The sequence below is a fragment of the Podarcis gaigeae genome, assembly GCF_964106915.1.
Source record: "Podarcis gaigeae genome assembly, chromosome: 3".
In the NCBI taxonomy this organism is placed as follows: Eukaryota; Metazoa; Chordata; class Lepidosauria; order Squamata; family Lacertidae; genus Podarcis; species Podarcis gaigeae.
The window spans coordinates 102616659-102688117 of record NC_139680.1 but is presented as its reverse complement, the minus strand read 5'-3'; the positions used below and the strand labels follow the sequence as shown (position 1 = coordinate 102688117).

Genomic DNA, 71459 nt, shown 5'->3' with positions numbered 1-71459 from the left:
GGGTGAGCTCCCGTTGCTCGGTCCCTGCTCCTGACAACCTAGCAGTTCGAAAGCACCTCAAAGTGCAAGTAGATAAATAGGAACCACTCCGGCGGGAAAGTAAACGGCGTTTCCGTGTGCTGCTCTGGTTCATCAGAAGCGGCTTAGTCATGCTGGCCACATGACCCGGAAGCTGAACGCCGGCTCCCTTGGCCAGTAAAGTGAGATGAACACCGCAACCCCAGAGTCGGCCACGACTGGACCTAATGGTCAGGGGTCCCTTTACCTTTACCTTACTAGTCATGGTGGCAGCAGAGGCAGATTTAGGGGGGTGCAACTGGTTTTCCCATACTGGGAGCCGAGCCGAGAGGATGCTGCAACAATCACTTCAAACGGAAGACGCCAAATTGTGGCATCACGCAAGGCGCTGCTGAAACTTGAAGGCCCAAAGTCGGCCACTGGGGGCAAAATCAGAGGCAGCATGCTTCTGAGTGCCAGCTACTGGAGAAGACAGCATGCGAGCTATTGATCTCATGTCCTGCTTATGGGATTCCACAAGGCGTCTGCTTTGGCGCTGTGGGAAATGGGGTCTTTTTCACCTAGCGCATAGTTACAACTGTGGAACTCACTCCTCAGTGGCGTAGCGTGGGTTGTCAGCACCCGGGGCAAGGCAAGTAATTTTCACCCCCTAACCTGTGGATTTGACCCCCTAACCCGTGGATTTGCGCCCCCTAACCCGTGGATTTGCGCCCCCTAACCCTAACCCCCAGATGTTGCGCCCGGTGCGGCCGGCCCCCCCTGCACCCCCTACGCTACGCCACTGTCACTCCTGCAGGAGGCAGCAATAGCCACCAACCTGGAAGGCTTTAAAAGAGAATTGGATAAGTTTATGGAGGTGGCTACCAGCCATGGTGGAAGCTATGCTCTACCCCCACATACAGAAGCTGCTTCTACAGAATGCTTCTGCTTCTGTATGCCAGTTACTGGAAACCGCAAGAACCGAGAATGATCTTATGCTCGGTTTCTGCTTGTGGGTTTCCACCAGACATCTGGTTGGCCACTGGGAGAAATGATGCTGGACCACATGAGCCACTGGCCTGATCCAGCAGCCCCTTCGTATGTTCTCCTCAGCGACCTGATCCAGCAGTGTTTCATTTTACGTTCTTATGAATTGTATATGGTGCCACACAGTGATGTGGATATACAGAAATGATGTACAGAAATAAAAAAGAGGGTCATCACAGACTGCATAACTGATTTCTAAACATATTTTGGGCAGACTCTTTTGGGGCCTAAAGACATTTTCGATCAGAACACCTGCATTCAAAGCATGAAGGCACAATATCAAGTTACTTTACTGGTTCAATACCACAGAAGATGAGTACCTATGGGCTGGATTAAGGAGGCTGTTATCTTAACCACGTCTACTATGAAGGAATTCCCAGGTAAATGGGTTAGGATTGTGGCTTTAGTCATGCTGAGAATGGAGTTGGGTTGGGTGATATCTGGTTTTCAACATCGTGATATATCACCAGCTTAAACATCGTGATATACAGTGGTACCTCGGGTTAAGTACTTAATTTGTTCCGGAGGTCCATTCTTAACCTGAAACTGTTCTTAACCTGAAGCACCACTTTAGCTAATGGGCCCTCCTGCTGCCGCCGCGCCGTAAGAGAACAATTTCTGTTCTCATCCTGAAGCAAAGTTCTTAACCTGAGGTACTATTTCTGGGTTAGTGGAGTCTGTAACCTGAAGCGTATGTAACCTGAAGCATATGTAACCCAAGGTACCACTGTACTGATATATCATGATATATGAAATAAGGATGGACCTATGTACTGTAGAGGCATTGAGTGGCTTCTTAGTTTCTCCTGCATCGTGATTTTTTGCATAGCACACACACATATGATTCACAATATATTGCCAGGTCAAAAATTATGAAACCAGTATCACAACATGGCCTTCAAACCAGTTTAGGATGATATATTGATATATCACCCAGCCCCAGAATGGAGAACTGAAATGAATAGGACTTGACCTTAAGTCCCATGAGGATGTCTACTTTTAAGTAGAGGAAAGTCTGCATCCAGCCCATTATGGCTAAAAGAATGCAAACCAACAAGCACTAGCAAACTGGAAACAGTACAATTCCTCATGTCTGATCTGGATGCAAAAGCTGTAGTTTGGGATGTCTTCTTGTTGTTTTCCTTCTCCTGCGCAGACAAATTTGAAACAGAGGGAGAAACCTCCCCTCTCTGCTGTGCTCCAAAACTATTCAGTCATTCCTTGCAAATGTTTTGACTCAAAGGAATAATTTCAGGATGGGAAGCAATGTGTCCCTGGAGCCATAATAAACACAATCAGACAAAATGCCTTCCCATAACATTAGATGATGCCATTATTCTCCAATCAGAGCCAGAGGCTCATGTTGCCCGTCCACCAATGAGAAGCAAGGCAGAACTCAAAAGAGGACCCAGCCATTTGGAACTAAAAATAAAGTATCTCACAAGGCTGGTTGTTTTTCCCTGGGTGATAGGAGTTGGGATCACGAAATCGGCTGCTTGCAATTACTGATTTTTTAAAATAATAGTATTTTAAAATACTGGGGGAAGGGCGATCCATTCTCCAAAGATCTGTGACAAGGCAGTAAATGAGGCAATTATTACAAGCTGCAGTATTGAGACACCTCAACATAAACGACAGTCCTTGAATAATTCAGCGTGTGCAAGTAAGCATGAACAGAGCTCAAGCTTTGGAAAACACCATATGCTGATCACTTTTTATTTCCCCCTTTTTGAAAAGCAACCCACCCTGTTGCTTTGAAGCTGCTGCATGGGGGGGGGGGGGGAGGGCCCTTACCTGTCCTGCAGTGTCATATAGCCCAAGCAGATATTGCTTGCCACCGACTGTCACACTGACTGCAAAGAGAGAAAGAGAATATCAGGCAGGGGCCCCAGAGCAACACACACACTCTCTCAAGCTCCCTCTTTCCTCTCTAGACCAAGGAGCAAACAAGTGGATTCTATTACTCTCCCAAACTCTTTTTTTTTTTTTTTTTTAAAAGCACAGACATCTCAAATGGGTAGGCAACCTTTTAAAAAATAGCAATGATCCCTGTCTCTGCCCAGATATACACTTTCGAAGCACTTTTGTGATGGAGCAAAACAGAACTACACTCCCCCATTAACATGCTGAAGCCTACAAAAAGGTGCCCTCGATGTGTGTGTGTGTGTGTGTGTGTGTGTGTGTGTGTGTGTGTGTGTGTCAATACACACACATCATGTGCTCATAACAGGACTTCAGAGGCTAGTGAGAGGGTGTTGGGTCGTCCCCCCCCCCCCCCATTTAACCTCTGTCCCATTTATTCCCCAACTTTCAGTTGCTGTCTGTCAAGGTCCTATCGGGCATGGATTAAATCCTTGCTCCCGTCATAACGGCAATTCGCCACCCTATTCTGCCCCCACCAATTAAATACTCTCTCTCTCTATATATATATATATTCCAGTCCCTTTACACACACACACACACACACACACACACACACACACACACACACACATATGTATATGTATATCTATAAAATGCGACAATTTTGGAGTGGTCAGGCATCTGCAGTCTCCAATCGTCCTTCCCCCTTTCCACTCTTTCGATAACCAGACCCCTCCAATTGAGGGGAAGAGAAGAAGAGTACGCTTTAGAGGAGTCATGTTGAGCTGCTTTCCTTTTGCAAAAAAAGGGGTCGTCGGGGATCCCCGGGATTGCAAACACGAGTCGTCCCCCCGCCGCCAAAGAAATAAAAATAAACGCAGCCTCTGCTTTACAAGAAGGCAGGAGAAAAGAGGGGGAAAGGAAGGGAGGGACGGAGGGGGGGATAGATCAGAATTCGGGAAAAGGGAAAAGTTTTTGCTGAAGTTGCTCGGCTCTGTTGCTGCTGCTTCTGGGGTGCTGGAAACTGGGGGGGGGGGAGAGGGTGGCGGAGCCGGAGCGCCCTTACTCAGCACTTCCCGGCGAGACGCGCGTTTACCTGCGTAATGGTCAAAGACGGTGGGCACGTATTCCTCCGGGAAGGCGTCGTTGGCGTAGCTCATCAGCAGGCAGGTTTTGCCCACCGCCCCGTCGCCCACCACCACGCATTTCAGCATGACCGTCGCCGCCCCCGTCCCGTTGGCCATGATGATGAGAAGGAGCTTCCCAAACCGATCGTCATTTTAGGAAGGAGGGGGAACAGTCGGCGAGGAAAAAAAGAGACTCCCTCTTTCCAATAATAATAATAATAATAATAATGATAAAAGTGCGCTGAGCGGGGCGAAGAACGACGCCGTCGGGGGTGGTCGAGGCGCGGAGATCACAGGGCGCCGCGCAGCGAAGGGCGCAGGAGACGACCCCCGGGGGGGCGCATCGGTGCCAGGCGAGGGGAGCGAGCGGTGGGCAAAGCGGGCGGCTTGGCTGGCAGCCGGGGAGCAGCTCAGCCACAAATCACGGGCGCTGGCATTTCTTCTCGGCTCGCCCTCCCTCCCCTGCGCCGCCTCGCCGTCGCCCTCCCCGCCGGTGCCAAACTTGGCTGGCAGGGATTTTCCTCCTCCGGCGGGCACGATGACCGAGTGTCTCCGGCGGCGGAAAGAGGAACTAGTTGGGCGCCGTGCGCGCACAATCCGCACCGCGGCGCCGGGTCTCCGCGGCGCTGCGCCCCGATGGCGAGGGCGAGGAGGGGGCTTCCCTGGCGCCGCGTAAAACAAAAAACGCGCGGCGGCGAAAGAACAGCCGAGCCGCCCGCCTCCTCCCTCCTTCGACGGAGGGAAGGCCCGCTCTCCCCTTTTCCCGGAGAGAGGAACTGCGCTGAGCCCACTTTGACTTTCCGGAGCGGCCGGATCTTTACGCACACACTCCTCCCTCCCCACCCCGGGCTGCAAACGCCACTTCTCCGAAAAATAAATAAATAAAGGGGAAATGAAGGAGCCCGCCCGCCGTCCAATTGCTGCTGCTGCCGCTGCTGCCGCCGCCGCCACCTCCGACTAGCTGGAGCGGAGAAAGGAGGAGCGATGCCGAATCGCTGCCGGAGAGCAGCTGAGGGTTCCTCTCCAAAGAGCCGACAGCGCCGAGAAGCGTCCACAGTTTTCCCTTTCCCTTTTTTTTTTTTTTTTTTTTTTTTTTTTTTTTGCTTTTTTGCAACGCGCTTTCCCCGGCGATGATGTAATCGATAAATCCTGGAACTTCCACGCAGCCTCCCCCAACCGGGCGCCCTCTTCCAGCTGCTGGGCACTACAACTCCCAGCAGCCTCGGCCAGCGGTGGGAAGCAGCTGGAGGACACTAAGTTAAGGCTGCTGCAATCTGTTCCGGTTTTTCGCAGTGTTGTGTCTCTTCCACTTTTTTATTATTCTGATTATTAAGGAAACATTAATATATTATTATTCTGATTGTTAAGGAAACATTTTAGAGTTTGGGAGGATAAGGATTTTTTGGTACTGCTGGTCCCCCCCCCCCCCTTTGGGCAGGTGTAGTATAAAAAAGGAATGTATTTGGAAACATTATTATTATTATTAAAAACCCTCTTAAAAGTAAGGGGGAGAAGGCTGTCAAGTGGAGTGTAGGACTAGAAAATCAAAATTTTAAACTGCCTCTCAGTCTTCTTAAGTTAAGATGACATTAGCTAAAGTATCAGATATGTTTTCCAGCTTTTCAGACTTACTTATTTTATTTTGTTTATTTATTTTCTATGCCACCCTTCATCCAAAGATCACAGGGCACTTTACAATATGAAAACACAAAAATACATACCGTAATGATAAATGAAAACAATAACCCTCCCCGCACAGTATAATTATTTACAATACTAGAATTAATAACTACACACAAGCAACACACCTTGGCTGTTCTGACAAGTCAGTACAAATTGGTCAAAGCAATTATTTCTTCAACATCAACTTCGTTGGAATGGTCATGCTGGGCAGATGCCTGATTATCGTCTTCCAAAGCAACTGCTCTATTCCGAACTTAAAAATGGAAAGCGTAATGCTGGTGGTCAACAAAAGAGGTTCAAAGACTCTCTCAAGGCAAATCTCAAAAAATGTAGTATAAACATTGACAACTGGGAAACACTGGCCTGCGAATGCTCCAATTGGAGAACAGCCTTTACCAAAGGTGTCATGAGTTTTGAAGATGCTCAAACTCAGGACGAAAGGGAGAAATGCGCTAAGAGGAAGGCACGTTTGGCAAACCCTCACCGTGATCAACTCCCGCCTGGAAATCTATGTCCCCACTGTGGAAGGATGTGTGGATCAGAATTGGCCTCCACAGTCACTTACAGACTCACTTTTAAAACCATGTTTATGGAAGACTGTTAAGTTGTGGGTGAACATATCAGACGACACAGCAATTCTTCAAATAGCTCTTGTTTATTCAAAGGCCAGAACAGAACTGAACTGAAGAGCTCAGTCAGCCTGCTTATATAGAGCTCCAGAATAATGTAACTGTAGCAACTTTCTAAAACTATCCAATCACTGAACGTCACTTTCAATCCTTCATTTGCATACAAACTATCCAATCACTGAACATCACTTTCAATCCTTCATTTGCATAACTATCTACAGTATCCCCCTGCTGGCTCAGGGTGAGAACTTCAGTACATAACAAAGACAGTCTTACTTGGCTACTAGTGATCGCCAAAGAAGAAGAAGAAGAATCCCATTTTATCCTCACAACGGCCCTAGAAGGTAGATTGGGTTGAAAAATTGTCACTGGGCCAAGGTCGCTCAGTTGGCTTCACAGCTGAGTAGGGGGATATGAACCCAGGTCTCTGCAGTCTATGCCCAGCTCTGTCCACTATGCTACTGTGATTATCTGTGGCTATCCTGCATTAGCAGCATTCACAGATGATGCATTCCAGGCTAAAAGACATTGGTGCGTCCGCCAATAGAGCTCCACCCTCAAAACATTTCTTTAGCATTTAAGTTCCAGTCCAATCCACATGTTTCACCACAGAAGTATTGGGAACAACCTTAGTCTAAGTGCTAAAAGGGCTCCGGCAATGCATCCAATACGATCTCTTCGCAAACGTTTCCCAGATCACTTTTAAACCAAACTGTGCATTTCCCTTCCCAAGGAATGGGAGCTGGCAGATTAGAGACCATCATCAATCTCCCTGCTAATTGTGTGTTTGACTTGCTCCTGGAACTTTTCTTCCTTAGTCTGCAAGTTCTTTCCCCTATGGATTGCACGAAAACAAAACAATCCGTCATGGGAACAAAACACACCAGTTTGCTAATTTTTTATTTAAGGAGGTGTTTCAAATAAAACTTTGCTCCCCTGCACCTCTACGCACACACACACCACCACAATTTCTTGCATTTGGACTGGCAATTTCTATGTAGCTATTGGGCCCTTCCTACCACAAACATTGGTAGTCAATGCTAGTCCTAACATTTAAGCTAAGAGATATGACTAAGTTAGGTGGATTTATTTCATTGGTTCTATTCTGAGTAGGACTTGGCTGAATACAACCTAGACTTCAATTGTTTTCTGTTACCATTTTGATTTCTTCTATTTAGTGACAGTTGTCATTTTGTTGCCTTGTAACCTTGCTGTCTTCTCCACATCCTCCTCTTCTGTCGTTTCTGAGGTGGCCGCTTACTCGTCTCCAAAAATATGGAAAACCCATCACTAAAAAGAATGATAAGAAGACACAAGAGCTGCATTAAATGTACTAATTCTAATGCATAGATTATGGTGCATGGGCTTGAACTGTGATCAAACAACTTCAGTGCTGATCAGCGCCTCTTCCAAAGTGAATCTGGAATTAGGGATGAGGAGCTGAACCCAACCATTGGCATCTTTCTTCTTTACCCAAAAGCAGACGACCCATGTAACGGAGATAACTGGACACAATCCCAGCTCTGGGATCTGATTCCCCGCCCCCTATGGAAAACTCAAGTGCAGCATTCATTTGCACTCAACTCCCTTTCCTTGACCACTATGTTTAGAACTGAGATGACACACAAGCTTATTATTATTATTATTATTAAAGATTTTATTGGTTTACAAAAGTATGAGCAATCTCTTGCTCTCTCTTTTTCCCCCAAGTAACATTTTTACAGATCAGTTTTATTTGTTGAGACATTAGTGTTATATTAAGAAGAAAAGGGGGGAAGAGGTGGAGGGGGGAAAGGTGAGTGGGGGTGGGGTCAGGTGGCAATGTTTCTGTTTTACTTAATATATGTGGGGTTTTGTGTCAGCGTTGCTTGTGCAGGTTCTCTGCTATTCGCTTGTGTTCCTTTGGTGGTGAGAGAGGTTGGGGTTGGCCTAGGCCAGCCTTTCTCAACCTGTGGGTCCCCAGATGTTGTTGAACTACAACTCCCATCACCCCTAGCTAGCAAGGCCAGAGCTCAGTGATAATCTTTATTACTTTTAAGACTTACAAGAAAAGAAAAAAAGAAGGAAAAAGGCGAGAGAAAAAGACGAAATAGAGCAGAAAAAAAGAAAAAACAATACAATATATAAACAATACAAAACACAACCTTAACACACTAAACAAAACAAAACAAAACAACAACAATTTAAAAACATATACCATACCATTTCATTACTCTATCTTTCATTCCCTTATTTCATCGACCTCCTCTCACCTCCCTTTTTGTATTCCACTTCTGTTACTTGTTTCAGCAATTCCTTTCCATCTTTCTCTATTTTTATCATTATGAATATCTTAACATATTTTTAACCTTATTTTCCATTAATACTTAAGTACTTATTTATACTTAACTCCTTATAACATTTCTGCTAAAGCCATAAAGTTTCATTCCAACAATTTTCTAACACTCATTAATTTTACAATATTTCTATATATAAACTTTAAACTTTCCCAATCTTCTTCCACCATCTCTTCTCTCTGGTCTCGGATTCTGCCAGTCATTTCCGTCCATTCCATATAGTTCATCAACCTGGAGATCTTCTGTCCGAGGCTCTTAAATCTTTTCCAAGTCCCTTCTGCAGTTCTTCTTCATATTCTTTGATGTTGAAGATGCTGAAGAACAGGTCTCGGGGGGGCCCCAGCCCAACCATGCCCCCATTCCCTCTTGACAGGCCAGCCAACTCTCCACACAGAGCTCAGGGATGATGGGAGTTGTAGTCCAACAACATCTGGGGACCCACAGGTTGAGAACCGCTGGCCTAGGGTGTGGTTGTTCATTTGTGATTGACGGGTGCGCATTCACACATGAAAACAAGCTAATCTTTGAAAGAAAACTAGTACTATTGCACTTAATATGCTTCTGAGATTGTTTGTTTACCTCTTTTCTTTTTCTGCTTTTTGGCTATAATCCGTTTGGGTTATAATTGTTGTTGTTGCTACTAATACACAATGTCTCCATCCAGGTAATCTTTTTTTTTTTTTTAAGGTTAACCAATGAAGATAGGGACGCGGGTGGCACTGTGGGTTAAACCACAGAGCCTAGGACTTGCCGATCAGAAGGTCGGCGGTTCGAATCCCCGCGACGCGGTGAGTACCCGTTGCTCGGTCCCTGCTCCTGCCAACCTAGCAGTTTGAAAGCACGTCAAAGTGCAAGTAGATAAATAGGTACCGCTCTAGAGGGAAGGTAAATGGTGTTTCCGTGCGCTGCTCTGGTTCGCCAGAAGCAGCTTAGTCATGCTGGCCACATGACCCGGAAGCTGTACGCCGGCTCCCTCAGCCAATAAAGCGAGATGAGCACCGCAACCCCAGAGTCAGCCACGACTGGACCTAATGGTCAGGGGTCCCTTTACCTTTTAATGAATATATTATTTTGAGCTATCATGTATCATTTTGGGGTAGGAAGGCAGCATGGAATTAAGCTATGAAACTCCCAAATCGAGAGACTGTTTGCCGAAAACTCATCAGCACTGTGTATCCGTTCCAAAGCCAAACAGCACTGATTAAAGCCTGTTCACAAATCACTTTAATATCCATGATTACTAACCATAAAATTGTACCAATGAATTAATCAGTGCTTTCAGTTATATTTATTAACTAGCAAAACGCCCCAAAGGCAGCAGCAGAGGATCTTGGCACCAGTATTACGCAGGAAGCAATGACAGTCAAAACAGTGGTTGGTTATGGTGTGTGTGTGTGATAGATTGAAGCACTATAAAGTCATGGTGGTGGGAGCAGCATTAATTTGTGGAAGCGCCACAGCTCAGTGGTAGAGAATCTGCCTTGCGTACAGAGGATCCTAGGTTCAATCCCCAGCATCTCTTGCTATGGCTGGGAGAAGGGATAGGGGAGCAATTAGATTCAGTTCACACTTAATGGCTACCAGATCCACAATTTCTTTAACAATGTATGAACCAAACACCTCCATCCTTACAAATTTGCACTTTTCTGAATTTTGCAATGCGTTTCTCCAGCCAAGCAACATGTACTAAAAATATATATATCAGGGTTTGGAAGTGTGCATGTGAATACACCTATGTGAAAATAGCAAACACAGTTGCATTAAATTAGCGGAAAGTGCTTGCAAATAAAATGTGAATATTTGCCAAAACTGCGTATAAAAATTTGTCTGTTGTGAGAAATTCTTGCTAAAATCCTGATGAATTTTCATAAGGGTGGGATAGAAATAAACAAACAAACAAACAAACATGTATATCGTTGTGACGAATATGTGCATTTCTATGCACACTTTACCCTATTAAATGCACACATTACTTGGCTAGAAAACTGCAGCTCAAAATCCAGAGAAATGTAAATTTCAAAGGATGGCTATGCTTCAGTTCATGTGTCATTTCAGAAAGTGTGAATTGGGTAGACATGCCTTTTAATGCAATCTGAATCAAATTGCTTCCCTAACCCTCCTGTAGTGGAACAGGGATGGGCATCACCACTTCTTTCACAGCAGCGACTATGATATCGTCTCCTGGCGGTGCAATTAAAGGTAAAGGTACCCCTGACCATTAGGTCAAGTCACGGACAACTCTGGGGTTGCGCGCCCATCTCGCTTTACTGGCTGAGGGAGCCGGCGTTTGTCTGCAGACAGCTTCCGGGTCATGTGGCCAGCATGACTAAGCTGCTTCTGGCGAACCAGAGCAGTGCACAGAAACGCAGTTTACCTTCCCGCCAGAGCGGTACCTATTTATCTACTTGCACTTGTTGGGGTGCTTTTGAACTGCTAGGTGGGCAGGAGCAGGGACCGAGCAACGGGAGCTCACCCCATTGCGGGGATTTGAACTGCCGACATTCTGATTGGCAAGCCCTAAACTCAGTGGTTTAGATCACAGCGCCACCCGCGTCCCTTAGGTGCAATTACCCATGTGCAAAACAGTGGCCTTTCACTAGGTTATTGTGGAAATACTTTCTACAGAGTTTACATGATTACTGAACTGTGGTAGAGGACTCTCAACACGTGCCACAAAGGAACCTAGAAATCAGTGCATGATATATGGAGGAAAAATGTATTGCATTTAAAAATCATTTTAAGAAGTGTATCTGTACCGGCCAGAACCTCCTATTAGCCTGGCATGAGCAAAAGATAATAAGAGATTGAGGATTATGAGCCTATTTTAAAGATAAAGTTTCTTGAGGTGACAGAAATTCACTGAGGGTGGAAAATTCTGATTTCAAGACTATAAGTCTCCAAAAATAAACATGTAAGTCAAATAAAACTCAGTGGGATTTGTTTCTGAGTAAACTCACATAGGAGTGGCCTTTCATTTACTTTTCCCCTGTTTATATTCATTTGAAATATTTCATGCTGCTTTCCTGCAGCTCTGAAGCCTACAAGAATGAAATGATAATATTACTTGGGACATCTTACAACTTTCACTATATTACCACTGGCCCTTGCTATCTTCATGCAAACTGGGAGACAGAGAGAAGAGCACAAAGCATATATTGAGAATGAACTATATTACAGAGGTAGCCAAAATGCTTCCATTCTATAAAAGGAGCTTGAGTGTTAAATCAATAAAGGAGAGTGATGCATGACAGAGAGTCAGGAAATGCCCAGTGTTTTCAAAAGGTGCATTGAAGAGAAGACAAGAACATTATTGAGGAAGGTGTCCTAGGTGAATTCAATGAGCCCAGGACTGCAATTGAATAAATAATAGCCCAAACACACAGGCAAAGGAATTGTTAGTTATTTAATTTGGAATCACTGTGTATTTAATGCCGGGAGGTATTTTTTAAAAAATGCATCATTCTCAGGCCTCTTTCTTTAGGATTTTTGTGAGTGCAGAGTTTTGAGGTTATCCTTTCATTACAAGGTGGCCAAATTGGTGTGTATTTTTCTCCCCAGGAAACATTTACCCAACATGCTGCAGCCTCCCCGACTGCCCACAATTCTTCATCTGGGTGGGAACTAATAGGAGGAGTCACCCAACAATGCTTCTTTGAACTGCAGGCACCTAGGAAAGCTGCAGAGTGCAAACCACCAGTGAGATGATTGGCAGAGTGAAAGAAAGGAAAGGCATCCCTCGCCTCAAAAGTAAGGGAAACACTATAACAGGACTGCACTCCCTATACCTCTGACATTGTCTCTCCTGTTTCATAGTTTTTAAAGGCAATTTCTTTTCTCATTTATGGAGAATGGTGAGAGTGGGGGTGGGGGTGGGGAAATGCAGGAGAAAAATTCAGCATAGCACTAGATTCTATCTAACTCTGGAGTTGCGTGCTCATCTCGCTCTATAGGCCGAGGGAACCGGCATTTGTCTGCAGGCAGCTTCCGGGTCATGTGGCCAGCATGACTAAGCCGCTTCTGACAAACCAGATCAGCACACGGAAATGCCGTTTACCTTCCCACTGGAGTGGTACCTATTTATCTACTTGCACTTTGACGTGCTTTTGAACTGCTAGGTTGGCAGGAGCTGGGACCCACCCCGTCATGGGGATTCGAACTGCTGACCTTCCGATCAGCAAGCCCTAGGCTCTGTGGTTTAGACCACAGCGCCACCTGCGTCCCTCCTTAGGAACTTTTACGTCCGTGCTAACTTCTTGAATTGGGCTCAATAGCATATAGCAGGTACAGGCTCTTCGGAACAGGTGCTACGTGGTTCCACTTGGTTGAGACAGTCCAAGTTTCTGATGTCAAGGGAATGCACAGCCATGGGCAAGGTGACCCCAGGAGAGGCCCCTCCTTTGTCTGGAGTCCCTGGCGGACTGGGTGCCTGGATGTACCCACCCTTGAATTTCCCACGGTGCCCCACAGCAACTGTTGGCCAGGGGCATTGTGGGAAATTCAGCCTTCTCCTGGCGCTGCTCAAAATGTTGAGCAAGGAAAAAAGTGGGGCAGGGAAAGTCTCAGCAGGGACCCCCCCCCCTGCACTGGGTTGGCTATGTCAAATCATCTGGGTACCCAAAAGCGGCAAGTATTTCCAGCTACTCCTTTTGGGATGAAATGGAAGATGACTGGAAGGCTCAGGACAAAAGGATAAGAGATTTTCTGGCAGGGGTGATGATTTCACTGGACATGAGCTAATGTATCTCATCATCTCTGTCTTGGGTTGTTTTGAATTTGGTTTGTCACATGGTTTCACGGCGGTTGCTGCTGCACTATGATATCAAAATATACCCTGAGGTCATGCTTGGTGGGATAAGCAAGCCCAGCATGGAAGGCATTCTGTTGCAAGAGGAAAGGGGATGCAAAATGCAGGGAAGCGTTGCCAGGATCTTACTTAACGGAATAAATGTTGGCGATCAAGTGGGGCTCTGTAGCCAGGCAGTTTGCTTGGCTTAATGTCTGGTGCACCATTCCTCTCTGCTATATGGAGCTGTGAATTATAATAATATTCTGCATTACATAATCCTGCACAAAAGAGCAAAGGGGAAATTATATTTTATTATAAATGGCAACAACAACAGCACTTAACCAGTTACAGGTAGGTAGCCGTGTTGGTCTGCCATAGTCAAAACAAAATAAAAAAATTCCTTCCAGTAGCACCTTAAAGACCAACTAAGTTAGTTCTTGGTATCTTGGTATACCAAGAACTAACTTAGTTGGTCTTTAAGGTGCTACTGGAAGGAATTTTTTTATTTTGTTAGCACTTAACCACACTGTGTAGTTTTTTCATTTGTGCCAGTAGCGCGGAACATAGGAACTTTGGAAACTGCCTTACTCAGGTTCAATCCCCGGCAGCTCCTGGTAGGTCTGGAAGTGTCTCCTGCCTGAAACCCCAGAAAGCTTCTGTCAGTCAGTGTAGACATGCTTTTCAAGGTATACATGCAGGCACTGGGAGAAATCATCAGGGGGTTTAGGCTGGGGGTCCATCAAAAGGCAGATGATACCCAGCTCTACCTCTCTTTCAAATCAGAACCAGTGAAGCCGGTGAAGGTCCTGTGTGAGTGTCTGGAGGCGGTTGGCAGATGGATGGTGGCTAACAGATTGAGGTTGAATCCTGACAAGACAGAAGTACTGTTTTTGGGAAACAGGAGGCGGGCGGGGGTGGAGGATTCCATGGTCCTGAATGGGGTAACTGTGCCCCCTGAAGGACCAGGTGCACAGCCTGGGAGTCATTTTGGACTCACAGCTGTCCATGGAGGCGCAGGTCAATTCTGTGTCCAGAGCAGCTGGTACGCAGGCTAAGACCCTACCTGCCCGCAGACTGTCTCGCCAGAGTGGTGCATGCTCTGGTTATCTCCTGCTTGGACTACTACAATGCACTCTATGTGGGGCTACCTTTGAACTGCAGTTAATCCAGAATGCGGCAGCTAGACTGGTGACTGGGAATGGCCGCTGAGACCACATAACACCGGTCTTAAAAGATCCACATTGGCTCCCAGTACGTTTCCGAGCACAATTCAAAGTGTTGGTGCTGACCTTTAAAGCCCTAAACGGCCTCAGTCCAGTATATCTGAAGGAGCGTCTCCAGCCCCATTGTTCTGCCTGGACACTGAGGGCCTTCTGGCGGTTCCCTCACTGCGAGAAGCCAAGTTACAGGGAACCAGGCAGAGGGCCTTCTCGGTAGTGGCACCTGCCCTGTGGAACACCCTCCCACCAGATGTCAAAGAGAACAACAACTACCAGACTTTTAGACAACATCTGAAGGCAGCCCTGTTTAGGGAAGCTTTTAATGTTTGATGCATTATGGTATTTTAATATTTTGTTGGAAGCCGCCCAAGGTGGCTGGGGAAAACCAGCCAGATGGGCGGGGTATAAATAAAAAATAATAATTATTATTATTAGAGACGGTACTAAGCTAGATGGACCAATGGTCTGACTCCGTATAAGCCAGCTACAAGTCCCAGGATTCCTGGGGCGGGAGGGAGGGAGGGAGGGAGAGAGGGAGAGAGAGAGAGAGAGAGAGAGAGAGAGAGAGAGAGAGAGAGGTGATTAAGTTGTGACATTATGCAGAAGTCTCATGCCTGACCCTTCCCATGGCATGTGGTGTGTTTTGTCCTTTTGCAAATCACAGCTGTGGGAGCCTGCACATCCAGATCAGGACTGCAGCCCTGGGGGAGAGGGGTTTAAATCCTCCCCCCCCCCATGCCATCTTCCTGCTGGAAATCACCTGATAAATCAGGCCCCAGTGAAGTAACAGTTTTCAAGAAGTGGGCAGCACAGTTGGGAATAAGTCTTGCTGTATTCAACCCCAGCTCAGCGCTAAGAAAAAGGAGCTTGAAATGATGCAATATGGGAAGATAACCATGTGGGAAGATTCAACTGCCCACATCCTGTCAGGCCTGGCCCATGAGCAGCAGTCAGGGGACTGAGGAATGACAGTGCAATTCTAGCCATGTCTACTCAGAAGTAAGTCCGTTTGAGTTCAGTGGGGTTTATCCCTAGCTAAGTGGGTTTAGATTTTCAGCCTGCATCAGAATTTGTGGACAAGCCAGACATCAGCATGGAAGAATAACATACCCTCCAACTTTTCTCCATTGAAAATATGGACATTAATAATAATAATAATAATAATAATAATTATACCCCGTCCATCTGACAGGGTTGCCCCAGCTACTCTGAGTAGCTTCCAAACATATATAAAAACATAATAAAACATTAACCATTTAAGAACTTCCCTATTCAGTGGTACCTTGGGTTAAGTACTTAATTCATTCTGGAGGTCTGTTCTTAACCTGAAATTGTTCTTAACCTGAAGCACCACTTTAGCTAATGGGGCCTCCTGCTGCCGCTGCCCCGCCGGAGCACAATTTCTGTTCTCATCCTGAAGCCAAGTTCTCAACCCAAGCTACTATTTCTGGGTCAGCGGAGTCTGTAACCTGAAGCGTCTATAAGCTGAAGTGTCTGTAACCGGAGGTACCACTGTACAGGGCTGCCTTCAGATGTCTTCTAAAGGTTGTACCGTTACTTATCTCCTTGGTTCGAGGGTCACAGAACTCCGTACCCTCTGACATTTCTCTGATGAAAATAGGGACGTCCTAAAGTGGGACATTCCAGGATCAAATCTGAAACTGCGACAGCTTCTGTAAATCCTGGAAAATAAGGACACCTGGAGGGTCTGGAAGAATCACACAAACCTGATACAGCTCAGGAGCCCCAAGCCACTCAAGTTCATAGCTCAGCCTTCTTCTACCTCTTCCTGGAGTTTCCAAGGGCCAGTCTAGGTGGGCAGAGTCAGTCCGCAGTCTGAAGGTTCTTCACTTGCCACCTGCCATTCAATGGCTCGCCGTATGCAGAAGCATCACATAAATACAGCAGCTCTTGGCATTCCGCCTCCCCTGCTTTTATGAAAGAATGTGATGGACACATGAGGAATAAATACAGCTGCTCCCATCAAGTCCAGTTTGGCTCTGTGTCTGGTAAATTAGCTGTTCCACCTCCAGGGCAATGACAGTTTGACTCATCTTGAGTTAAACATGGATCTTTCTGTCCAGTTGTATTTCACTCCAGGCTGCGTGAAGTTTAAGCAAATCCTGTTCGGTGTCTTTCTCCTTTTCAGTTAGACCTGAAATTTGGAAATGGGTTAGCTGACATAACAGTCACACCTGTTCCTGAACTGAAATAGTCTGACCTTGGCTATCCATAGAGCATGGATTCCCTCCTGTCTAGACTACTGCAAGGCACTATTGGTGGAGCTACCCTTGAGAATGGCCTAGGTGCTGCAGCTGGTGCAGAATGATGCTTGCTTGGCTGTTGTGTGGAGCAATGAGAGAGGATCGTATAACCCTGATCCTTAAAGAACTGCACTGGCTGTCAGTGAGCTGCCTGGCCCAATTCAAGGTGTAAGTACTAGTACACACTCCTGCCAACCTAGCAGTTTGAAAGTATGTCAAAGTGCAAGTAGATAAATAGGTACCACTCCAGCAGGAAGGTAAACGGCGTTTCCGTGCGCTGCTCTGGTTCGCCAGAAGCGGCTTAGTCATGCTGGCCACATGACCCAGAAGCTGTATGCCGCCTCCCTCGGCCAGTAAAGCAAGATGAGCGCCGCAACCCCAGAATCGGTCACGACTGGACCTAATTGTCAGGGGTCCCTTTACCTTTACCTTTACTATTACACAAAGCCTGACATGCCTTGGGACTTTAAGGTGGCCAATGTGATGTTATCCAGAGTTGGGGACTACAGATCCCATCATCCCTATGGGCTGGGGCTGATGGGAATTGTAGTCCACAACACCTGGAGGCTATCAGTAGGCTACCCCTGGCTTCTTAGCACTTTTTGAAGATTGCAATGCTGATATAATCATTAGCCTCTACTTGCAACTGCAGATCAAGAGGCTGTTATAAAAGGGATAGGAACATGGAGAGAAATGATTTTCTAATGCAGGAGCAAAACCTTGAACCTTGAATCTCCTGCAGGTGGGGACCGGTGTAGTTTTCTGAAGGGTTCTGCTGGTGGTAATCTTGTCCTGAAATACATTTTCACCACCAACTGACAAAAAAAAGAGGGGAGGGACCCTCTGTAACTATAACCACTGTAGGCTTTCTTGTCCTCCTATAATTGCGCAGTATTCCTTACAGTCTCAGGATTTCCTCTTTCTGCATTAATTTGCACTTTGTTAGAAGGCGCGAAGGAAAGTGTTACGAGAGAGAGAGAGAGAGAGAGGCATTTTTTCCTCACCCACTGCAGTGCATGCTTGTCACTTTGCTGCATGACTGCTGTTCTGAATTTTTTTCTAAAAAAGAAAGTTAAGGAAGCACAGCACACAGAATGTTCTACACCCCCTTGTTTGTAATAATACAGACCTGCTTCTTCTTTTGATGCAAGTCACAAAGCTAATGCAGATCTGGTGGAACTGGAACCTCGCAGGACCATCCTAAACATGTTTACTCAGAAGCAGGGATGGGCTAATATGTCCATTTTGGTTTCCAGTTTTCCAGTCCAGCGTAGCTGTCAACCTTCTCTTTTTTTGCGGGAAATTTCCTTATTCCATCGCCATTTCCCACTGCTTCCTGCTGGTATCCCGGATTGTTAGATATCCCATAGACTGCCCATAGCTGTCAAGTGTCCCTTATTTGAAGGGACAGTCCCTTATTCCAGCGCCATGTCCTGCTGCTGTCCCTTATTGATGGATGTCCCTTAAATGATGTCCCTTAAATTTCAAAGGAAGCAGCTCCTCTCCTTCCCTCCCTGCCGGCCAGGGAGGAGGGAGGCTCCAACTGTGTTGCTTGGCAGTGTTGCTCACCCAATAAGAAGTCTAAGAACGACTGGGGGGGGGGTGGAGCCTGCATGCCTTGTGTGTGGCTAGTTAATGCAAGCTGAGGGGTTTTTTGAATGATGGATGCCATTTTGTTGCATGTGCTGCTGCAAACTTTGCAGTGCAAAGCCAGGCAGGGGAGCCATCTTAAGTTGAGGCTGCATAGGCCTTGTGGTGCATGTGATTCAGATTCTATTCAGTTGAACCTCTGGTTACAAAGTTGGTTGGACAGTGTTCTCGAAGCTACCAGCATGAGTTTGACCAGACTGCAGGAGGACAGGAAGACTGGAGTGCCTAGAACAGGTGAGGTTGCAGGTCCCTTATTTTGCCTGCTGGTCTCTTATTTTCAAGGCTGCTGGTCCCTTATTTTCAAATCTGTAAGTTGACAGCTATGAGACTGTCCCCGGGACAGGTGAGGCTGCTGATCCCTTATTTTTGAGGCTGCTGATCCCTTATTTTCAAAACTGAAAGTTTACAGCTATGCAGTTCAGCTCTTCACATTTCAACATCAGCTTGTGATTTTTTTTAATTAAAAAAAAACCTCATGCAAATTAATCAGCACCTTAGCATCAAATTCTCCTAATACAGACATCCTTGTCTGCAATTTCCCCTATTATAAAGCATAGGTGTATGCTATTTTTTCCTAATAGAAGCATTGATGTGCATGCTTTACCCTAGGATATGTATTATTGTACACGTACCTCAGCTGGAGAACTGCATTGCAAGATTTGGAGAAGTGCAATTTTTGCAGGATAGCAATGTTTTAGCTCATGTATTGTTTCATCAAGAAAGGAGAGAGAGAGAGAGAGAGAGAGAGAGAGAGAGAGAGAAAGAGAAAAAGAGAAAAAGAGAAAAAGAGAAAAAGAGAAAAAGAGAAAAAGAGAGAAAGAAAGAAAGAAAGAAAGAAAGAAAGAAAGAAAGAAAGAAAGAAAGAAAGACACACAGAGAGATCCTCTATCATTTCCATTTCAGTGGAAACCATGTTTGCTAAGAAAACACTTTTGGAAATCGTTGAACATTTACAAAGAGGAATTTAGTGTTAAGGAACTGTGTCTTGCTCATTGCTTCATTGCTTAAGTAATTTTTATGACAATCCCTAAGTCCAGAAAAGACTCACAGGCTGAAGTGGAGTGGGGGGGGGGAGAGACTTCTTTTTGCATGCTTGAATGTCATAAATGCACAGTTGTGCCCTAGTAATTGTAGCTCTGTTGGTGGACTTTGCAGCTGCCATATGACCAGTATATGACCTCATACTTCTGTTTTCTCTCTCCAAGTCCCGTGCAGGAAGGAGTGCCGGGAAGAGAGGATTTAAGTGAGCAGAAAGAATAATGATACAAGTTTGGAAGTTGCTTCAAGTGGAAATGTAAGCTTGGAAGAGGCCATACCCTCCAACATTTCTCTGCTGAAAATAAGGACGTCCCATTCCATAACGATAATATTACTATTTATACCCCACGCATCTTATTGGGTTGCCCAAGAACTCTGGGCAGCTTCCAACATATATAGAAACATAATAAAACATCAAACATGAAAAAAAACCTTTCTTATACAGGAATGCCTGCAGACAACTCGGGGTGGATAACTCCATACCCTCCAACATTTCTCCAATGAAAATAGGGGTGTCCCAAGGAAAAGCGGGACATTCCGGGATCAAATCAGAAACCCAGAAGGCTTCTCTAAATCAGGGACGTCCCTGGAAAATAGGGACACTTGGAGGGTCTGAGATGCAAGCCTAGTTCTTAGGGTCAAACTAAACACAATTAGGGGGCAGCTATGTTTGTTCATATACGGGATACGGGTGGCACTGTTGCGGCACTCATCTCGCTTTACTAGCCGAGGGAGCCAGCGTACAGCTTCCAGGTCATGTGGCCAGCATGACTAAGCCACTTCTGCCGAACCAGAGCAGCTCACGGAAACACTGTTTACCTTCCCGCTGGAGTGGTACCTACTTATCTACTTGCACTTTGACGTGCTTTCGAACTGACAGGTTGGCAGGAGCAGGGACCGAGCAACGGGAGCTCACCCCGTCGCAGGGATTCGAACCGCCAACCTTCTGATCGGCAAGTCCTAGGCTCTGTGGTTTAACCCACAGTGCCACCCGCGTCCCTCAGAAACCACAGGAGCTACCAACAAAAGAAAAGTAGCAGATGAAACTGATGGACTTTGCAGAACTGGCAAAACTGACGGGAAGAAACCGGAAGCAGCGAGACCAAGCATTCCAAAAGACTGGAACAAATTTATATTATATTTGAAAGATAACTGTAAGCAATTACGGTAACATCATTGGCAGGGTTATCTGAAGATTTGTAAAATGAAATTGCTACCTATCCAGGTTGAGCAATATAATATTTTAGGTCATGATATAACAAGGATAGGAAATGTAAAGTTTAATTTTGTAAACCATCAGACGGGAGGGAGGGAAGTCGTTGGGCTAAGTTGAGCCAAAGAGATAAAATAAGGGGGTCTGATTTTACGTAATATGATTATATGTAAAACCAATAAAAATCATTTATAAAAAAAATAAAATAAAGCACCACAAATAATAACAATAATAATAATTTTAAAAGCATGTACATCGCCAGGAGGCAATGGTCCTTTTAGGATGTGGAGAACTTAGCTCGAAGGAAACGCCACTGATTTCCAATGAGGCTTACTTCTCAGCAGAGATGGTTAGGACCATGCTGTTAAGGCTTGGAAGGCTAAGATGCCTGCTTGAAGATAAGTTCATCATTTAAAAGAGGGCCATATGCTGCTCCTCCCTTATCCCTCCCGGCTCAGCTAATTTCGTGCCACTCGCCAAGAAATATTAGACAGGTGTGCCAAAACCCGAAGTGTGCTGTTATCTCATAGAAAACAAAACTGAATACCTCAGTCCTAATTATAATTGTCCCTGACCTGCTTAACTTGTGCTCAAGAGCTGCCAAGATAAATGTGTCTTGCAGTGTAGCTGGAAAATGCCCAGGCTTGGACTTGGACTTCGGCAAGTCTCCAGGGTAAGGGTGTTCCACAGCAGTGGGGGGCAGCCTTATGCTATTACAATGCGGTGGCTGCATGGATCAAGAGGATGCCGTTGGCTGATATTAAATATTGCAATCCAGGGGAAGTGAGGAGGCTGCAGTCCTCCTGAAGGAGGCTCAGTATACCTGAATGAATGTCTCTGTTCCCATCGTTCAGCACGGACACTGAGGTCCAGTTCTGAGGGCCTTCTGGCGGTTCCCTCACTGCGAGAACTGAGGTTACAGGGAACCAGGCAGAGGGCCTTCTTGGTAGTGGCACCTGCCCTGTGGAATGCCCTCCTTTTGGGTGTCAAGGAAATAAACAACTATCTGACTTTTAGAAGACATCTGAAGGCAGCCCTGTTTAGGGAAGTTTTTAATGTTTGATGATTTATTGTGTTTTTAATATTCTGTTGGGAGCCGCCCAAAGTGGCTGAGGAAACCCAGACAGATGGGCGGGGTATAAATATTATTATTATTATTATTATTATTATTATTATTATTATTATTATTATTCTGTTTCACACATTACACAGAAACAGAGGGCCTTTCTATTTCCGGCGCAGGGTGAGGCTCCAGCATTCTAATAGCATTGTCATTTTTGGAAACATAGGCTTATTTCAAAGATCAGTTCCTTAGCTAGGCTTATGTGGGTAGAAAAATATCCTATATGGGTAGAAAAACACAGAGTGGTGTTTTTGCAGTAACATGTGAAGTGGATCTGCCCTTTTCCTGCGCTCCTTCCACAGCCACGTGTTCCCATGAGGACTTCAGAGTCTAAGTGAGGTCCCAGAGCAATCACTGTCCCCTAAAATCGCCTTGCGAATCTGAGTTGCACAATTGAGGATTATAGGAAAGCGATACTTTGGGGGATGCAGCATCGAGAACTGAATGCATAATCCTAATGGAGAGGCTTAATTTAAGATGCAAGGATTTGTTTTTAACGAGTCAGGAGATTAGGAGCAAGATTTGCAAACCACCAAATGGAGAATATTAAAATCATTTGGAGGCGCACCCTGTTACAAAATGCAGGCCACGGCAAGATGGCTCGGAAAAGATTAACGTAAAATTAACACATAAAAGCCAAGGATTTTCCAAGGAGAATGCTCTCACTGAAGCATGAAACTGGTTCTTTACAAAGCCGCTTTTTTGTGTACTTTTAGTAAAAAATAAATATTTTGCATCGCATTCTGTAATTCTAAAAGGAGTATAGTATGCATCTGTTTGAAACACATCTATTGAGCTATGTGTAAGGACTTCGTTCCAGCAGGCATTTAAAATACAGTTTTACCTCAGGTTACAGACGCTTCAGGTTACAGACTCCGCTAACCCAGAAATAGCAACTCGGGTTAAGAACTTTGCTTCAGGATGAGAACAGAAATAACGTGGTGGTGGCAGCGGGAGGCCCCACTAGCTAAAGTGGTACCTCAGGTTAAGAACAGTTTCAGGTTAAGAACGGACCTCCAGAACGAATTAAGTTCTTAACCCGTGGAACCACTGTATAAGCTTCTACCTCAAATCTGGTCGCTACTTTTTGTGTGTGGAGGAATGAAGAAGAATCCTATGCCATTATTATTATTATTATTATTATTATTATTATTATTATTATTATTAGCATCAGCATTAGCATCATCATCATCATCATCATCATCATCATCATCATCATCATTATTTAGATTTTTTAGCTACCATTCACCCAGGGCCATCTTAAGCATATCCAGCACCATGGTGCAAAGCTCCCTCTGGCGCCCTCCCCCATTTCCCAGAGAACGGCGCTGCCGGTGGGGCTGGAGGAGACAGGCAGCGGTTGGAGGGCAGCTCTTCTGGCGGGGAAGAGGCGGAGGCTGGATGCGGCGCCTCCCGGCTCAGCTGGCCGCTTCGTGCCATGGTGGCCACGGCAGACGGAGGCTCCAGGCATGGCGCTGCTTCGGGCGAGGGCAGTGAGCTGATGCCGGGAGGCGCCGCGTCCAGCCTCCGCCTCTTCCCTGGCACCCTCCAGAACTTGGCGCCCTGGCGCTCCGTGCCACTAGTCTCTATGGGTAAAACGCCCCTGCCTTCACCCTATGATCCCAGGGCAAGTTAGAGAAACACAAGTGGTAAATTGTATCTCTAGGTTAAATTTGTTGTTTAGTTGTTTAGTCGTGTCCGACTCTTTGTGACCCCATGGACCAGAGCACGCCAGGCACTCCTGTCTTCCACTGCCTCCCTCAGTTTGGTCAGACTCATGTTGGTGGCTTCGAGAACACTGTCCAACCACCTTGTCCTCTGTTGTCCCCTTCTCCTTAAGCCCTCAATCTTTCCCAGCATCAGGGTCTTTTCCAGGGAGTCTTCTCTTCCCATGAGGTGGCCAAAGTACTGGAGCCTCAGCTTCACGATCTGTCCTTCCAGTGAGCACTCAGGGCTGATTTCCTTAAGAATGGATCGGTTTGATCTTCTTGCAGTCCACATTACAGTGGTACCTTGGGTTAAGAACTTATTTCATTCTGGAGGTCAGTTCTTAACCTGGAACTGTTCTTAACCTGAGGTACCACTTTAGGGCCTCCCGCTGCCGCTGTGCGCTGTTCTCACCCTGAAGCAAAGTTCTTAACCCAAGGTACTACTTCCACGTTAGTGGAGTCTTTAACCCGAAGCATCTGTCACCTGAAGCATCTGTAACCCGAGGTACCATTGTATATGTGACACTGCCTCTGAAAACGGTTTGGAAATCCTCCCTGTGCAATGCCCCCCTGCCCAATGTCAAAGAGATAAACAACTACACGACTTTTAGAAGACATCTGAAGGCAGCCCTTATGGGAAAGTTTTTAATGGTTGTTTTTCTGTGGTTTTATGTGTGTTGTAAGCCGCCCAGAGTGGCTGGGGAAACCAAGCCAGATGGGCAGGGTATAAATATTATTATTATTATTATTATTATTATTATTATTATTATTATTATTAAACTTCAGCTAGTGCAGAATTCAGCAGCCAGGTTGCTCACTGGGACAAGACGGTTTGAGCATACAACACCAATCCGGGCTTGACAGATTGCTGTTGGTGAACCCCCTCCATCCCTTCCCACAAGGGGGAAGCTCTATCTGTTGAAGCTGCACCCACAGAATTTCATTAAAGGCACCAGAGCCCTGCCAGGGGAAATGGTGGCAGACTCATTCCTGGCTTTAAATTCTTGTGGCTACGATGGCATACATACAAGTTTTATATTCTACTGCTAATTGTTTAGAACAGTTACAGATAGGTAGCCGTGTTTAGAACAGTGTCAACAGCTGGAAGAGAAAAGAGACTTTCCTTTACATTTATCACTACTTAGTTCTTTCACTCCTATGGAAGGAAAAGCTAAAGCAGAGCCATAAATCATTAGCCTCAGCTACGCTTTACAACATCACCACCACCTTGTCAGCAATTGTTCCTTTTTTCTCCAGAGAGCCTTGGGAATTGTAGTTCTTGTGAGAATCGCAACATTTGTCTACTGGGGACCCCTAGTGTCTTCCTTAGAGACAAGCAGTTTTTACAAGGTTCCTGTAGTTAAGCTCTTCTAAGTTTGTGCTGTTGTTAAAACTGGAGGTTTGGATACATTATGCTTATAACAGGATATATTATTGTATATTTGTGCCTATGTTCCTGTTGCACCTATATATTGTTTACTGTTCTTGTGAGCTGCTTTGCGCATTATCTGGAAAAGCATACATACATCTAAGCTTAATGATACTGAGATAGTCAGGATAACTCGCTTGGATAGACTCTTAATCCCAGGGTTGCGGCTTCAAGCATAACATTCGGCAAAGGATTCTTGCATTTTAGGGGGTTAGACTAGGTGACTCTTGTGGTCCCTTCCAACTCTACAATTCTATTATGTTACATGTATACACGAGAACATTGTCCACTGCACATGGGGGCCGTAATACACCTTTCTATGAGAGCAATGGAATCTTGTCCATGGATCATAGCAGCCTTAGTTTTTGTTTTCAAAGCATCTGCCACATACAGCAACGTGGCATAATTTTTGTTAAATTTTCTCAGGTACCCAAGCGCTCAAATCTACATCAGCATCACGAAGGGTTGCCAACTGGCTAGGACAAACCGCACACCTCAAAGCCATTCCTGTTCCCAATTTGATCCGCAGACCTCAGCAAGCGATGCTTAGCATGGGGGAAAACCGCCAAGCAGAACCCGCTGCCAATTGCTAGAGCAAACCGCTATTGAAGGGACATCGACAAGGACATATTCATAATCTGGCAATCCTAGTCATCATTTGCATCATGGGGGGAAAGAGCTAAGAGGTGGTGTTGTGCATCGTGGCTTCCACGGCTCAGGAACAAACACCCCAAAAGGCATCTTCACAAATGCACTTATCAAGGAGTCACCAATGACCCAGAAGCTTAGGAAACCATGCACTAAGCTTTATCACCTCTTACTGCAATAGGGACCCTTTTCCCCAGACTGAAACTAGACATTATTTGGCCTGATTTCCGTATATATAAGAGAGCCTGATATAACCGAGCAGCCAATCGCCCATCAGAGTCTCTCACCCATTAATCAGTTTTATGAAGACACATCCAAGAACCTGCTGGGTCATCTCCCACCGCTGTTTCAGCAACCTGAGCTCTGCAGCATCTCCCTGGGCAAATCTCCTTGTTCCATCCGTGAAAACACAGAGGTTTTGCCAACAATAGCAGCACGGTACTTCCTGAATGCTAAGCTGTGTTGCCCAGCATAAATCTCATGTGCAGAGAATCTTGGCATCCCTGCAACATTGTTAAACAAGGGAGAGCTGCAACAAAATGTTGCAGTGTGCAGAGTGCTTCATTCCTTGGGTTTCCACTCCCCCGCCCCAACAGACACTCAGCAGTCGGTGGCAACTGGCATGTTTAGTCCTTACTCAGCTGTTTTCATATTGCCGTTTTACTTTCTTAGGTTTCCCCCCTAAAGTGCTTTTGTACTGCTGCAAAAGCTAGGTCCCCCCCACCCCCAGGCTGCTAATACCTCCCTCTTTTTTCCTGTTGTTTTGGCTATATAAGTCTTGGCAGATGGCGGCACTCATCAGCCGAGTCTTCTGTTCGAAGGAGTAAGCCAGTTCCCAGTATCCTGCCACACTATAGCGTGATCCAGGGGTCAGCAAGGTTTATCTTGCCTCAGCCGGATTGGTACCGCGGAGATCCCTCCGTGGGCTGGACTGTGTGCGCATATGAGCGTGCGCCCCCACGGTTTTCAGTGTCTGTGTAGATGTGATTTTCGGTGTCTGCCCAGATGCACTTTTCAGCGTCGCAGAAGCGAGTCCCCGCACTGCGCCAGTTTAGCACAGTGTGAGAGCAGTCGGCTTGGTTCAGGGGCGGCTCGGGGGCCGGTCAAACGACCTCCACAGGCCGCTTCCAGCCCATGGGCCTTAGGTTGCTGACCCCTGGCGTGAGCCAAAGACAGAACCTAGGATAGGGAAATGCAGATCGGAGTAGCTTGATTCTCAATAGGACAGCCATCTATTTGGGATGGGGTAGGCCTGGATTTTCTGCAACTCCGATTCTGCAAGTCAGAATGTAGAGATGAGGACATCTCTCAGGTGCAACGCTTGCATGAGGAGGAGGGGTGCTGTAGAGGCCCCCCTTTTGTTGTTCAAGCCTGTGTTCATAGGCAGGGGGAAAGGGACGCGGGTGACATTGTGGTCTAAACCACCGAGTCTCCTGGGCTTGCCAATCGGAAGGTTGGCGATTCGGATCTGCTCAATGGGGTGAGCTCCTGTTGCCCTGTCCCAGCTCCTGCCAACCTAGCAGTTTGAAAGCACACCAGTGTGAGTAGATAAATAGGTACTGCTGCAGTGGGAAGGTAAACGGAGTTTCCGTGCGCTCTGGTTTCCGTCACAGAAGCGGTTTAGTCCTGCTGGCCACATGACCCGGAAAGCTGTCTGCGGACAAACGCTGGCTCCCTTGGCCTGAAAGCGAGATGAGCACCGCAATCCCAGTCACCTTTGACTGGACTTAACCGTCCAGGGGTCCTTTACCTTTAACCTCATAGGCAGAGGAGCAGCAGGCCAGGGGCTTTTGCCTGATCAGTTGGCAACTCTGGAGCATGCACAGAGAGCCTAGTAGGTATGTTCATTTCTCCAGCAGCAGCAGGCACGATGTATGCAGTGTGTGTGTGTGTGTGTGTGTGTGAGAGAGAGAGAGAGAGAGAGAGAGAGAGAGAGAGAGAGAAGCAGCAGCAGCAGCAATAGGAGTGACTGTGCAAAACAATCTCTTAATCAGAAGTGGAGTTGGGGGTAGGGGAATGTGTGGTCCGACTATACTTCTGTTGATGCTACCTAGAATAGCAGCTTTCCCCCCTCTTTTGCTGCATCACACTATTGACTCCTGTTAATCTCGTGGTCCACCAAGACCCCTAGATCCTTTTCACATGCACTGCTCTCCAATCTGCCTCTTGAACCCCGACTCTTGCCTTCTGCATCCCAGTTTGGTGTCATCTGCAGATCTGACGAGCATTCCTTCATCCCGTCAATTAACATCTTTATAAATGACTTGAATGAAGGAATTGAGGGGACGCTCATCAAACTGGGGGGCGGGTACATGTGAATCACTAGCAGTACATGTGGAAAGTCTCCGCGCCTCGTGTCCGGGGACACACGGAGCCCGTCCATAATTCATGCGCCTGAGCGGCTGCCTCGCATCACGTACGAGCCGCAGGAGCGACCGAGGCCTCAGGAAGCGGAAGGCCCAGTCTGCACGTACCAAAGGAAGCTCCGCGGCGGCAGCAGCAGCCCGGGCGCCTCACGTGGCACGTCTCGCGTCTCTCGCCTCCCTTTCTCCCGCGCCCCCGCCAAGCTTTGTCGGGGGCTCCCGGAGGCGAGGCTTGCGCTGGGAACCCTCAACTTCACAAAAGCGTGTCTCTGTGTGTTTGTGAAGAGAGAGTTGCGCCTGCTGGCTGCTATTTTTGTTTTGCTTTGTCAAAGGCAAGGGGGGGGGGCAGATTTCTGCACATTTGCAAAGAGGCTCTTTTCAGCCCAAGACGTGTCTTCTGGCTGAGGTGGAGCAGCAAACAGCAACTTTCCCCCCCACCCCTAAGTCAAAGCGCGTAACACCGAAAACTTCATTCAGCCCTCAATTCTAATGCTATGAGAAAGAGGGAGAAACGCTTCTCCCTCCCTTTCTTCATGCATTGTCTTACATACGTGCTTCTAAAGCAGGGGTCAGCAAACTTTTTCAGCAGGGGGCCAGTCCACTGTCCCTCAGACCTTGTGGGGGCCGGACTATATTTTGAAGGGAAAAAATATGAACGAATTCCTATGCCCCACAAATAACCCAGAGATGCATTTTAAATAAAAGGACACATTCTACTCATGTAAAAACACGCTGATTCCCGGACTGTCCGCCTACCCATGCTCTAAAGCATTGTTTCCCAACCTTGTGCCTCCAGCTGTTTTTGGACTACAATTCCCATCATCCCTTGCCACTGGTCTTGCTAGTCAGGGATGATGGGAGTTGTAGTTCAAAAACAGCTGGAGGCACAAGGTTGGGGAAACACTGCTCTAAAGTAACACCTCATGCTCTCTGCATATTTTTGTCCTTGTACTTAAACAACAACAACAATATTTTTAATTATATATTTCACCTTCTGAATCGCGACTACTGAAGTAGCTGATCAAAATGTTTTCAATTCATAGAATCACAGAATCTTAGAGTTGGAAGAGACCCAAGGGTCATCAAGGGTCCAACCCCCTGCAATGCAGGAATCTCAGCTAAAGCATACGTGACAGATGGCCAGCCAACCTCTGCTTAAAAACCTCCAAGGAAGGAGAGTCCATCACCTCCCAAGGGAGACTGTTCCACTGTCTAACAGCTCTTACTGTCAGAAAGTTTTTACAAATGTTTAGTCAGAATCTCAGAGTGGGGATTCAAGATAAAGATTGGAGATCTGGGCCCAAACTAACAAAATGAGTTTCAATAGGGACAAATCTCAGGTTTTACACTTAGGCAGGAGGAACCAGCTGCACAAATATAAAACGGGGAACACCTGGATTGCTAGTAATATGTGTGAAAAGGAAATTAGGGGTCTTGGTAGACCACAAGCTTAACATGAGCCCACAGTGTGATACAGCGGCAAAAATGCTAAGGCTATTCTAGGCTGCATCAACAGAAGTCTAGTGTCCAGATCAGGGGTCAGCAAACTTTTTCAGCAGGGGGCCAGTCCACTGTCCCTCAGACCTTGCGGGGGGCCAGACTATATTTGGGGGGGGGGGAAACAAAAACAAATTCATATGCCCCACAAATAACCCAGAGATGCATTTTATATAAAAGCACACATTCTACTCATGTAAAAACACGCTCAGACCGTCCACAGGCCGGACCGAGAAGGCGATTGGGCCAGATCCGGCCCCTGGGCCTTAGTTTGCCTACCCATGGTCCAGATCAAGGGAAATCAAAGTACCACCCTATTCTACCTTGGTCAGAACTCACCTGGAATACTGTGTTCAATTCTGGGCACCACAATTTAAGAAGAGTATTGACAAGCTGGACCATGTGCAAAGGAGCACTGGAAACCAACTTAGCAGCTGCAGCTTTGTCCAGTCTCTTTGACTCCCTGTCAGGAATCTGTTTACTTCTTCTGTTTACAGACTTTTAGGCTTCAAAGGATATAAAAATGGGGTCATTTTTTTTTAAAGGAAAACCATATTTGTGGACCATTTAGGAAGTTAGAGAACTTCTTGGGGAAGAAGAAGGTAGAGGTAAGGATCCCCACCTCGTGCGGTGTGCTAAGCAAATTCAGCAACGAGAATTTTTTTAAACTCTGTTATTAAAATAATTTATTAAAACTCAATTAAAAGTACATCAGGGTGCTTAGTCTGCATGCTTTATTGTGTCGCACATGTGTGTAAAGTGGGGGCAGAGAAAGATTGACAGAACTGGGATTTTTTTGGGTTTTTTTGCGATGCATGGGGTAGGCTTGCATTTTGTGCCTGTGTTGTGGGTATTGGCGACCGGGCTGCAAAGAGGAAGGTTGCATTAAATAAAGTCTGTGAAAATGCTGGTTCTGGGTGCATTGCCGGGGCCCTGTGAGCCATACATGCCAAAGACTCTTACTTCCAGAGTATTTTAATGGCACATATGAGGATGACACCGATGGCGAACATCTCATGCTTCTTAATGAAGAAGAACACCAGTTCCTTCGCTATATAGATGACGTGTATGAAGATGAAGCAATACAGGAACAAGGTGAACTGGTCCTGAGGTAACAGGAAATGGTGGCTTCCCCCAGAAGGCTGTGGAGAGAGCAAAGGGAAAAGGTGTGAAGTTCTAGCCATGTTGCTGCAGGTCACCAAAAGGCTCGCTGAACAAAGATGCACTCTATTTTTCCTTTGCAAGCGCCAGTAATTCCCACATTACACTTCCATAGTGAAACCCTCCTGCGCTGTTTATTGGAGGATGGATGGTGGCTAACAGATTGAGGTTGAATCCTGACAAGACAGAAGTACTGGCTTTGGGGGACAGGAGGCGGGTGGGTGTGGAGGACTCCCTGGTCCTGAATGGGGTAACTGTGCCCCTGAAGGACCAGGTGCGCAGCCTGGGAGTCATTTTGGACTCACAGCTGTCCATGGAGGCACAGGTCAATTCTGTGTCTAAGGCAGCTGTCTACCTGCTCCCTCTGGTATGCAGGCTGAGACCCTACCTGCCTGCATACTTTCTCGCCAAAGTGGTGCATGCTCTGGTTATCTCCCGCTTGGACTACTGCAATTCACTCTATGTGGGGCTACCTTTGAAGGTGACCCAGAAACTACACCTAATCCAGAATGCAGCAGCTAGACTGGTGACTGGGAGCGGCTGCCGAGACCACATAACACCGGTCTTGAAAGACCTACATTGGCTCCCAGTACGTTTCCAACCACAATTCAAAGTGTTGGTGCTGACCTTTAAAGCCCTAAACGGCCTCGGTCCAGTATACCTGAAGGAGCGTCTCCACCCCCATCATTCTACCCGGACACTGAGGTCCAGCTCCGAGGGCCTTCTGGTGGTTCCCTCACTGCGAGACGCCAAGTTACAGGGAACCAGGCAGAGGGCCTTCTCGGTAGTGGCACCTGCCCTGTGGAACGCCCTCCCACCAGATGTCAAAGAGAACAACAACTACCAGACCTTTAGACAACATCTGAAGGCAGCCCTGTTTAGGGAAGCTTTTAATGTTTGATCCATTACTGTATTTTAATATTGTGTTGGAAGCCGCCCAGAGTGGCTGGGGAAACCCAACCAGATGGGCAGGGTATAAATAATAAATAAATTATTGTTATTGTTATTGTGCCTCAGCCAGCCGCCTGACTTGCAGAATTTATCCCAGTAGCAGAACGTGCTCTCTATGGCTGCAGAATTTGGGTTTATGTTCAACATAGTTTGCATTATATTCTGATTCATAGTTTCCGAGCTGAATCCACTCGCCGAGTCTCCACTGCAACACATCCTTGTCTTTGCCCTGCATCTAATTCTTCCCTGATAGCACAATCCTCATTCTGAATCCTTCGCGCTATGCATTAAAGCCTATTCAGTGCACATTGGAAGCACAAGGTTTCCCACAAAGAATCCTGGGGACTGCAGTTCCCACCCTCAAAGAACCACCATTTCCAGTACCCTTATGAAACTACAGTTCCCATGATTCTTTGGGGGAAGTCACGGTCTTTGAATGGCTAGTGTGGATCTGCTTTTGGTTTCTCTGTTCAGGAGTTCTCCTGTCTTCACATACGGACCTCAAGTCAACACCCAGCCCATGCTGTTGGAAGTGGGTGGGACAAATTGCCTTCTCCATGATGACGCAACTATTTCCTACCCATTTTGGACCATTTGCCTGTGATTATCTTAACAAAAGATGAAACTGGCATGCCTGGGTCCTGACCATAAGGAAACCTTTTCCAGTCATTCTGGTTTCCAGCCTCTTTCACAGGAATGGGACACCTACGTCCACCAGGAACATTGCATAATGATCAATGTGTTCTGCTCTCAGGAAGAAATTAACCATTATCTGCCTTCAGTCCCTGAGCAGTATTACAAATTACTCTTCCCGAGAGCTTACCAAGCCAACGATGTCTTGCCATCTGTTCAAGTTCAGAGCACTTTTCTACTTGATTATTTCAAGGGTGGCCCCTTTCACCAGCTGAGTCATTTGATATTAGTCAGGTTGGCAAAGTTTTAATTATATGAAGCCACTGGCAGTGACCTTGTGAGTTGACAAACAGGAAATGCACCAGCCTCTGTGGGGGGTTTGGGGGGTGGGGTTTGGGGGTGGGCAGTGACTTTATTTTTATTTGCTTGTTTTTGGATTGTGAAGGGCAGTAGCCAAAATCATTTCTGCTCTATCTGCTGGCCAACCAAGTGGCTTCGTTTTCCTGTAGTTTCTCAGTTTTCAAACTGAATTGGGAACTCGTGGTGAGTGACTGGAGTCTTTGAGGAATTCAATCTCTAAAAGCAGCAGGAGGAGAAAGAAGCTACTAAGGGTCAAATTAACATGTTGCATGAGATCTGTCACTGGAATTCTCTCTCAAAAACCAAAACTAGCAAGTTGCTAGCAGCAAAGAAGGATGTCGAACACTTTCCCTTTGCTGTTTACTTGATCAAACTATTGCCCCACTCCCCACTGTTGTTTCCCCTGGGAAGGCAAAATGCTACAAATACAGCAAAAAGCAGCTTTGGGAGGGAATTTTGATCAGGAAAAGACCTCAGGGGAGGAGAAAGAAATACTTCCATGCTGCTGTGAGCAATTTTGCTTCCTACCCCTCTCCCTGGCTGACTTTCAGGTTTTTTGGGTTGTTGTTTCTTAAAGTGTCAAAAGATTATGGTCCATTTGCGAAATGCAGTTTGGCCATCAATTCAACTTCTTCAGAACAGCCAGGTGGGCCCTGTTCCTGGCTGTGGAAGTAGGGTAGAGTCTCATTAGAGGACAGGGCTGTGGCACCTTTATATGGAAAAGGAAACCTCAACAGGGGTTAGTAAAGGTAAAGGGACCCCTGACCATTAGGTCCAGTTATGGACGACTCTGGGGTTGCAGCGCTCATCTCCCTTTATTGGCTGAAGGAGCCGGCGTACAGCTTCCGGGTCATGTGGCCAGCATGACTAAGCCGCTTCTGGTGAACCAGAGCAGCACACGGAAACGCTGTTTACCTTCCTGCCGGAGCGGTACCTACTTATCTACTTGCACTGGTGTGCTTTCGAACTGCTAGGTTGGCAGGAGCAGGGACCAAGGAATGGGAGCTCAGCCGTTGCGGGGATTCGAACTGCCAACCTTCTGATCGGCAAGCCCTAGGCTCTGTGGTTTAACCCACAGCGCCACTCGCGTCCCTTCAGGAGACATAGCTATTAAATGTGCTGAAAGCCCTGCACTGCTTTGTACCTGCCACAGAAAATACAACCAGAAATGGTAAAAAAGGGTGTGTTTTTTATAAAAAAAAAAACGACAGTGGTACCTTGGGTTAAGTACTTAATTTGTTCCGGAGGTCCGTACTTAACCTGAAATTGTTCTTAACCAAAAGTACTACTTTAGCTAATGGGGCCTCCTGCTGCTGCCACGCCGCCGGAGCACGATTTCTGTTCTCATCCTGAAGCAAAGTTCTTAACCTGAAGCAATATTTCTGGGCTAGCAGAGTGTGTAACCTGAAGCGTATGTAACCCGAGGTACCACTGTACAGAAAATGCAAGTTGGATTGTGGCCTGTATCTTTTCTTCCTTCTTCTTCCTCTGCTTTTCTCACCTCCACCTGCCAGCCCTTACCTGTGCCGTTGACAGTGCCTGCTGGCGCATGGCTTCCATCTTCTCCTCATGCTGCCGCTGCTTCTCCTTGTCTTCGTAGCGGTACCTGGTCATGGTGAGCTCCATGTCTAGGCGCATCTTCTCCAGCTGAGTCGCCAGGGCACGGGCCTGCTTGTTGCTTGGCTGCTCCATCTGGACCCAGGTGTCCATCTCCCCCTCCGTGTTGGCCAGGCCGCGGTGCAGATTCTCCAGCTCCACCTGCGGCTTCATCCTCAGCTGTGCCTCTTCGTCTCGGATGTCCAGGGGGTCCGTCACATCGTTAGGGGTGCAGGGCGGCTCGGTCAGGTCGTCGGGGGCCGACGTTGGCTCAGTCACATTGTCGGCAGCAGACGAGACATTTTCAGGGTTGTCCTCCTAGCACGGAAAGGGTATCTAACCTGCTTTTGATGACACAAGCCCATCACCTTCCTCCCCCATTTTTCAAGAACAAAATTGCAATTTGTTCTTCGTTTTTGCTTTGAAATAAAAATAAGTGGGTATATAAAATATAAACGAATAAACACACAATATAGCGCTTTAAATGTTTTTTTAAAAAAACAAGCAGCTCTCATGAGGCATCACAGGAAAGGCACGACTTATGACTTAACCATAGTTTGATTTTCTGGTACCTATATATTTCATGCTAATCTCTAAGCTGGCAGGTAGCCATGCTCACTGCATGGCTGAAGAACTAACTGTGACTTATTTTTAAATGATGCATCTTCACCCTTTATCACTTTTGAAATTGGGGTTTGACCTCACAACTTGCTCAGGTTGGAAATTGTACCTAAGTTGGCTAACAGGCTGCATACTGAAAAGCAATTTAGGCAGCTGACGCAAAACAACCTATATCCCCTCACCACAAGAGAAAAATGGGGGAGTATACAACTTCTTGCTGCAAATTCATCATGATGCTCTAGAAGTGATGGTTCTATGCAAGATCACTTTCAATGCCAATTGTGCCTGCAAAACCTTTGGGGTGGCTGTGACGGACAGGCCCTGGGTCTGCCTCCTGGCATCCCAAGAACCAGTGAGAGCTGGTGGGACCAACAGTCAATCAGCAGAGAGTCAAATCCTAGAAGGACCTGAGGGGGGTGTTGCTGGTTAGAACAGTGATAGCCATTCTAGATCTACCTGAGAATTGGTTTGATAAAGAGTGCTGTTTAAAAATTTCTGTATAAAGAGGGTGTATCTTTAGGTTTTGTGCCTCACATGGGAAACCATCAAGGATTAAACAGGCAGACAGTTTTGTTCCCTCCTCACACTTTGAAACTCTAGGTGGGACGTGAGTGGAGACTGGGAAGCTTCACAGAACTACAATGCTGTTGGTAAACACAGGCGCTACCATAACATAGTTAATTATAGACTTCTATTGTGTGAATATGGGCTGCTGCCGGTAGCTTTATCTATTAACACTCCTATAATATTGGTCACACTACCCAGCACTCAACTTCAGTGAGGGTGTCTGTCACAATGGTGACACAACTTATTTTCCAGTCAGTGCATATCCCACAATTTCCTGCTGAAATCACAGTTGGTTGTTGTTTTTTTAACACCCAAAAGAGTTCTGGTTTATTGTTGTCCCATTTTTATTGTATTTGTAGCACCTGCAGGCAGCAATAATGTGGTAGCGCTGAGGAAGAATTGCAGAACAAACTTAAAGCAGGATAAATCCATCACTAGTCCACTACTGTTGTGCCCAGAGTGCACCGACAATAAAACACCAGTGTGGCTGGGCCTCTTCTTAAAATTGAGTAGCTCTCATTGCGGTCAGTGCTTGGATAGAAGGCTCCTTCAGAGCCCTGTCCAAACAGCTCTGAGCTTCCTGAAGGAAGAGCAAGACAAAGGATAATGAACAACCATTCTTACCATAAGCGACTGAAGCTCAAGGCAGTAGGCGTGTGAATAACAGGGCTGCACACCACACTAGGCAGCCTTTCGTTTCACTAGGCTCTCACTGTCCCATGATGCACTTCTGCAACCCGCCACCCCAGACAATTTAAAAAGCAAAGCCAGACTTAACAGAGTCAACTGCCAAACTGATGTCATAGATGCCTCACTATGACATCACAGCCCGCCTGTTGCTACAACTGGCTCATCACTCAGTAGTAGAAAACCTGATTTCCATATTCTGAATGCTGAGCAAATGGCAAAAGGAAGTGGGTTTTAGCTTAAAAGCCTCATTTATAGTGTCTATTGTAATGCTGGGCTGCATCTACACAGCTATAAAAAAATGTTCTGAAATTGCTTTAAAAAAAACTTTTTAAAGCTCACAATGTAAAATTTCATAAAGTTCCAATTTCAGCTCTACAGCGCCATCTGGTGCCACAGTATTCTAACACATTTATAACTTTTGGGTTTCTTTTTTTACTAACAGATAGGTAGCCGTGTTGGTCTGCCATAGTCAAAACAAAAAAATTCCTTCCAGTAGCACCTTAAAGACCAACTAAGTTAGTTCTTGGTATGAGCTTTCGTGTGCATGCACACTTCTTCAGATACCTAATTTTTTTACTAATGTAGCTGAGTCCCAGATTGGTATATAAACATGGCGGCTATGTCTGCGAAATACCCTAATATTTATATGGTGGAGGTTTTGTGTTCTGTCTTATCCTTCTTTTCTATCACCCCAACCTATCATCCCAGTGATAAAAATGAGCAGGCCTATTGGACTGCCACCATAAACTATAACTTTTCATCATTTCAGAAAAAAATAGATCTGTTACCTGATTAAAGGAATCTTATTCGATTAACTGTGTAAGTTTTAATTGTATATGAATATAAACAATAGTTCTAGCGCAACATGCACTTCTCCCCCTGTCTTAGCCCACAAGATGATGCATGCGTTCAGTTGTTTTATATTTATTTAAAGCATTTTAATCTTGCTTGTTGGAAAAGAAAAGCTCCCAGAATAGCTACAAGATGTTTGCGATGAGGCGGTCCCTGCCCTCAGACTTGCAATCTTTCGTGAGCCCCTCCATCTTATGCTCAGGTAATATATACTGTATGTATAAATGATTCCATATATCCTAAAGACATGTAACCATGGGAAGCTGCCTTTTACTCATACTACTACTACTGCTAATAATAATAATTTATTATTTATACCCCGCCCATCTGGCTGGGTTTCCCCAGCCACTCTGGGTGGCTTCCAGCAAAATATTAAAATACAATAATTAAGCAAATATTAAAAGCTTCCCTAAACAGGGCTTCCTTCAGATGTCTTCTAAAAGTCAGGTAGTTGTTTATTTCTTTGACATCTGGTGGAAGGCCATTCCACAGGTTGGGTGCCATTACCAAGAAGGCCCTCTGCCTGGTTCCCTGTAACTTTGCTTCTCGCAGTGAGGGAACTGCCAGAAGGCCCTCGGAGCTGCACCTCTGTGTTAGGGCTGAACGAAGGGAGTGGAGATGCTCCTTCTGGTATACTGGGCCGAGGCCGTTTAGGGTTTTAAAGGTCAGCACAATTGGTCCATCCAATTCTGTATTGTCTGCCCAGGCTGCCCGCTGAGGCACTCCAGGCTTCTAGGCAAAGTTGTCTCCCAGTCCTATGTTGAGATGCCAGGGATTGAATGTGGGACCTTCCATATGGCAAACAGATGCTCCACCACTGAGCCCCAGCCCTTCCCCTAGTTTTGCCACACCACTATCTTTAACTCACACATGAGTATGCTGGATAGTACAGGAAGGTGCCACTTGAGAAAAGAACATCAGATGATGGTTCCTCAGATTGGGTATGGTTGTGTTCCTGTGGTCTGAAAGCTGAGCGCAACTGGCTGTTGGGCTACGTGTTTCCTCCTCCTCCTTGAAAAATTTGGCTACCACCCCATATAACTTTTGGAACAATGGCCACCGCTTCCTTTTTCTGATCCCAGTCTCCTCCCCTCATTGCCTTTGTGATCTGCGGGCACAAAGCAGCCAGCTGTATGTGTAACGGACAGTCTGTGTCTTGAATGGAGTTGTTGCCTTATTCATTCACGACAGACCAGGCGGCCAGGGGGACAACAAGCCCCTTTGTCAGGAGATCTAGCCAAAGGCATTTTGACTGTCTCCACTGACTTCATATTTATCTGGTCTCCTCCTCATCTGCGAGTTAAACAATGTGATGCTTTGTCTCCGAGTTGTGAGCGAGCAACTTTTCCTTCCCTTGCTGGAACTTCGGCGAACTACTTATTTATTTATCCGCCCCAATTAAGCCGCGCATGTCTCGCCAAAGAATGAATGAGATAATGTTATTGAACGGTGAATGCTGGAAGGGAGAGTCTCTGTCTCTCTGTGTGGCCTGTTTTAAAGGACTGTGAGCGCAAACAGGTGGAGTTCCACTTCTCCTTTTTAAGTCATTTTTAAAAAGCCTTGAAAAATACGTTTGCAGAATTGCTAGAGACAGCTGTGGAGAGGGAGAAGAGTGTTTACTAAGGAGATTAGGAATTTGCCTTATACTGAATCAGACCATTAGTCCATCTAGGCCAGTATTTTCAACAATGGCTATCAGCAGCTCTCCATGGTTTCTAGTCCCACAATCTCTCTCTCTCTCTCTCTCTCTCTCTCTCTCTCTCTCTCTCTCTCTTTTCTCTCTCTCTCTCTCTCTCTCTCTCTCTCTCTCTCTCTCTCTCTTTCTCTCTCTCTCTCTCTCTCTCTCTCTCACACACACACACACACAGAACGATTTCCCTATGGAAACAGAGGAACATATTTACCGTATTTTTCGCTTTATAAGATGCACCAAACCACAAGACGCACCTAGTTTTTGGAGGAGGAAAGCCAGAAAAAAAATATTCTGAATCTCAGAAGCCAGAACAGCAAGAGGGATCACTGCGCAGTGATAGCAGCAATCCCTCTTGCTGTTCTGGCTTCTGGGATAGCTGCGCAGCCTGCATTTGCTCCATAATACGCACACACATTTCCCCTTACTTTTTAGGAGGGAAAAAGTGAGTCTTATAGAGCAAAAAATACAGTAATTCTTACTAACTCCACCCAAGTTTCACCTCCCATTTTCTTAAACCTTTTTATATATACAGTATATAAATGAAGTTTTCTAAAAGCAATGACAAACTCCTCTCCAACAGCCTTTCTGCGACCCGACTGTGTAAAAGGCAAAAAGAACTCCGTAATCTCAGCAAAAGAACACAGTCGATCCATAGTTGAACCACAAGCTCTGCCTTGCAGCTTTTCGAAGCCTGAAACTTCAACATCCAGCTGCATCTGGAAATTGCATGCATGTGCTTGCAAAAAAAATGGGCTACCTTTTGCATGCAGTATTTACAAGGGACCCAAACTTCGGAGACATCTCCTGCATTACTTTTATTTTCTTGCTTGAGGAGGAGCTGGGCGTCATCTGGAAGTGGTGTATATGACCTTTGGGTTGAGTTCGGCTGAAGTCTACTGAGCAAAATTGGAATGGAGGCAGGCACCTTTTTACTTGATCAACATGTTGAGAACAGATTAATCTAACAGTGATTAACTAAACTGGAGCCCAAAGTACATATTGTTAACAAATGAGAAGGGGTAGGATATGAACAGGCTGTGACTGCAATCCCCTATATACTTACCTGGGATGGGAGTAAGCCCTACTGAATATGGTGGGATCTACTTTCCATGTAGGTTCGCAGGTGGCGCTGTGGCTTAAACCACAGAGCCTAGGACTTGCCGATCAGAAGGTCGGCGGTTCAAATCCCCACAACGGGGTGAGCTCCCATTGCTTGGTCCCTGCTCCTGCCAATCTAGCAGTTTGAAAGCACACCAGTGCAAGTAGTTAAATAGGTACCGCTCCGGCAGAAAGGTAAATGGCGTTTCCGTGCGCTGCTCTGGTTCGCCAGAAGCGGCTTAGTCATGCTGGCCACATGATCTGGAAGCTGTACGCCGGCTCCCTCGGCCAGTAAAGTGAGATGAGCTCCGCAACCCCAGAGTCGGTCACGACTAGACCTAATGGTCAGGGGTCCCTTTACCTTTAGCTTTACTTTCCATGTAGGCATGCACTGTGAAATAAATGGCAACCTGATTCTCCATTATGGCAGAGATGGAGAGCCTTAATTCAAAGTGCTGGTTTTGATTGATAAAGCCATAGGTGGCTCAGGATTGTGGTACTTCAAGGACCACGTCTCCTGACATGAACTGACCAACGCCTGTGATAATAATCTGAGGCCCTTCTTTGTGGGCTCACTCGATGTGAGGTTCAGAAAGTGGCAGCACAGGAACAGGCCTTTTCCACGGTGGCCCCCCACTTGTGAAATGCTCTTCGCAAGGAGGTACACCTGGCACCATCTTTATCTACTTAGGCAAACACTTCTCTCTGTACCCAGGCTTCTGGCACTTACTTTATAGCTCTTTTGCTGTATTCTTAGACTTCTATTTTTGCTCGTGATTGGTTTTTAATGCAAATCGTTTTGGTCGCTGTGTGAGAAAAACGACTAACAAATAAAATAAAAATAACCACCCTTCAGATGTTGTTGGACCACAGCTCCCATCATTCCATCATCATAAACGGCCTCAGCCCAGTATACCTGAAGGAGCGTCTCCACCCCCATCGTTCTGCCCAGACACTGAGGTCCAGTGCTGAAGGCCTTCTGGTGGTTCCCTCACTGTGAGAAGCAAAGCTACAGGGAACCAGACAGAGGGCCTTCTCGGTAGTGGCGCCTGCCCTGTGGAATGCCCTCCCATCAGATGTCAAAGAGAAAAACAACTACCTGACATTTAGAAGACATCTGAAGGCAGCCCTGTTTAGGAAACTTCTTAATGTGTGACATTTTAATGTATTTTTAATCTTTGTTGGATGCCGCCCAGAGTGGCTGGGGAAACCCAGCCAGATGGGCGGGGTACAAATAAATTATTATTATTATTATTATTATTATTATTATTATTATTATTATATCCCTGAACATGGGTAATGCTGGCTGGGGCTGATAGTAGTTGGAGGGCCAAAGGCTTCCCATCACTGGATTATGACACCTCCTGACCCAGACGAGCTCAAATAGTATTCATACAGTCCGGCAGAGCCTGTATTACTTCTGCAGCATAGTTGTGGTACTATGTACATGCCAAAAGCACCTGTAGACTCTCCGTTAAACTCCCAGAGCTCAAGCTTGAGCTGGGAGATGAACCAGGACTTGAGTCTAATGGTCTAACACTTTTAGTGTATCTTTCATCTTTGTTGGAAGCCGCCCAGAGTGGCTGGGGAAACCCAGCCAGATGGGCGGGGTACAAATAATAAATTATTATTATTATTATTATTATTATTATTATTATTATTATTCTATCTTCTCAGGGCTGGCCCTAGGAGAAATACTACTCCTGGGACGAAATGCTTTCAGCACCTCTGTTCCCTGCCTCCCATGGCCAGTTTTACAGTGTTGCCAAGTGGTATGGCTTGCTCAGGACAGCAAAACCTAGTGTCCTGCTGTGCTCAGGCTTCCCTAGAAATGTTCATGAAAAGGACCCCAAACAGGCATGCTGAGTTGGGCCCAACATTGGAGGGCCTGTCGCGCATGCATGATGTCACACGTGCGACGCCCTGGTCCCCCCCATTGGGCCATGCCTGCCGGGATGTGCGGGTGCCTGCCGAGATGCTCTGGCGATTGCGGTGGGGGGCACAGAGGGAGTGCCAGCACATGCCTAGGGGCAGTGGGGGATGACAGCACTCTCAGTATTGGGGGGGGTCAGCCCCCTGCCATGAAATGTTGAGGGGGCAGAAGCCCTTCCTGCCCCCTATAGCCAGCGCCCCGACCCAAAGTTAGCTCTCAGTAATTTTGCTCTAGCTCACAGCAGGCAATACACTCAGCAAACATCAAGTCACCAAGCTCAATACTGTTTTCTCTTCGGTGTGACCCTTGGCACAAGCTCCCAACTCGCCTACCCATAAAACCAGACCTGTATTTGCTGAATTGACTCTATGCGAGTACTGTCAACCCCTGATATGCACAGGGATTGCGTTCCAGGTCATTGTGCACATCACCGGAGCAGACATAAGTCTACCTACCCCACTCTGTTCTGCCCCTGTCCCCATTCCGCCCTCTTCTGGGTCCAAAAATGGCATGCACATGTACGGTTGCTCATGCTTTGAGCTCGTGCAAAATGGTCGTTCCTTGTACACATCTCATGGAGGAAAACACAAGGCAGAGAGTCTAGCGTGTTTTATCAAAGTATAATATACTACAGGCAATGCAGAGCAGAGGTTCAAAGTTATAAGGGAGAGACATTCTGTGTGTATTTGCTGATAGCCCAGCCTATGGAAGGAAGGAAGCCAATAGACAGGGCACAGGTTCCTCATTCAGACTGTGGAAGAAAGAAAAAGAGTTGCATGAACAGGATTCGGAAGACAGAGAGTCAAACCTAGTCCCTTTCATAGCTGTCAAGCGTCCCTTATTTGGCGGGACAGTCCCTTATCCCAGTGCCATGTCCCGCTGCTGTCCCTTATTGATGAGGCTTTGTTTGGCTGCTGGCTGGGCTTTCTGCCTTTGGCTCAGAGGGGCTCAGAAGTCAAACATACCTGTGCCCGGAAAATCCCTTATTTTGGCTGCTGATCCCTTATTTTCGAGGCTGCTTTATTTTCAAATCTGTAAGTTGACAGCTATGGTCCCTTTCAAATTTCCATTCAAGGTTTAAACCCACCAATGCCCAAGCCCAGTGACCAGCAGTGAAATAGCAATAAGCCTAGAAACATTCAGGAGCACCAGTGGAATGTCACCCATAAAATGATGTCTCCTGTGCTGATTAGATCACAGGTATCTGATGGTGTATTTGATGTTTTGACATAGGCCCTACAGCAGGGATAGGAACCCAGGGTTCCTCCAAATGTTGCCCAACTACCCCTGAACAGAAAATTGTAAACTTGGAAGGCAGTACCATCAAACTACCTCCAACACTCTTAACTACATTATCTCATCTTCCCATTTTCTCTCATTTCTGAGGTGTGTGTGGGATTATAGTTAATTTTTAAAATCAGTACTATATGCCACCATTTGCCGATAAGGTCTGAGGGCAGCGTGCATCTATAAAAATATAAAAGCAATGCCATAAAATAAAGGTCAAATCATAGTAAAAACAGTTCTGTAATTCTAAGATACCAGAGGAAAAGGCTGCGTTAACCGGAGACCAATGCAGATGTTTGTTTTTTCCCACATTCATGTTGATTTGTGCTCATGATGTTACTGGGATGGTCACACAGACCCTGCTTTCAGTACCGTTTGTGCCTACAAAAATTTCCAAGCAGTCACATTGGTTCATTTCTGATTAGTGCCGATCCCTCAGCTTCCTGCTCACGTCCTGAAACTTTTTTAAATAGCGCAAGCGTTCTGGTTTATTTCTGCCTGGCTTTTGTCATGCTGTAGTCCCGCCAGACTGAAATAAAGTGACAGCACTGTGGGAACATCAGAAAACAAACTAGAGCAGGATAAAACCCCACCACTTGGGAGCTGTCACTGTGTCAATAACTTGTTGTGGAATCCACCTGCAATAAAGCACCCATCTGGAGGAGCCTGTATTTGTCAAAGGACATTATTTGCATTTTACAGTCCTTTCCGCAAGAGCAGGTAAGAGGCGAGCCAGAGCAAAAGGGTCTCTGTGTACAAGAGGGCTAGAAAAAGGCTTGCGATCCAGTATGACCACAGCCTCCCTTCTTATCTCCCGGTATCCCCTTTACCTCCTTGGGTGTTGCCTGTTGCTGACGCAGCTGTTCCATCTTCTCCTCATGCTGCCGCTGCCTCTCGTTCTCTTCATGCTCGTATTTGAGCCTCGTTAGCTCAAACTCCATCCTCCTCTTCTCCAGCTCGGTCTCGATGGCTAAGTCCAACCTGCTGCTCGACCACTCTGACTCTGCTCCGCTCACCACAATGCGGGGCACCTGCAGACCCAGGTGCTCAGTCACCTCGTCGGTCTTCTGTTCTGGTGGCACTGGCGGCTTACCTGCCTCCAGGATCTTCTCCAGCGGTTGTTCAGGCTTTGGGCCTTCCTGTTGCCCACTAGGCTCAGAGTGGGACTTCTTTTCAGTCACATCTGGCAAGTAGACTTCCATGGCCAGCTGTAGTTCTATCCTCATCTTCCCCACCTCACCAAAGGTCTCAGAAAACGACTCAGTTGCAGCTTCCGCCTTGCTCCCTGTCGCCTTCGGGCCCAGCACTCGGATATTCCCTTGCCGCAGGCGCAGCTTCTCCATGGTTTCCTCGTGCTGCCGCTGCTTCTCCTTGTCCTCGTACATTTTTCGCTCGTGCTGCCGCTGCCGCTCGTTCTCCTCGGAGATTTGCTTCAGCTTGGCCAACTCAAATTCCATGCGCATCTTCTCCAGCTCAATTTCCGTGATGGGGTCCAAATTGCTCCCCCGCTGCTCCTCGTCCCCTTGGCCAGGCGTTCTGCATGGCAAGTGTTGGCGTATGTTCTCCATCTTCTCCTCGTGTTGCCGCTGCTTGTCGTTCTCCTCGTGCTGGCGCTTCAGAAGGGTCAGCTCAAAGTCTAAGCGCATCTTCTCCATTTCGCTATCGGCTCCCTGGGTCTGCTTGGCGTTCTTCTGCTCCTGCTCCTTGGCTCCTTGGCCGTCCTTCTCCTCTCTTTGCTCATCCTTCTCCTCTTTGGCAACCGCGTCTAACGGCAGAGGGCTGCTGGCGGCTTCTAGCTGCCTTCTGGTCACTAACGGTGTTCGTTGGTCTCCATTAGCGAGCGCGTCAGTCACAATCGCGGGGATGGCTGGGGACCCTGAACTGTTGGCATCCTGAAACAGATTGCGGGTGGGGAAGGGAGAAGTCACACACGCTTTTCTGAGAAGACATCATCAACAAATATCACATCGGGGGCAGGAAAGTTAAGGGGGGGAAATTCAACTGGTTTTAATGCACGAGTGTCAGGCTTTGGGGAATCGACCTCCTCCCCTGTAGCCATAAATGAGCAGATCAAACAAAAGGGAATTTTTACCAGTTTCTTTATTAAACACAGCAAATGACAAAAGAAAGGGTCTACCCAGAATGGCGGTGCTCACAATTAAGGCTTACACCCCCTTCATTCCTATTAATCTACATAACTCCTATGTTTTGTAATCTGAGTTTGTAGACTCTGCACTTTCTGTTTTGAGACTTTCTGAGCTCTTCTTGACCTTGAGAAGAGTGGATAAATGCTGTCCAATGACTGTGAATCTGTTAACCCTCTCTCTCCCAGTGTTTTTTCTGCTAGCTGTTCCCCATCCAGTATTTCCCAGCTTCTGCCTTCTGAACTGTGCCCCTCTGTAAACCACTGTTCCAAATCTATACTGTCTTCCCGCTCCTGGGAAGATTCAGGAGCAGGAGCAGGGGGAGGAGGTGGCTCCCACGATTCCTCCTCAGTGCAACACTCCTCAGCACAGTCCGTGACAGCAAGGCCAAAATGGCTGTGTTGCACAAAAGGGCCCCACTCCACAGCAACTTGGAGCAAGGCTCTTAGTTTGGCTGCCCCTGTTCTGTGGAACAGCATCCCCATCCAAATATGAAGGCACCCACTATCTTCACTTTCCCAAATTGTCCAACTTTTTTGAACAAAATCCGGGATATCCACACCCACCATGCTGCCCTGCCCCACCTCTCACAGCTCACACTACTTGTCCTCACCCTCCCAACACTCATCGCTTGCTTGCGCTACTCACCCTCACTCTTGATGCTCTCGCCCGGCGCTCTGGCATTCAGCAGAGTCATGCCAGATCACTGGTCTGGAAGGCGCTTTGGCGCGACTCTGCTGACAATTGCCAGAGTGAGTGTCTCTTTGACTGAAAAACAGGACATTCTGAGATTGAAACAGAAGTCAGGATTGGCTTTTGGATACAGGATGTCCCACTAAAAATGGGACAGTTGGCTTTCCAGAAAGAACGGAAGACATCTTTTTTTTCCTAACAAGATTCACAGCTGAATGGATGGGACTCTGCTGTGGGTGCCTACTTCATCCTGAAAGACGTACACTGGCTCCCAGTACGTTTCCAAGCATAAGTCAAAGTGTTGGTGCTGACCTTTAAAGCCCTAAATGGCCTCAGTCCTGTATACCTGAAGGAGCGTCTCCACCCCCATCTTTCTGCCCAGACACTGAGGTTCATTGCCAAGGGCCTTCTGGCGGTTCCCTCACTGCAAGAAGTGAGGTAACAGAGAACCAGGCAGAGGGCCTTCTCAGCAGTAGCACCTACCCTGTGGAACGCCCTCCCACCAGATGTCAAGGAAATAATCTACTATCTGACTTTTAGAAGATATCTGAAGACAGCCCTGTATAGGGAAGTTTTTAAATGTTTCATTACGTTTCTCTGTATGTTGGAAGCCACCCAGAGTGGTGGGGTACAAATATTTTATTATTATTAAATTTTATCTGCTGTTATTTTTATGTTGTTTTCAGCTGTCCCTCCCCCCCCCCCTCTGTATTGTATTTTGCACATTACCTTGAGACATGTGCCAAAATTTTGTTGTTGGCACCCATCTTTCTCGAGAGGGATGTGAAAGTGTGTCAGAATAGTGAAATGGCATGGGAAGTTTAGATGACATGGGAAGATAAGGCAAATTCATGGAGAATAAGCTATCGATGGCTAGATGGCTATGAGTCACAATAGGGATATGCTATCTGTAAGGTCTATCATCCGGAGACAGCTGTTGACCTCATATCCTGCTTGCAAGCCTTCCAGAGGTTGACCACTATAGGAAACAGGATGCTAAATTAGCTAGGCCTTTGGTCTGATCCAGCAGAGTTCTTATTTTCTTAGCTTAGGTGGGTATATCTTTGGTCCAATGAAGGACAAGATAGGAAGAGGAGGAGGAGGAGAAAATAAGGGGATTGCATATCAACAGAGTCAAAAATCACCAAATGTCAAGAAGATCAAGGAACAAGAGGAGGCCAATTGACTTCTCATCCAATCCTGCTGCAATGCAGGAATCTCAACTCAAGCATCCATGACAGATGGATATCCAACCTCTGCCTAAAAACCTGCAAGGAAGGAAAGTCCACCACTTCCCGAGAGAGTCTGTCCCACTACTGAGCAGCTCTTAACTGTCAGAAAGTTCTTTCTGATGTTCAGTCGGATTCTCCTTTCTTGTAAGTTGAAGTCACTAATTTGGATCCTACCCTATGGAGCAGGAGAAAACAAGCTTGCTCCATCTTCTACGTGACAGCCCTTTCAATATTTGAAGATGGCTGTATAAATTGTTCAAACTAACAAACAAACTGCATCAGCATTCTTGAGTGTTTTTCTAGGGTGCATGGAGATAAAATACTCTGCTTTTAATTTCACATTTAATTATTTATAATGCTAATATCCCACCTTTCCTCCATGAAGCTTAAGGTGGTATTCATTGTTCCCCATCCTACCCTTTTATATGTATATATATAAAAAAATCCTCTCAGCAGCTCTGTGGCGTAGGTTAAGCTGAGAGAAAGTGACTGGCCCATTAGGCTCACTTTGTGAGCGAGAGACCCAGGTTCAAATTGCTGGGCTGGGCTTGGGCCAGCCCTCAGTCTAGCCTACTACACAGGGTTGTTGTGAGAATAAAATGCAGGAGGGAGAGAAAAATAATTGTATGGTGCTTGGGAAGAAAGGTGAGATATAAATGAAATAAAAATGAAAGACAAAGGTATGAGAGTGACGGATCTTACCATGGCGAAACTGGGCCCAGGGAGACAAGAATCTTAACCACGGCACATGCAGAGATATAATTTCCCCCTCAATCGGACACCAGCTGCCCCACTTTGCAAAACCAGGCCATGCAAATCCACATTCCAGGCCAACTGCCGTGATGATGTCACGAGATTCCGCACTCAGCTTCTTCCTCACCCTCCCAAGCGACTCCGGCAAGAAACACATTCAGCTGCTAACAATTTGGCCCAGGGTTCCTTCAGCTGCTCATTAGTAGAGCATGTGGGCGAATCTGGTCAATTTCATCTTCTCTCAGTTTCTCATTTTTTTTTTCTAGTCTTAGGGCCTGTTCTCCACATTTCCTTTTTATTATTATTATTACATTTAAAAAAATTAATTTTCAATTACAAAAATTCAATATGCACCATATTATATCAACACCAAATAGCAATACCAACTCAAATACAAATCAATTACATAGCCAATTATAAATTTTGGGTGGCTTCCCACGTGCTGTACTTCAAGGTCTTATTCCCTTTAATTCTGCCTCAAGACTGTCACTCAAACCAAATACGATCCATTCTTGATAAAATCACTTATACCACAGCTACAATAATTAACTTCAATTCGCATTAACAAATATAATAATTTGTAGATTCCACATTTCCATGTCAGTTTGCAAATTCTTTAAATAAAAAAAAAACCTCTTGTGAAAATTGGTTGGCATTTGAGGGTGAAATGCACACAATATGCAATTTTGTGTGCATTATAATTATTATGTTTCCCTCTCAAAAGTGAAACTGAAAGCAACTTACACACACACACACACACACACACACACACACACGAAACAAATCCAAGCCTGCTAAAAGATAACCAGAAAATTAAGATCTAAAGATATGGGTCTATATGAACATTTTTGCTCGGCACTTGAAAAAAAATAGTGATGATACTAAGCCGGCTATGTCAGCATCGCCCTTGACCAACTGGACTCATGCACTTCAGCCCCGACTGGGCTAGGCGAGCTGGGTAGCACTTCCAGAGACCACCTTCTGCACAGGAACAGGTCAAAGTGCTGTGGACTCACAGCTTAGAGTTGTGAGCACCGGATTCACTTCCACAAGAAGACAGTCGTCACACAGCAGAGTACAGCAGAGTATATAAACGACTTGGAGAGCAGCTCTGTAGAATATCTTCTTTATTCTATCTACAACTACTATACAACTATATACATAGCTTAATGGGTTCTAAGCATAAAGAATGCTGCACTGCACTGAGTGTCTGCAGCTGCTCTTAGCAGCAACGTTATCTATACACACAATCTCTAACACTCAGTCTCTCTCTCTCCGACACACTGACTGACTGACTCACACTTTGATGTGGTGCTGGGGCAGAATAAGTAGAGAGCAGACCACTGCTCCTCCTCTCTGGAGAGTCAGCAGAGATCATCAGGAGATTCTTGGATATGGGAGGGGTGAAATCTCCTCAGGCTACCCTGTACACATTTTATGCAAGCAATTTCCCTTAATATAATATTTTGCTGTACACTTTGTCCTAGCACATGTGGTTTTGCACACATTATTTGACTGTAGAAGCGAACCGCAAAACTCAGAGACGTGAGCATTTGGAAGGGTTTGTTTTGGTTCAGGTTTTGTTTCAAGAAGTGCGAATTGGGTCGATTCGTCTTTGAATGAAAACTAAATTGATTTTCTCCCCCAGACCCATAAAAGCCCCCAGGCTGAATTCCTAGTGCATCTCTTGCTTAAAAAGCCATGGAAGAAATCCCTTCCTGAGACCTCGGGGAGCTGCTGTCAGTCTCAAGACTGCTGGGCTAGAGGAGACCAATGGTCTCATTCCACATGAAGCAGCAAACCTAAGTTCTTTAGCGGATCTTGAGACCCTCTGATGGAAACCTGATGCAAAGCAAGGTGACCTTTTCAACATCTTTAAGAAGATGTGAGCAGCCACGCAAGCTCAGAACACTTTGCCAAGTTAGTGTAGGGTTGCCCTCTTGTCTTCTAGCACTTCAACCTGTGCCTTTTTCAGAGCAGTGTGATCAGCAAACGCTCACAAGTTACCATTCTTCTCTGCTTGAGAAGCTTCACTTGCAGATTTTTGTAGGTCATATATATACATAAAGTTTCCAAAAAACATACAACATATTTTCTTATCTTGTACAATATTTTGGACTTCCATCAACCACATCTGAAGATTTTTCAGTCTTCATCACTTAATCTGCATTTCATTAGTTTCACTATTACTTTTAATAGTCCTTCACTAATAATTCTCTTCATACTTTTCTCTGCCATATTTCACATAATCCTCCTTTATAAAACTTCTTATAGTCCTACTAGCATAATCTATTGATTACACTTGCTTTTCAAATAATTCACATATTTACTCCAGTTCTCTGAGAATCTCTGATCCCGCAGGTTTCAAATCCTTCCTGTCATTTTATCTAATTCTGCATAGTCCATTAATTTCGTCTGCCTTTCTTCTTTCATCGGTAGTTCTTCTTGTTTCCATTTCTGTGCCAATAATACTCTTATTGCCGTTGTTGAATATAAAAACAGTTTACTATCCTGTCTGTTAATATCCTCCCCTACATTGCCAAGTAGAAATGCTTCTGGTTTTTTTAAATAAATGTATATTTCAACATCTTTTTCATCTCATTATATATCATTTCCCAGAAGCCTTTCACTTTCTTACATTCCCACCACATGTGATAAAAAGTTCCTTCTTTTTCTTTACAAGGTCAGCCTTCTCTTTGTCTCTGCACGGGTCTCTGTCAGGCTGAGTGTATCCCCTGCCCTGCTACTTTTATTTCTGGTCAGATGGAAAATCTATCTATCTGCAGTTAGCAGTCAGCCAGATCATGATGCTGGAAAGATCCTCATTGAAGGAAGCTACTCCTTTTTTTGCTTGCATCCAGCATCTGTTAATCAGAAGTATAAACTGCCTCTGAACATGGATGCTCCATTCTGAGCTACTGCAGCAAAGTTTCATTCATAACTGCCATGGTACAGCTCTCATGTGGAATAGGCTGAATGGTGACCACAGTGTGGTCAGTCACACACCAGAGAGAGGATAAAGGGGTCACACATTTGCATAAAATTTGCATTTTGTAGATCTACTGGGGACCTTCCTCTTTCATCAAGGCTGTGAAGTTGAGATCTTTTCTAGTCTTCACCTACATTGGAATTGTTTTTATGATTATAAAAAAATTGTTCTTCTCACTCATTGGTTGCCATCCTGAGGTCCTTTGGAAGGAAGAGTGTGATATACTAAATAAACAAGCAGATGCCGATTCAGAAACAATCACTTTAATTTAAATCGAAATACAACCCACCTCAGTATAGTGGTAAAGACCTGTATTCCTGCTCAGTCGTGTCCAGTGTTGACGGTCAGCTCCAAGGTCCTCACTCCTACTTCTCGTGGCTGTTTTCAAACCAGATTAGTGTTGAATTTTGGCATCAGAGGTAATGTAATACGTTACAATTAACGCAGTATATAAATTCAGGGGAATATTTATGGTTGCAGAGTTATTTAAAAATGTGTTTTCAATTAGGCGTGTATCCACAGAAGCACGAAACCTTTCCATAACTAGGCACCCTGAGTATTATTTTGCAATGAAGTGCAGTTTTCTACCGGAGGGGAAAGGAAGGGAAATAAAACGTCAGCAAATAAGGAAATGAAAGACAGTGTTCTCCTCTCTGTCAGATTCCACAATAGTGGCTTTGGTAGGTGTGCTGCTGCAGCAGCCTGACAGATACTTGCAGATACTGAGAAGATACGTTGGAAAGAAAAACAGTGAGCAAAATGAAGGGGAGGAGTGGTGGAATAAGCAAGGCCAACCTTCCCACCCCACCTGCACAGGTGGGGCAGCATTCAGGTGATCATCAGAATAAGGTCTAACCCAAGACATTTACCTGGCTGAGGTGGGCTAGAAGATGATGCTGCCAGTTCCATGTTCAGAAGCCAACAAGACTGGCAACTGAATCAACACCAGAGCAGTGACCTTCGCTGCGCCTGAGGGTGGCAGGCTTGCTTAGGGGGCATAGGGCACTCCAGGTGGCATCTATAACGGGGGCCACTGACCCCTTGCTGACTCTCCCTGTCCCCCAGCAACTTTCGCCTATGGCAGCTGCCTTACTCCTCACCAAGGATGCCAACTTGAATAAAACATTGAGGCTTTCACACTGTTTTAGTTTTGTGTTAGTTTTAATGTATGTGGGGGTTTTCCTGTAAGTCGCTTTGAGTTACTTTTCATTTTTAATAGTGTCCAATAAGATCAATAAACAAATGTTGTGATTACAGTGTGTGCTGTGGGAGGAGGAGCAAAATACACTCTTCTTGGGTCATCTATTGATATGGCCACATATGATGTTACCAGTACTGTTTTCAAATAAAATATATAGTAGGCCTACAGAAAATCCACAAAGGCTTCTTAGCAACACTTGTCTTAACTGTTGTGGTAACTGGAAAATTATGACATCATCCCAGTGCGGAACTTTCTGACATCACTGTGGCAGTTCAGGAAAGAGCTTGTGGCTGGTGTTTGAGCAGTGTGTGTCTGCTTCAAACTGGGGCAGCCGGTTTCGGTTCTTCTACATGGGGCAGGTGGGAATATAGAGGCTCCTGCCTTGGCATCCAATGTTGATGTATGTTCCCTTCCCAGTACAAAATCTGCTATGGTAAGAAATCCCAGTAAGTTCTTTCTGTTTCAGGATGGGGAAAGATCGTCTGAGGAACCTTTGACCCTCCAGATGCTGTTGAACTACAACTCCCATCATCCCTTGGTCATGCTGATGGGAGCTGTAGTTCAACAACATCTGGAGGGCCAAAGGTCCCCCACATCTGCCCTAGTGTTTCTAAGGCCATACATTTAAAGGTCCCCACCACAAAGAATCTTGGGAACTGTAGTTTTCCCCCTCACAGAGCCACATCTCCCAGCACCGTCAACGAATTACAGTTCTCGGGATTCTTTGGGGGGAAGCATGTATTTAAACAGATTGTATTTGCGGATACTAAATCTTGGAGGTAATGAGCAGGGCTTATTTTCAGTCAGAACTCAGGTGGGTGCCATAGCAAGGGAGGTGTTCATGGTAAGTTCTGGCAACTCTTTTCCTAGAAAAATAGCACTGTTGTATGGAAGTGAAAGCTGGACCATAAAGAAGGATGATCGCCGAAGAATTGATGCTTTTGAATTATGGTGCTGGAGGAGGCTCTTGAGAGTCCCATGGACTGCAAGAAGATCAAACCCCTCCATTCTTAAAGAAATCAGCCCTGAGTGTTCACTGGAAGGACAGATTGTGAAGCTGAGGCTCCAATACTTTGGCCACCTCATGAGAAGAGAAGACTCCCTGGAAAAGACCCTGATGTTGGGAAAGATGGAGGGCACAAGGACAGGGGCGCCGACTTATAAAAAATATTGGGGGGGCCCATACCGGGGTCCTGCCCCGGGAAGTTTTCTAAATTTTAGATGAAAATTAGTGAGTTTTAAAGTTTTTAAAAAGTATTTTAGAGTCATATGATCAACATTAGAACCCCGAAAACTCGACTCTCTATAACTCCACACTCCGGGAAACTCGACAAGCCTGAAACACTTTTTGGCTTTGAAAAAAGAAACAAAACATAAACACGCACAGTATTTTCGTAAAAAGCTAATTTAATTTACAGTAACAATTATGCTTATAGACTATTACAGAGCAGTGAATATATAGCTCTGAAAAGACTGAAATGATATTTAAATAAATCCTAAACTATCATTAAAAGAATAAAACATAAAATATTGCTGTCGCACAGTAATAGCACTTTGATTAATAAGTGAAATAGCTAATTTAAGCTTACTTTGAATAAGGCTGAGGGTTCATTAAATAAAAATAATATCTCAAAGTTAATGCTTTAATACAGTTAATAAAGTTAATACAGTATGCCTAATACTGTATGTAAATACTGTAATACTGTATGTAAATAACGGGCTTTAATTGGGTCTTACACCCTAAAAATATTTAAGTATTTGAAAATAACTAATACAGTACTATAGTAATATAGAAATACAGTACTAAACTAGTACTAATATTTCGAAACTGAAAAATTAACATTCTGTATGTATTTAATTCTCTATTTTATAAAGATTTTTAATATCTGACAGTGAGTTTGGAGTAGCCCAATGCAAAAATCCTGAGGATCCATGTGGATCCATGCTTTGTAACCACGTTTTTGCACCACTGTGACCCTAGGCAACAGTGGGTGCGTAATTTTTTTGGTGCAAGATGTAGCCATGAACATGTTATGTGATCTGATGGTGAATTTGGGGTGACCCAATGCAAAAATCCTGAGGATCCATGTGGATCCGTGCTTTGTAACCACGTTTTTGCACCACTGTGACCCTAGGCAACAGTGGGTGCGTGATTTTTTTGGAGCAATATGTAGCCATGGACATGCTATGTGATCTGATGGTGAATTTGGGGTGACCCAATGCAAAAATCCTGAGGATCCATGTGGATCCGTGCTTTGTCACCACGTTTTAAATGGGGAGGGAAGGAAAAACACAGAAGGGACAAGAAGCACAAGAGGGGTGTGCGGAGAAGCAGCTGGCTAAGAATGCAGGGGAGGAGTTTAACGGGGTGGGGGGAGGAAAGGAAGGCTAAGTCCCCCCCCCCAAGCCAGCCCTCTCTCTCTCTCCCACCTGTTTTTCGGCTGCCTGCGAGTCCCTAGAGCACGGAGAGGAGGAGGTGGTGGGCTGGAGCCTGCATGCAGTGTGACTAGGAAAGAATTAGAAGGAAGGACTCGATCCCTTCCTTAACCCTCTGCTTGCCAGGAGGGCAGGGGATTCCCTGCTCTATGTTGAGTTTGAGCAAACGCAGCAACAGAAGCGCGTGGGCAGTAAGACCCTGAGGCAGAATGCAGGAAAGCAGCAGCTTCCGCCTTCCCTCCGCCCGACCGCCCGATCTGATTTTTGCCTGATTTTTGCCTATTTTGCCCCTGCGCTCCGGCGAGTCAGCTCCAGGGACCACACATTCGCTCAATAACACGCACAGACATTTCCCCTTACTTTTTAGGAGAAAAAATCTGCATGTTATAGAGCGAAATTTACGGTAATAATTTTCTTAAATTATTGGGGGGGCAGAGCCCCCCCAAACGAATTTTTGAGGGGGCTCGGGCCCCCTCAGGCCCCATGGAGTCGGCGCCTATGCACAAGGAGAAGGGGATGACAGAGGACAAGATGGTTGGACAGTGTTCTCGAAGCTACCAGCATGAGTTTGACCAAACTACAGAAGGCAGTGGAAGACAGGAGTGCCTGGCGTGCTCTGGTCCATGGGGACACGAAGAGTCGGACATGACTAAATGACTAAACAACAACAAAGGGGGTGGGGGCAAGATGCAGGCCTCTCCCTGCTTTGCAAGGGATCCATTCACACCTCTGAAAGGAGCAATCTGCTCATCTCCCATCAGCCCTCTGGGCAGAGAGGACAAGACAAGGCTGTATCCATTCTCCTCATATGACTCCTGACAGATTTATCCTTAGGAGATGTGGCCCTTAATGGGGAAAATGCAGCCCACTCCCAATATCATGTTTATCTGCAAACCTGAGATGGGCTCAAGGCAGGTGAGAAGGAACTTAGGGCATGATCTAGCAATACTACTAAATTTTATTATTTATACCCTGCCCGTCTGACTGGGTTGGCCCAGCCACTCTGGGCAGCTTCCAACATAATAAAAACACAGCAAACGTCAAAACATAAAAAAGCTTTCAGATACAGGGCTGCCTCCAGGTGTCTTCTAAAAGTTGTTTATTTCTTTATTTCCTTGACATCTGATGAAAGGGCGTTCCACGGAGAAGGCGCCACTAACCGAGAAGGCCCTCTGCCTAGTTCCCTGTAACTTCACTTCTCGCAGTGAGAAGGCCCTCGGAGCTGGACCTCAGTGTCTGGGCTGAATGATGTGGCTGGAGATGTTCCTAAGTCAATACTTTTTAAGTGATAGAGAGAGAGAGAGCTATAGCTATGTCAATCAATGAGTGGGAGAATTAGGTGCCTCCTTAACTCTCTCACTGAAATCAGGACTGGATTTAGGTTTGATGACGCCCTCAGCTACTAAAGGTAATGGGGCCCTTTATATGTCCAGCTGTCCTTTGTCAACAACAAATTGTCACTTTTTTGTGTGTGTTGGCACATTCTGGGTTCAAAGCATATTCAGGGGATTCACTCCCCGCCATCAACAGTGGCAGTCAGGGAGGTTTGGAGGAGGCTGGCTGTGAAACACCCATTCGATCCTGACTCACATGAGAAACTCACTTTATAGCGTACACCCTGTATCAAAACTGGGGGAAAGATGGCATTGTGGAAGAGCTGAGTGGCAAGCTCTGAATCAGGCAGGTAACAATGGGGTGGCCCTATATGCCTTTTCTCTTCCTGAAAGATCGCTTTAACCTGCTGGAACATATTCCCTATCATAGAATCATAGAATCATAGAGTTGGAAGAGACCACAAGGGCCATTGAGTCCAACCCCCTGCCAAGCAGGAAACACCATCAGAGCACTCCTGACATATGGTTGTCAAGCCTCTGCTTAAAGACCTCCAAAGAAGGAGACTCCACCACTCTCCTTGGCAGCAAATTCCACTGTCGAACAGCTCTTACTGTCAGGAAGTTCTTCCTAATGTTTAGGTGGAATCTTCTTTCTTGTAGTTTGGATCCATTGCTCCGTGTCTGCTTCTCTGGAGCAGCAGAAAACAACCTTTCTCCCTCCTCTATGTGACATCCTTTTATATATTTGAACATGGCTATCATATCACCCCTTAACCTCCTCTTCTCCAGGCTAAACATGCCCAGCTCCCTTAGCCGTTCCTCATAAGGCATCGTTTCCAGGCCTTTGACCATTTTGGTTGCCCTCCTCTGGACACGTTCCAGTTTGTCAGTGTCCTTCTTGAACTGTGGTGCCCAGAACTGTTCTTCCCTCTCCCTTTCTCCCCTTTTTATTTTTGTTGCTGGTTTTGATTGCATCTGCTTGACTTTGTGTGGTTTTGTATTAGAAATGGACATTTGTTGTTCTTGTTGTTTTGTGCATTGTAATGGGCAAAACAAATAAAAATCAGTTATCTTTGAGTGCACACACACACACACACACACACACACACACACACACCTGCTTTAAAAGGTTATTTATGTATGCCACTACCGCGGCTCGTGTTTTGTAAGCCCCAAAATGGGAAATGAGTGAAATCCTAGCTAAAGAAGAATGGCCACTTAAACTGATGGAACATGCGCACCTTGCAGACCTAACATGTAGAATAAGAGAACAAGAAGAACATATATTTAAAGAAGATTGGAAAATGTTCATTTAATATATGGAAGGAAAATGTGTTTATTTGAAACCGTGGGCAGCATTAAGATAAATTCAACAGTGTAAATAAGTTTTGATGGATGTAATAATGGAATACTGAATGGTTTGGTTTATATAAAATATGCATGGATTTATGTTATGCAAAATGAACCATGGAAAGAGAACAACGGAAGTCATTGATATTTTAAGGTTGTTGAAATGAATGTTCCAAAATGTAAAACAGAAAATTTAATCGAAATTATAGGAAAAAGCAAACAAACATAAACTGCCCTAAATCCCCATCTGTTTTATAACAGGAAGTATCCAGAGAACCCCATTCCTCATCAGATTTCTCCAACTTTGAGACGGAGTCTGTGCACCAAACAGACAAGGAGATTCAAGCAGATCTGGATCACACCAGCAATGTGGAAGGGTCTGAATATTCTTACCAAGGAGGCAGTGTAGGGTTCAAGGAGATGCAAACCGAGATTGAGTTTGCTGTGCAGATAACCCCAATTAAAGATTTGAAAAAGCATCGGGAGAGGATGGTAAGTGGCAGCAGATGTGGGGCAGGGATTCCTTGGCTCTGGGAATCCAGTTGAACTCCTGTCCTTTGGATGGGAGCTGACGATTTCACAGATCCAGCGGTCACCTTTCCTCATGACACTACGTCTGCAACCCATGAGGGCCATGTGAGGCATGTGAGGAAAAACAGCCTTGACCCAGCTGCACATTCAGCAAGTGTGAGAAAAGAGCCATACATGCCCAATGTTTCTCCTTGCAGATGGGGTTCCTGGGCCATTCAGGGTCCTTTTCTTTACATAGAGAAGTATCTGTTCATCAGGACTCACGAAAGGTCCCTTCTTATAACGTTTGATTACTGGAACACACTGTGTGGAGCTGCCCTTATATTTCATCTGGAAGCTGCAACTAGTACACAATGCAGTGGTCACAATCCTCATGGGAGCAGAATATTGGCAACATGATTTCTGCTGCAGAGACAGCTGTGCTGGTTGCCAATTTGCTGCCAGGAAAGCTTCAAGGTTCCTGTGTTAATTCGCAAAGCTCCAGAGCACCATCAGATGTCAAGGAAATAAACAGCTGTCTGACTTTTGGAAGACATCTGAAGGGAAGCCCTGCTGAGGGAAGTTTTTAATGTTTGATGTCTTGCTGTGTTTTTTTTTTTAAATGATATTTTATTAAATTTTTCAAAAGTTAACAACAATAAAATTAACTAAAATCACAAAACCAACAAACACACACATCAAAAATACAAACAATAAGACAGAATAAAAAAAAACATAAAAAAGAAAATTCAGCATTAAAAAAAACTTTGTTTCAAGTTAATACCCTTCCAAATCTTATTTTCCTTACTTCCACCCGCCTTCCTTTCATGTATTCCACTTTAAAATTAGTTCAGCAATTATCATATTATTCAAGTTCATCCTTTATCCTTCCCTTTATACTCTTATTTATCTTAATCACTAGAAACCCTTCATTTCATTTACAATGCCCTTAGCATTCATAAAGTTTACAATGTTTTTGTAGATAAACTTTGAACTTCTTCCTGTCCTCTTCCACCTGCTCTTCTCCTTGATCTCGGATTCTGCCGGTCATTTCTGCCAGTTCCATGTAGTCTATAACTTGCATCTGCCATTCTTCCAGGGTGGGTAGGTCTTGTGTCTTCCAGTGCTTTGCGATGAGTATTCTTGCTGCTGCTGTGGCATATATAAAAAAGGTTATATCCTTCTTTGGCACCAATTGGCCGACCATGCCCAGGAGAAAGGCCTCTGGTTTCTTTAGGAAAGCATACTTAAATACTTTTTTCAGTTCATTATAGATCATTTCCCAGAAAGCCTTGATCCTTGGGCAGGCCCACCAAAGGTGAAAGAATGTTCCTTCCGTTTCTTTACATTTCCAACATTTATTACCGGGCAAATGGTAAATTTTTGCTAGCTTGACTGGGGTCATGTACCACCTGTAAATCATTTTCATAATATTTTCTCTTAAGGCATTACATGCCGTAAATTTCATACCGGTGGTCCAGAACCGTTCCCAGTCAGCAAACATAATGTTATGACCAATATCTTGTGCCCATTTTATCATAGCAGATTTAACCGTTTCATCCTCAGTATTCCATTTCAACAGCAGATTATACATTCTCGACAATACCTTAGCACTGGGTTCTAACAATTCTGTTTCCAACTTCGATTTTTCCACCCGGAAGCCATTTTTCCTATCCGAATTATAGGCCTCTCTTACTTGGAAATAATGTAACCAATCCTGCACCTTATCTTTAAGTTTCTCATAACTCTGCAATTTCAGTTTGTCCCCATCCTGTTCCAAAATTTCCCAATATTTTGGCCAGTTCGATCCCATATTAAGTTTTTTCAAGGCCTTAGCCTCCATTGGTGAGAGCCACCTTGGTTTTATTCTCCAAGAAATCTTAGTATCTAACCCAGACATTAAACAATGCTTTCCTGACAATATGGTTTTTAAACGCCTTATGAGCTTTGTCCTTACCGTACCACAAGTATGCATGCCATCCAAAAACATTATCATGTCCTTCCAAATCAAGAATGTCTGTATTCTCAAGAAGTAGCCATTCCTTCAGCCAGCAAAAAGCTGCTGCCTCATAATATAGTTTAAAGTCCGGCAGGGCAAACCCCCCTCTATCCTTTGCATCAGTAAGAATTTTATATTTAATTCTGGGCTTTTTGCCCTGCCAGACAAATCTAGAAATTTCTTTTTGCCACTTCTTGAAACAGTCCATCTTGTCAATTATTTGTAACGTTTGAAACAAAAACAACAACCTTGGCAATACATTCATTTTAATAACTGCTATTCTACCCAGTAAGGAAAGCTTTAGGTTTGTCCACGTTTCAAGATCTTTTTTCACTTCAGACCAACACTTTTCATAGTTGTCTTTAAATAAATTAACATTCTTCGAAGTCATATTCACCCCTAGGTATTTTACTTTTTTCCCCACTGTTAGACCTGTTTCTCCCTGAAACCTTTCCTTCTCCATTGGTGTTAAATTCTAGTCCAAAACCATAGTTTTTGCTTTATTAAGTTTAAACCCTGCCACCTGACCAAATTCTTGTATTATTTCCAAAGCTCTTCTAGTACTAGGGATTGGCTCCTGTAATGTCAAGACTAGGTCATCTGCGTAAGCTTTCAGTTTGTAATGTTTGGCTCCGACCTGTATACCCTGAATCTGTTGGTCCCTTCTAATCATGTTCAGCAAGACCTCCAGGACTGAAATAAAAAGCAAAGGGGAAATTGGGCAGCCTTGTCGTGTCCCTTTCTCTATCTTAACTTCTTCTGTAACTGCATTGTTCACTATCAATTTTGCCTTTTGTTCTGAGTAAATCGCCCCTATACCGTTTCCAAACCTTTCTCCCACCCCCATCCCTTCCAAGTTTTTCTTCATAAAACTCCAAGAAATATTATCAAAGGCTTTCTCTGCATCAATGAATATCAATACTGCCTTTGTGTTGATGTTAACTTGTCGTTTTTCCAAAATGTCAATTAGATTCCTTGTATTATTTGACATATGTCTGCCTGGGAGAAAGCCTGCTTGGTCTTTATGTATAATTCCTGCTAGAACTTTTTTTAATCTTTTAGCTAAAATGTCCGCAAAAATTTTGTAATCTACGTTAAGTAGGGATATGGGGCGGTAGTTCTTAAGTTGTGTCTTTTCTGATTCATTTTTTGGTATAAGCGTGATATAAGCATCTTTCCACGACGCCGGCGCTCTTTTCCCCTCCATGATTTCATTGCAAACCTCCATTAATGGTTGAATTAAATAGTCTTTCATTACTTTGTAATATTTGGAGGAAAGCCCATCCGGGCCTGGAGACTTGCCAAGTTGCAAGTTCTTAATGGCACCTTCAACCTCCTGTTCAGAAATTCTGTCATTCTGTCATATTAATTTATTCTCTTGAGATATATTTTGTAATCCATTTGTTTTTAAGAATTTCTCAATCTTGGTCTCATTCTGTGGCCCTTGTGCATACAATTGTTTGAAGTATCTCTGGAAACAATCTTTAATCTCCTGTAGGTTTTGTATATTCCTTCCCTTTACTTCAAGATTAGTCACAATGTTTAATTTTTGTCTTTTCTTCAGCTGCCAAGCTAGCAGCTTACCACACTTATTAGCCGATTCAAAAGTTTTTTGTCTCATTTGTTTAATCTTCCATTCTATGTCCTGATTAATCAATTTCAGATATTGTGCTTGATATAATTTAATTTCTCGCAGGATCTCCTGTGACTTTGGTTTAGTCCTTAATCTCTTCTCTCCTCCAATTTTCTCTAAAATCCTTTCTTTTCTTTCCTCTTGAAGTCTCCTCTTTATAGCATTTTGCTGGATCAAAAAACCTCTCATAACGGCTTTGCTCGCATCCCAGATTACTCTTTTTTCCACAGTTGTCTTCAAATTTATTTCGAAGTAGTCTTTCATGATTTTTTGGGCCTTCTTAATAGTTTCAGAGTACCTGAACAAGGTGCCGTTCATTCTCCATCTAAAGGAACCAATCGGTGTTAATTTCATATCCATTCTCACAGGGTTATGGTCGGAGCAGATTTTTGGGCAGATTTCCACCTTCCGGATCTTAGGTGCCATCCCTCTTGTAATCCAAATTTGGTCAATTCTTGTCCAACTTAAATTAGCTTCAGAGAAGAAAGTCCCCTCTCTACCTAAGGGGTTTTTAGTTCTCCAAATGTCAATTAAGTCCATATTGTCTGTCATTTCAAAAAAAGTCTTTGGTAGTCTTCCATCTTTTGTGACTACCTGTCTTTCAGATTTATCCATGTGTGTTGACACAACTCCATTCATATCTCCCATCAAAATAATGTTCTGGTCCATATGATCCAACAACGTCTCATGCAGTTTCTTGTAAAACTCTGATTTCCCCTCATTAGGTGCGTAGACTCCAATTATTAGTACTTTCTCTCCTTGTAGTTGTATTTCAATTGCTATGAATCGTCCCTGTTCATCTTTAAAAAGAAATTTTGGTGTCAATTTCTCTTTTGCGTATATCACAACTCCTCTTTTTTTAACTTTGTCCGATGAGATAAATTCTTGGCCTAGTCTCTTATTTATCAATAATTTCCTGTGGAGTCTTGTTCTTCCTTAGTAGGTCAACCAAGTCGCTGTAGTTAGTTCTGAGATCTAGTAAGTATTTTGGGATATCTTTAAAAATTTCAATTCTCTCACTTCCAATCTCAAGTGCTTTCTGGTAATGTAGGCTCAGTATTTTATCTCTTTCTTCTTTAGATCTTAATGAAATCAAGCAGTCTCTCGCTCTGTTCTTCCTTTTGACCCTTCCCAGTCAAAAAGCACTCACTATCTTAAATTCTTCTGTGTCCAGATCCCAAAAGGTCTCAAATTCCAATGTAAGAAACTCTATTAATTCTCCTTCCTCTGTTTCTGGGACTGCTCTTATTCTCAAATTGGCCTGCTTTTCCTTAAGTTCAATCAGAGAGAATTGTGCCTTGTAATCATCCAGTTTTCTATTTATTGGCGGTATTTTTTCCTCTACCGCCAAAACCCTCTCTTTCGCTTCCTCTGCTGTCTGTTTTGTCTCCTTGGATTCCTGCAGTAACCTGTCAATTGCCTGGGTGTTAGAATTCACTTTCTGTCCTACGTCATTCACCTTTTGTCTAAGGTCTTTAATAGTTGAAGTATTTAAGTCTATCTTAGCTGTCAAATTTTGTAAAGCTGAAAGAATCTTGTCCAATGTTGTAGAATCTGGTCCTGCTGGTCCTGCCAGTGTGGTGTAGTGGTTAAGAGCGGTAGTCTCGTAATCCTGGGTAACCGGGTTCGCGCCTCCGCTCCTCCACATGCAGCTGCTGGGTGACCTTGGGCCAGTCACACTTCCTTGAAGTCTCTCAGCCCCACTCACCTCACAGAGTGTTTGTTGTGGGGGAGGAAGGGAAAGGAGAATGTTAGCCGCTTTGAGACTCCTTAAAGGGAGTGAAAGGCGGGATATCAAATCCAAACTCCTCTTCTTCTTCTTCTTCTTCTTCTTCTTCTTCTTCTTCTTCTTCTTCTTCTAGGTTCTTCTCTTTCTGTGACTTGTGGGGCAGAAAGACCTGTTACAGATGCTCTTCTGTAATGTTGTTGCTGCTGTGTCAGCAGTTGCTGCTGTTGTCTGGTTTTATATTTTATTGCTTTCTCTTGCGCTTTCTCCTGCGACTTATCTTGTGGTTTGTCTTGATCCATTCCTGTGCCTCAGAAAGTCAAGGCCACTCACACAGTTCTCACAACTCCTAGGTTTGTTTCTCAGCAGTAAGAAAAAGGACAGCTGCAGTGGAAAATCCCCAGCTATAACACAAAGTTCCTCTAGGGAAGCAGAGTATCAAAATGTATCATGGATGATGATTGTAAAACAGTATCTTTATAAGTATATCAATGTTACACAGATAGCAACAGTTACAAGCTCAAATATTCCCTTAATAAAGTTGCCATTCTTTTGCAGAGATCTGCAGTAATGATTACATTGTCTATAAAACGGTGCATTCAGGGTGACCTTTCAATTACTTAAGGCAGTCCGATATCAAAGATTGAATGGTGGGTTCTATCCCCCCCTTTCCCAACTTATGGGGGGGTTCGTTTGTCAGGCAGTGAGATTTAGCTCTTTATAATAAGTCAATTTCTTTGGTTCAAAGCTCCTTTATTCCTTGCTTTTGTTCTGTCTACAGATCGGCAAAGCGGGCTTCCTGTTTAAACTTTGCCGATTTCAGGTTCAAATTCAAGATCAAAGTCCAGGATCAAAGTGTCAAAGTCAAAATCAAATTCCAGGTTCACTTATCTTAAGTCCTATTCTTTGATCCTTTCAAGTTTCCCCAGTTCTTACTGATGGGTAGATGTTTCAGTTCGATGTTCACAGGAAAAAGGTCAGCGCTCTCCAGCAACTGCTATGCAGCTTCACTCCGCAGAAGTAGCGATCGACTCCCAGCACAGCGCCAAAACCCCGCTCCACTCCGGAGCTCTTTACAGAGCTCCTTTGACAGTTCGGGGTGCGCTCCGTGTGCCCACTGAGTCCCACGGCCCCAGGCTTCTCCCGCCTGCGGGTTTTTTAAGGGTCCTCCGCTTCGCTGCAGCGGTGAACCCTATTTCTGTGGAGCTTCTCCCTCCGGTTAGAGGGAATCCGCCATTGCCGATAGGCGCTGCCTCCGGAAGCTGTCTTGCTGTGTTTTAATTTGTTGGAAACTGCCTAGAGTGGATAGAGTAACCCAGTCAGATGGGAGGCATCATCATCATCATCAGATGGGAGGAATAATAATAATAATAATAATAATAATAATAATAATAATAATAATAATAATAGGACCAAGGTACCTTAAGGGCCATCTGATCCCTTATATTCAAGCAGAGATCTGTTTCAAACCACTCGTGAAATCACAACATAAACAGCAGAAGCAGCTGGAAATTTATTTAACCCGGTCCAACCTCACAAACTTCCAGATGGCTGGTGGAATAAGAAAAGCTTTAAAATAATCTTAAAATGCTGATAGAATTAGCCATCCCTGGACAACTCCTTGCTCCAGCTTCTAGTAAGGGCTGTTGCTTATAGACTTCATGGAGGCATTTGATTGGCCACTAAGGGAAATGCCGGTGCTGGAGTAGACGGACCCTCAGCAGGACTCTTCTTAGGTTCTTTTGCAACCACACATCACATTCAGCCCCACAGCAGGTGTCTACCATATGGTGGATACCTTGGATGTTTCCAAGACAGATAATGATAGAGCATATATCCATAGTACAGTAGATGCTAAGGCTGATATCTCTCAAGAGTTTAAGAAGAGCCCAGCTGAAGGACCAGCCACTCTAGCACCAGCTTTTCCCATAACAGCCAATCAAATGCCTCCATCAAATTCTGGAACAAGCCCATGACTTATCTAGTCCACCATCCTGCTCTCATGGTGGCCAAATTGCTTCTCCATTGAACCCTTTCACATGGTTTTGTGATATTTTATGCACTGCGACTTGCCGTTATATTTGTGGATTGTAGTTTAGTACTGTATTTTTCCGTGTATAACACGCCCCTGTGTATAACACAACCCCTATTTTTTGGGACTCCAAATTGAGGAAATGGGGGGAGATTGCCCAGTGTTGAGGCTTGGGGGGGGGGGTTGCCCACAGTTGTTCAGCCTTTTTCCCAGGGGGATTGCCCAGACTTGTTGAGCTTTTTTGTTGAGCGCCTGACCGCCGCATCAATGAAGCCAAAAAAGTCTGCCCGCTCACCCCCAACAGCCGCCAATCACCTGCCCAATTGCTGCAGCAGCCAAATGCCCCTGACAATCTCCTGGTCGCAGCAGCCACCAATTGCCCATCCCAACTCTGCACTATCCGTGTATAAGTCGACCCCCATTTTTTTTAAATAAAAAAACCCTTGTCTACACGGGAAAATATGGTAATTCTTTGTTCTAATCAATAAAATTATTCTTTGCTGATACTTAATTTTACTGTTTACTATTAGATTCTAATGAATTGTTGAATGTTGCTTTATTTGTTATCAGTGGCTTATCCATTGGCAGGTTTTGATTGAGCTTCGGTGTGTAAATAGGATAATTTTACAAAATAAAATTTATAGTAAGTTAAATAACATGGAGAAAGTAAAGTTTAAGCGTATATTTAAGGAATTTAATTTGGGAACACAAGGGAAGATCGGAGGGCTTGTCAAATTTAATCACAAATGGATGTACAAAGCAAGTATTAGTTAAAGAATGAATAATTGTGTATTTTTTTATTTCTCATTTTGCCTATAACATCTATTGTACATTTCTGTTATAAAGTTTTCAATCAATAATGCATTTAAAAACTGGGGGTGGGATGGAGCATAGCTGGCCTGGCTACTAGCCACTGATACTTCTCCCCTGTCCCTCCTTTCCTATTACAGGATGCTGCAAGGGACACACCAGCCTCTTCGTACGTCCCTGATGACATGACGGAGACCTTAGACAATAAGAGTCAGGGCGACCGGCTGGCCATCAGCACCCAGCGAGGGACCAGTGCTCTGCAGCCAGAAGCCTACTCTAGGATAGGCGAGGCCAGCAGTATGGAGCGGATGGGTCAGCTGCACAGCAGGCAGATCACAGCAGCTGATCTCGACCTGGAGAAGATGAGGCTTGATGGAGCAATGACCAGACTGAGGTACCGGCATGAAGACAATGAGAAGAGGCGGCAGCACGAGGAGAAAATGCAACAGCTACATTATCAGACAACCCCTCGATCAGTAAGTGAGGGGGGAATAAGGGGTAGATGTGAGCTTTCCGTTAAAAATGGAAACCAAATTCTGCATTCCTTGGCCTATAGCATCTTTGGGCATTGTTCTAGGTCAGGGGTCAGCAAGGTTTATTTTGCCGGGGTCGGATCAGTCCCGCAGAGATCCCTCAGTGAGCCGGATCTCGCATCCATGAGCGTGTGATTTTCTTTTCTTTCTTTTTTATTAGTTTTTTAACATATCATTTCCAACAATCACATTATATATCTTCTTATCTTATACATTGTTTTAGACTTCCGTCAACAACTCTGATGATTTTCCGTCTTTTATCACTTATTCTGCATTTCTTAATATATCTATTACTCTTAATTGTCATCAACTAATAACTCTCCTCATAGTCTTTCTTGTAATATTTCATATAATTCTCCTTACAAAACTTCTTGCAATCCTACTAGCATAATCTGTTCATTACTATTACAGTACTTTTCAAGTAGTTCATATATTTACTCCAGTCTTCTAAGAATCTCTGATCCAGCAGGTTTTGAATCCTTCCAGTTAATTTATCCAATTCTGCATAGTCCATCAATTTCATCTGCCATTCTTCTATCGTTGGTAATTCTTCTTGCTTCCATTTTTGTGCGTTTGATTTTTGGCATCTACATCTGCGCAGATGTGATTTCTAGCACTGCGGAAGTGAGTCCCTGTGCTGCACTGCACCGGTTTAGTGCAGCACATGAGCAGGCAGCTCAGTTTGAGGGTGGCTTGGCGGCCGGTCAAACAACCTCCGCAGGCCGCTTCTGGCCCATGGGCCTTAGGTTGCTGACCCCGTTCTAGGTGCTGGAATCAATCTGTAAAAAAACCCAACAGCTTAGTTCCTGCTAGGGATGGAAGAATCTGTTAATTTCTACTCCCACGGTCTCATTTTTCCAACCTTAAAGCCAGTTCTCTACATGCCTGCGGCAATTTGCAATTTAAAAAAAAAAAAATTTTTGAACCCTCATGAAAATTCTCCAGCATTTGAGTGCCCTTGTCTCCCAGTAAACACATTTTTGTATGCAGTTTGGACCACGGCCAACATTTCTGCAAGCAATAGAATCCTAATGTAATGCATTTTTGTATGTTATTTTCACAAATAACATTCGTGGGGTTGTTGGGGTTTTTTTTGCACACTTACTTCTAATGTATGCTCTCTCTTTTTTTGCAAATGTGGTTTGGTTGGAAAACTGCATTGCAAATTTCGGATAAGAGCAACTTTGGAAGGCTGGCTGTGTTTCAGCTCTCATCTTGCTCCAGAAAGCGAAATTCTCACAGATTCAACCTTAAATACAAGCTAAATTGAATTCTCCTCCACCCCCAGCTCTGCCTCTACTGACCCTTTGGTTTTGTCTCCCATTAGCTATCTTCTGCCCCACCAGATCCAATGGATACCAGCTTCCACTATCAGGCCCTTCTCCCAGGATTTCTCCCAGCCATGCCCTCTCCCTGGCTACACCTCTCACTGCCCCTGCTTCATAGCTGAGGCTGATGGGAGATCTGGAGGGCACCAGGTTGGCAACATGCTTCCAAAACACACATTTGGCTTCTGCCGCTGTGTCTAAAAAAGACATTTTTGCTGTCCTCACCCAGAACAGTTGATGCATTAAGAATATAGGAAACCCCAAGGCAAGCACTGCCCATTGTAGGCTTCATTCAAAAGACCTTGGGGCAAGGGGCGCATGGTCCTTTTCCTCCAGGAGTGAAAAAGTTCGAGGGAGAAAGAAAGAAAGAAAAGAAAACACATTAGATGCCATGTTGTAGGCTCGCCTGACTTCTGCAGTTTGACATTTCTCCGAATCGGTATTTTGAATGCACAATCTAAATATTTCTGAGCATGCTTAAGTCCATATAAATCAAGGATGGAGAATCCGTAGTTGTGCGACTCCAGGCCCCATCAATCCAATAACATCTGGAGGGTCTTGTTTCCCCCACTCCCGATATAAATCAATGGAATTTAAGTTGAGCACATTTACAATGTCTATGAAGATGTGAAGCCCTCTGGGTTCAATGGGAAGGTGTTTATAGTATTGTAGGCTCTTTGGGTAGCTGATCATAGGGAGCGTTTTGTTAACAGACACCTCTTTTTCCTCCCCCCACCCCTGTTTCTCTCCCCCCTCCCCCACAGATTGGGCAAGAGCTCCACGAACTCCTTCAGCCCCAGAACCAGTATGCCCTATTTTTTTTCTGCTTCATCTTTATCCACATTATTTACACAGCCAGGGAGCTGGCTTTCTATTTTATTATGAAACACGACGTATTCTGCTTTGCCATTTTGCTGTATTTCATTTTCAAGAAGATTTTACTGGATTACAGAAGTAGGAGAAACTAATCGCGAAACAGCAGCAGACTCTAGGCAGCAGAGAAAAAAAGAGGGCAAGCAGCTCCCTGATGTTTATTTATCTCCGTTCTATCGCCTCTCCCTTCCCTCCTCTTTACAATTCCCCCTTTTTCAGTCGCATGCGACGAATGCAAGATTTGGCTTGGCTGTCTAAGTGCACTGGCAGTTCTCTCTATCAAATGCCGCTGCTGAGTGTTCCCTTTGCTATTCAGTTATAGGCTCATCCATTGCAGCCATCCCACCTGAGCCTGTCACAGTCATCAATGTTAATAAATTGGCCTAGAATTAAACAAAAAAACAGATTCTATTTCCACAATTTTTTCTTTGAAAAGGGGGGGGGGAATGTTTGTAAAGGGCTGGACAGGGGGAGACTCAAGACAATCCAGTAATATGTCCAGTAGGCAGAATATCGACAGATTCCTGCATAGCACGGGGATGGACTAGATGACCCTTGAGGTCCCTTCCAACTCTACGATTCTATGATAGGTAAAGCGTTCCCATAATTGAATTTCCATACTAGAAAATACTTACTTTGTGTCAGCCGCATAGCTGTTAAAGGCATGAGACATCACTTGCTTTTTCTTGTACATATAGTTCTCATGGCAAGTTCCTGTTGAAAGACAGTTCATCCCTTCACCAGGGAAAATACAGGAAATGCCTCACATTCCTTCCTTCTAATCGTTTAGCAAAAGCGATTAAGTGACCTTAGCAATGGCAGTACCTCCATAAGTGCCTAATAAGCCTTAGAATGTTGCCTCCACATTTTGCTTCCTAACCTTATTGATAGATGTCCAATTCACTTCCTTCTTTTAATTGAAGGCTAAGAGTCTGCTGGTTGGCTGGGTGTGTGAGAATGGACATGAAGATGAACTAGCAATCGTTCAAGTTTCTTCCTCAAAGTGAACTTCATTCGCCTTTAGTGTATTCAGCTATTATAGGAACTACTTTCTGGTGTCCTTCAGAGATTTTTGAACTAGTTCAGTGAATTTTGTTTAACTGAACTAGTTCATTCAAAGCACTGATAAAATGTAGAGATAGCAGTGCAATAAAGTGTAGCGAAGCAGGATAGGAAGAAGATATTCTTCCCCACTCACAATACAAGAACTCAGGGCTATCCAATGAAGCTGAATTTTGGAAGCTTCAGAATGAACAAAATAAAGTACTTATTCACACAGGGCATCATTAAACTGTGGAATTCACTCCAACCAGAGATAGCGATGGCCATCCATATCAACAGCTTTAAAAGATGATTAAATACATGGATGATTTGGCCAGTATGGCTCCTAGCTAGTATGGTTATGTTCTACCTCCACTATTGGAAGCAGTAGGAGAATAACAACTGAGGCATAATATATTCATGTCTTGCTTGTAGGCCTCCCACAGGTATCAGCATGGGCACTGTAAGAACCAGATAATGGGCTTTTGGCTTGTTGATCTTATGTAGCAATTGGCTCACAATGGAGCTGAGCCGCTGAGCCAATATTTCTCCAAAGACATTGGGGGGGGGGGAGGAGAAAATTTCTGAGAGATTTCCTTTTCTCAGCAAACCCCCCCCCCCCCCCGCTGTCTGCTAAAAGAAAACTACTTCACAGAATTCCATCTGAATATTCTCCACAATTTATGTGTGGCAGCCGTAAACCTCCTTATACCTCCCAGAACGTCCTAAAATAACACCAGGTCTCTGGCATTGTAAAGGACTCCAAATTGTGGTGAGTCTGTAAACACAGATTTGCGGCTGCTTGGTGTGGGGTAGCCTGGGGGGGGGTGTTGAAGGAAGCTGTGCCATTGCTGCTGCTAATTGTGAGACCCATCCTTAAGAAACTGTTGAAAATTTTCTCCTCCCCCTGGAGAAATTGGGTAGAATGGTTCCCACAATTTCTCTGTATACAGAAATGGTAAGGACACAGGCAACAATAGGAACACGGGAAGCTGTCTCACACCTTTGTCAGACCATTGGTTCATCTATCTCAGAATTGTCTACACTGTCTGGTTTCAGACAGACAGACAAAAGGCTGGAGGGATTCAATTCAGATCACAATTTAAAGGCTGTGGGTTAAACCACAGAGCCTAGGACTTGCCGATCAGAAGGTTAGCGGTTCAAATCCCCATGACGGGGTGAGCTCCCGTTGCTCGGTCCATGCTCCTGCCAACCTAGCAGTTCGAAAGCATGTCAAAGTGCAAGTAGATAAATAGGTACCGTTCCAGCAGGAAGGTGAACGGCGTTTCTGTGCACTGCTCTGGTTCGTCAGAAGCGGCTTAGTCATGCTGGCCACATGCTGGCCACAAACGCCAGCTCCCTCGGCCAATAAAGCGAGATGAGTGCCGCAACCCCAGAGTCGTCCGTGACTGGACCTAATGGTCAGGGGTCCCTTTACCTTTACCTACTTCACACTTTGCGAAACAGTTTGTGACTTGAAACTCAGGAGACATTTGCACTAAAATGCTGATAAATTTTCATAAGGATGCTTTAAAACCCCCCCCCACACACACACACACACAATCACAAATGGATATGGAAAAGTGTAGAACTGAACCTAAGGTTGGGGAAATGGGAAAATGAGCTGAAATTGACTGGTTTTGCCCAAACCTAGACAGGGGTGTCTCCTAGCCATTTGTTGAGATGTTGGAGATTGTTACCAGGGACCTTCTGCATGCAAAGGAGGCAGTATTCCTCTGAGCTATGGCTCTCTGCTATTAACAAGCACGTACAGACCA

The 71459-nt window shown here is 45.0% G+C and overlaps 3 protein-coding genes across 4 annotated transcripts in view; 1 reads left to right on the top strand and 2 right to left on the bottom strand.

Moving 5' to 3' along the window:
- Positions 1-5071, bottom strand: part of RHOQ (ras homolog family member Q) — a 35360-nt gene extending 30289 nt beyond the window's left edge. The window contains exons 1-2 of one of the 2 annotated variants that reach the window (XM_083733854.1): positions 4004-5071; positions 2839-2897 (exon numbers count right to left, since the gene is read on the bottom strand). In XM_083733854.1, the coding sequence (XP_083589980.1) occupies positions 2839-2897; positions 4004-4151 (207 nt within the window). In that variant the 5' untranslated portion in view covers positions 4152-5071. The remainder of the gene's footprint in view (positions 1-2838; positions 2898-4003) is intronic. The other variant, XM_083733853.1, reaches the window with a different exon arrangement.
- Positions 5072-30339: 25268 nt separating this feature from the next.
- Positions 30340-47981, bottom strand: LOC310841164 (uncharacterized protein). The gene is made up of 4 exons (XM_083731751.1): positions 47836-47981; positions 43895-44956; positions 34249-34641; positions 30340-30764 (listed from the first exon to the last, which is right to left on the bottom strand). Exons 1-4 carry the CDS (start codon positions 47836-47838, stop codon positions 30582-30584), a joined length of 1641 nt encoding a protein of 546 aa, XP_083587877.1. The 5' UTR covers positions 47839-47981; the 3' UTR covers positions 30340-30581.
- Positions 47982-52330: 4349 nt separating this feature from the next.
- Positions 52331-69046, top strand: LOC310841989 (uncharacterized protein). Its single transcript, XM_083733809.1, has 4 exons — positions 52331-52509; positions 57458-57688; positions 66047-66382; positions 68532-69046. The coding sequence occupies exons 1-4, from the start codon at positions 52507-52509 to the stop codon at positions 68733-68735; spliced, it is 774 nt and encodes a 257-aa protein (XP_083589935.1). The 5' UTR covers positions 52331-52506; the 3' UTR covers positions 68736-69046.
- The last annotated feature ends 2413 nt before the right edge of the window (positions 69047-71459 follow it).

Excerpts from the sequence above, each read along its gene's own strand:
- LOC310841989 (XM_083733809.1), top strand. Across the intron at positions 57,689-66,046 it reads AAAAGCATCGGGAGAGGATG|GATGCTGCAAGGGACACACC; the intron begins GTAAGTGGCAGC and ends TTCCTATTACAG. Across the intron at positions 66,383-68,531 it reads ATCAGACAACCCCTCGATCA|ATTGGGCAAGAGCTCCACGA; the intron begins GTAAGTGAGGGG and ends CCTCCCCCACAG.
- LOC310841164 (XM_083731751.1), bottom strand. Across the intron at positions 34,642-43,894 it reads AACAGGCAACACCCAAGGAG|GAGGACAACCCTGAAAATGT; the intron begins GTAAAGGGGATA and ends TTTCCGTGCTAG. Across the intron at positions 30,765-34,248 it reads AGGCACTGTCAACGGCACAG|CCTTCTGGGGGAAGCCACCA; the intron begins GTAAGGGCTGGC and ends CTCTCTCCACAG.